The following is a 72089-nucleotide window of genomic DNA, read 5'->3' as shown; positions in this document are numbered from 1 at the left end:
TTTTTTATGTTTTGTAAAGGAAAGCTTCGGCAGAAAAGAGAAGTAGTTTTTTATGTTTTGTAAAGGAAAGCTTCGGCAGAAAAGAGAAGTAGTTTTTTTTATGTTTTGTAAAGAAAAGCTTCGGCAGAAAAGAGAAGTAGTTTTTTATGTTTTGAAAATGAAAGCTTCGGCAGAAAAGAGAAGTAGTCTTTTATGTTTTGTCACGTACAAAAAAGCAAAGCTTCGGCAAAAAGAGGAAGCGACCTTTTAGGCTTCGTTGTGTACGAAAAGAAGGGAAGGTGTTTTTTCGCCTTCGGCTCAAAATACTGATTTCGTCCACATCAAAGCGACTCAAGCAAAGGGTAAGAATATATTACAAGGTATGTACAAAGTTCCTTGAAGATAGTCTAGTTGTATTTACAAGAATATCCTGAGTTTTTCTACAGTACACTTCTACTGATCTTCATTAAGTTTCAGCTTCGACGACATAATTTAGGCATCATCTTCACCTTCGTCATCCTACATAAATTAAGAGATTATGAGTAAAAATCAAGACCAAAGGAAAAGGTAACTCCGAAGTATCATTTCTTACTGGTTCAAGATGACTTCGTGCTTCGTCTCCAGCTTTCTCCCGCCCGCCTTTTGTCCATATCATTTTTATGAATCTATTGGAGATGCTTCGGGCGAGGTCAGGCATATCATCCAGGATTGATGGAGATAAGGTGAAGTTGGGCCTGTTGACAATTTTTCCGTGTTCGCAGCCGGCCTTCAGAAATGCAGCAGCGGTCCCTCGAGAAGCCACCCAGGCACAGAAGTCACCATGCCCAGCTATGACTTCGTCGAGCTCGTCAATCTCCCCCTCAATGTGTTCAAAGGTTTTTGGTAGATCTTCAGCCGAGGGGGTAAATTTTTCGCTGCTAGCTCCAACCGAGTGAAAAATCTTTCTTAATCGTTGAATGCACTTGTTGCTAAACTCCAAGCATTTCTCTTGAAGATTTGTCAGTAGTTTTCTCAAATCTGAATTCTGCTGAGCTTCGGCTTCAAGTTTTTCATTGAGATCTTGTTTTTCTCGTTCAAACTGCTCGGACTGGCGGAGAAGCTTCGAGTTTAGTTCTGATATTTTTGCTTCAGCTTCCGCCAGTAAGCCTTCGGCTGCCTGGAGCTCAAAGTTCTTTTTCTCAAAAGCATCTGATTGCTCTTTTATTTTGTTTTCCAAATTTCCGATTATAATTTCATGCTTTTTATCTTCAAGATCTTGCTGCATTTGCAAGGCTTTGCTCAACAACATACTCTACACAAACACAACCTTCGTCAGTCATGTTTTTATTAGAAGCAATAAAGGTTAAGAAACAAGTCATTCACCTTGAAGTTGGAATAAAATAAACTACCAACGACATGTTGTCGTCGGTAGCGGCTGATGTCTGACTCCAGCTTCGGAAAACCGATACTCTTTGATAAAGTACCGATGACCTTAGCCCCAGCTGAGTCCCGGATGCAGCCCAGTTGTTCATCATCTACACCCCCAAATAGGAGGGCACCTGACTTGTACCCGCAAGACTTGGCGTAGTCTTTAAGTTCTTCTATTTCCTCCTTCGTCAGTTTTTGCCCAACTAAGTTCTGGAAAGTGTATGCTTCGTCATCCGAAGGGTCTTCGGCTATTTCTTTTCCTTTTTCAGGCACTGTGGCCATGGTTTTTTCAGTAGTAGCACCAGTTTCTTCCGCGGCCATGTCTTCCAAAATCTTGTTGATGTTCTTAATCGTGGTTTCTAAGTTTGTATCTTCGGCTGTAGCGGCTTCGGTAGCCGCGACCTCCGAAGCTACGCCTTCAACGATTGCTGCACCTTCGGCAGCTGCCGTTTTTTGGATTGACGCCCTTGGCGGCGTCTTATCGATAACTTCAGTTACCGCAATGATTCTTTGCCGCTTGGGTTTGCTTGTCTTCGTCTGATCCGGCTCGTCCACCTTTCGAAAAAGCTTCGTCAGTTGGAGCCCTAGTGGACTTAGCTTCGTAGGCATGGGTTCAGTCATTACCTTTAAAATTTCTTCTATGTCGCTAGTAGAAGGCGGTGTGGGGGTTCTCTCTTCTTCGGATATTTTCCGTTTCGGAGTTGATATTTTCCTTTTCTTCGGAACTTTCTTCTCTGCTGCTGGTTGCTCTTCATCCTTCGTCAGAATTTCAGCCACTCTTTTTCTTTTGTGGCCTTCGGCACCCTTATTCAACTGCTCATAGTCTGGATACTCGAAGCCCAGGGCATCGAATACTCGGTTCAGCCTTCGCTTCGGTCGGGTGCCGAAGGCTGCTGTCATTAATTGATCCTCCTTTTTGGAGTAATTCCCCAAGATTTCATTGCACATTGTCTCAACTGTGTCCAACCACTCTTTGCAGGGTTTCTTAAAGTACTTCTTGAATTTAAAGTGATAAGGCAGACGAACAAGCTCCCCCTCCTTCTTCTCTCCCTCCAGCTTCGGCATCTCCCACTCTTTTAAAGTAGGGAAAACTCTGAATGCCAAAAATTCCTGAACCAGATCCCTGGTGCCAATATGTTCTGAAATAATTTCGAATTCACCCAGAGCGGCCCAGGTAGGACCCTTTAAATCGCCGATGTGGCAGCGTGGCCTCGTCTCTCCGAAGATTAATTCCAGAGGGCTTTGTACCAATTTTTCTCTGTCTTCGTCAACTTTTACGTAGAACCACTCAGACTTCCAGCCTGCTGGCCATTTGCTTCGGTAGCTGATGACAGGACACTTTGTTGTCTTCCGGTAGGCAAAATTGTAACAGCCGAAATTATCATGTAGTCCGTCTGTTCTGGCCTTTGTTTGGTAATGTAATTCGTGGGCTCGGCAGAAGCTGTCGGCAAACGGTTCCACAGCTTGGCTTCGGAGGGCCCAGATATAAACATTGAGTCTAACGATGGCGTTAGGAGTCAATTGGTGAAAATAAATGCCAAACTTTTGCAACACATCTCCAATAATCCCGTGGAGAGGAAATCTCAGCCCAGCTTTTAAAAAGCTTTTGAAAATTACAATCTCATCCTTCTCTGGCTTCGGGGTAGTCTCCTCTCCTCCGAAGCGAAGTAGCTTCTTCTGATCTTCTTTGAAAAAACCTGCTTTTACCATCTTCGCAAGGTCAGCCTTTGAAACAGTTGATTTTCCAAAATCCAGGTGACTGGGCTTGCTGGGTGTAGCCATGTGGTAGTCATCTCCGGAGTCAGTCCCATCAATGTTTTCTTCTTCGGCTGTTGTCGGGTTTGCTTCGGCACCAGGCCTCTCTTCCGCAGTCACTAGACCGGAGCGCTGCATCGCTTCGGAGATGGGCACAGTGTTTGAACCTTCGGCTTCGTCTCCCTCACGTACAACTTTGGCAGTAGATCGAATTCTCGCCATTTGATTTTAAGTTTGGGAAGTCAGAAACTTTTTACTTTTTTCTTCTCTCCGAAGCTCTTCTTTCTGACGAAGCGGACGTTGAGAAGCACCTTCGTTCGATTTTGGGACTTAAGCTTCGGCTATGATGGAAAATTTCGGCAGCAAAACAGTGCAAATAGCAATGAATGCTGTAGTAACTTCACAGCTACTTGTCAGTTTATATAGTGCTGCAGGTAAGAAGGCGAAGCGGCGGAATTGTTACACCAGGTGCGCAGTAACTCGTACCCGCTGCGCAGTGGACCGCAAGGATCAAACAGTAACTCTGCAAGGTGGGACCGACACGCGCTCGGAAGTCGGATCGCTTCTCCGCAACGAGCTCAGGGAAGGTGTTTTTTGGACCTTCGGCATCCCGAAGCTGAAGAGGCTTTTTTCACGGGTCAAGCTCGTTACGAAGAACGATCTAGCACCGCGAAAGGGGCTACTGTTGGGGTCGTGCTTCGGTGCGCCGAAGGTCTTACACGAAGAAGCAGCTTCGGCTGAAGTTGTCTCCAAGAGATGGCCGAAGGTCCTTTTTCATGGAGCTTCGGCGTTTTAAACCGACATAGAGATAGAATGACCTTTTTATACATATAGATCTGAGTCAATGCTGTAAACTTTCGCAAGGGGCATAATTGTAATTTGTCACAGGCTGCGACCTGTGCCTATAAATAGATGAACAGTACCTCTGCACTGTTCACGGGAACCTGTCATTTGCTTTCGCATCACGCTTGTACTTTTGCCTTCTGCAGGATCGAAGGTACATTTGTAATTCGAAGCCATTTATATTCACTAATACAAGTAGAGATAATTCTATGACAATATTCAAATGTTTATTTCATATTCTATGATTTATGAAAACGCTTCATTCTTCGTTGTTATGCTTACGAAGGTATGTCCTTCGTAACCTTCGTCCGAGATGCTTTATATCCCGAAGGGATATATTGTTATGGAGGACGAAGGACCTTAACACTTAACATTTCTTGTGTTGCCTTGTTCTTAATTCTTAGCATTTGAGAACAAGTCCCCAACACTCATCAAGATCAGATTTAGTGGCTAGCAAAGTAGGGGTTTTTAACTTAATAGGTTGCTGATTTTCAGAGTTCAAAACACCTTTTTGCTTAGCATTAGTCTGTTTCTCATGTTCAAAGTGGACAATTTCAGTGGGAGTCATAGGAAGCAACACAATTTTCTTTCCCTTATGCATGAAAGTATATTTATTAGATCTACCAGGGTGAATAGCATCAGTATCAAACTGCCAAGGACATCCCAGTAAAAGAGAGCAAGCATCCATAGTCACCACATCGAAATCAACAAAGTCATGGTAAGAGGCAATAGAAAAATGCACCATTGCTGTTTTTGTTACCTTGAACTTACCACTCTTGTTAAACCATTGAATGTGATAAGGGTGGGGATGCTCTCATGTGGTCAAGCCAAGCTTTTTGACCACCTCAACGTTCACCAAGTTGTTGCAGCTACCACCGTCAATGATGGTATATGTACATGGCAGTCCTTGACGATGAGGAACATGTTGAAGAGGTTGTGGCGCTGTCTGTTGTCGTCGTCACTAGCCGTGGCACTCAAAGCTCGTTGCACAATCAAGGCCTTATAGGTCTCGGTCGCTGTTGTACCAAGAACCTCTTCATCACCATCATAAGTCTCTGCAATGTTAGCTCCAACAGAATCTTCATCTTCAACATCAGAAGCACTAACATACCCACCATCACAAGTAGCAATGTATGCCCGTTTGCTAGGGCAATCTCGCTGAATATGGCCAAGTCCCTGGCAGCGGTGGCACTTGATGTTGGAGGAGCGGCCTATGGAAGAGGTGGTCGTAGCAGGTTTTGCTGCAACACCCGAAGGCACCCAGGACTTGCTGTTGTCGTGTCCCTGTGATACCGAAGGTGCGGTGCTGCGTGTGCCGCTGGTGGTGGAAGATGTGGACGTCCGTACGCCCGAAGAGGATGACGCCTTGGCTGGCGCCGGTGGTTGGCATGGCGTGAAAGTGCTACTCCTCCGTTGTTGATGACCCTGCAATTCTTTTTCTGCCAACATAGAAAGATGGAACAATCGTTGTATAGAATGATATTCTTTATAATCAACAATATCCTGAATCTCCCGCCTCAATCTTCCATAAAACCTAACCATTTGATCCTCCAGATCCTCAACTACCCCACATCGTTGCATACCTTTCCGAAGCTCTTGGTAGTATTCCTGTACCGACATGTCTCCCTGATCTAAGCGTTGCAATTTTTTCAAATGATCACGTCTATAAGAAGGGGGAACAAAGCGAGCTCGCATCTTCTCTTTTAGCGCATTCCATGTTTGTGGTGCAGCACGTGTGTTAACAAGTTCATTCCACCAAATGATAGCAAAATCTCTAAATTCACTAGTGGCTTGTCTAACCCTATGCTGCTCAGGAACAAGATGGGAATTAAAATTTTGTTCTACCGTCATCTCCCAGTCTAAGTAAGCTTCAGCATCATAAGAACCCATGAACGGTGGAATAGAGAACTTAATCTTAGCAAATGGATCATGGTCTGGTTCAGGATTATGATGACGATGTCTACCATTACCTCCCATACCTTGTCGATTACGTGTGAGGCGTTGTCGTAGCGGTGCATAAACATCGTTGTCATCGACATCGTTGTCCATAGGAGAGTGAGCTAGGGCTGGAGTTGGTGGTGGGGGACGAGCCTCCAGTACATCCATGCGTGTAACAAGTTCAGCAACTCGTCGATCAAGCTGCTCATAGGATGTCGCCGTAGAGTCCTAGTATTTTTTAAAAGCTTCAGTCATCGCGCGGATCATCTCCTTCAATTCCAGCTGAGAGACACACTCATCGTCGTTAAGCTTAGGCCCCTTGTCCTTGTCCATTTGATTCTTTGGTCCTGTCATTGTTAGCACAAAACAGAGACAAAAAGGCAACAAACAATGCGAACCCTACAACTATCTCTCAGGGTGGTGGTGATGGTGGAATACAAATTATGAAGCGTATTACCCCGCTCTTACAACGTTCTTACCAGCACTGCAGGTGGCAAACGGTGACCGGTGTGACTGTCCAACGAGCGTGGGTGTGATTGCAAAGGAGTACCTGTTCTGCTCGAGAGAAAGCTGGAGTTCTGGGAATGCTGACTAAATATATATATGTGGCACACAAGTCAGTAACAGATAGCAATGTTGAATAAGTGTTCAAAGTACTCGTTCTAGTTGCTGGCCTAGAAAATGTAATAGAATAGTTGGACCAAGGCACAAGAAAGGAGGTACAAGTATATGGGTGCAGCAAGAAAATAGGCTTGGGGCAAAATAATCACAGAGGTGCACAGAACACTGGCGTTTCTGGTTATGTGCTACCCTTCTTTTTTTGCGATTTTTTTTCAAATATTTTTTTATATTTTTCTATTTTGCAGCAGCACATAAGAAGATAACACACCAAGTTTCATATTTTTTTTGTGCAATGACGCGTCCTCTGGAATTTCTGCAAGTTTGCCCTAAAATCAGAATAAATGTTTGGAAAATGAGAAGTCCTATTTCCAAGCCAAATTTGGGAATTTTAAAAACAGCGAATCCGGCAAGACGAGAAAGAATCGGATGCAAAATTTAATTCTATGCGATTTGAAAAACAAATGGGCTCGATTCGAGTTCCGAGGCGAAAGTTATGGCCGTTTTATGTTTGGACTCCGAATCAGGGTTTTGGCGAGGTGTTGGAAGGGTGGTGGTTCGTTTTTTTTGATAGGGTCGGTTTTAGAGATAGGATCTATTTTGTGGATAGGTCGGTTGTAGAGATAGGATCTATTTTGTGGATAGGGTCGGTTTTAGAGATAAGATTTATTTTGTGGATATGGTCGGTTTAGATACAGGATATGTTTTATGGATATGGTCGGTTTTGTAGGATGGAAGCAGATGGACACAATCAAACTGAACCCAAACAAATCTAAACCAGCAACCAAACTCAACCTAGAACACGAACTCAGAACTACGGACTCTAAAACTGAATTGTGCAAAGGCTAAGGCGATGGTTTTAGGTCACAATAAACTGATCGTAATTCTTTTTTGGCTTTTTGTGGACTATGGGACGAAACAAAACTAATCTAAAGGTAGGATTTACCTCACAGGCAACCTAGAAATCTGATACCAATTGATAGAAGACGCGGCCCGATCTTCCTTAAGATAAGATAACTTGATTGACTCGAGATCTCGACGTTGATGATCCAAGGCTCCGAGCGAACAGTTCCTCGCAATCACTACACCACGGCTCCGTTGGTTATCACCCGTGACACACGATCGCCATGAAGGCTTATCCCTGCAAGCACAATCAAGAACACAAGCAAGAACAGGAAAGAAACGCAACCAAAGTTGTATTGATTACGGGATGGGGTCTCACAAACCGATGACGGCGACATTGTTCGATGACAGAATTGATCTAAGCAAAACCCAAACCTAATGTGTGCGGCGGCTGCTGAATAAATAGAGTATTAGGGCGTGCGTGACCCCTGGACTCGCCCCTAAAGGGCTCCGACGCGATACACGACCCAACGACCCTACAGACGGTGTCGCAGCACCAAAACAGAATCTGAACGCTGACTTGTTTCGACGATTCCCGTTGACTCCGAATGAATTTTATGCTGGAACCAGTTGGGTTGGTTAGATAATCTCCTTATCTTTCCAACCATATCAAGTCCGTCACAATCGGAGTCCGGATGCATCTTGGGGATCCATTTTATTGCAGACTGGTCCTGGAACCTGAGATGGAGTCGCAGCCGAGTCGGACTTGATCTCCTTCCTGTTGTGGGCGCACTTGCTGCTCCTCCTCAACACCTGGGCCTTTCCCAAGTCCTTGTTGGTCCTCTCCAAGGTTCCTAATCATCAAAACATCTATGGCCCCAAGCGTAAGCTCTGAAACACAATTGACTAGAGTAGAACGTACCTAGAGATTTAGCTGTCGTGCACGCGATCGTGTTATTGGTCCATTCGTTGTATGTATAGAAGTGATGTCCTCATCAGTACTCTTCTCTTCGGCCAGGGACAATCACATCATGGCAGAAGCTCAAGGACATGCTGGTTACCAGTTTCCAAGGCTTTCAGACGAAGCCAGTCACAGCTCAAGCCTTGTTCCAGTGCACACAAGACCATGAGGAATACCTTCAGGCGTATGTCCGAAGGTTCTTGCGACTGAGAGCACAAGCGCCCACAGTGCCCAATGAAATTGTCATTGAGGCCATGATCAAGGGTCTTTGGCCAGGACCTACGGCTCAATACTTTGCCAGGAAGCCCCCCCAGACTCTAAAGAAGCTGCTTCAGAAAATGGATGAGTACGTTCGGGCTGACAACGACTTCCGCCAAAGAAGGGAGGAAGCTTACAGATTCTCTAAGATGACTAGGGGCTTCGGAGGGAGAGTCCATCCTAGGCATGTCAGATCAATCCATAGCTCTAGTCAGAATGATGACAAAGGAAGCCAGCTTCAGAGGCCACAACACACCTCACAGTCTTCAGGACAGTAGCAAAGCTCTTTCAGGACTCCAGCTCCAAGGGGCAGAGGCACCAGGGGCTTCGAAGGAAGATATGGGGATCAGCCCAGGAAAATCTATTGTTTATTCTGTGGTGAGGACAAGGGCCATACTACAAGAATGTGCCAAATCACTATTCTGAAGCAAAAGAAGATCGCAGAAGCTGAAGCTCGGCAGAATCAGCCGAAGGAGGTCTTGCACACTGCTTCGTGCCACTCTCCCTACATACCAGAATATGTGGGCAATCATCCTGCAACTTCTGTTGCTTCGGCTAGCCATTCACAGGCTTCTTGGCCTCAGCTCCCACCGCCACCACCACTGCAACCTACCTATTCCCGAAGCCAACAGCCAGAAAGGCGCCAGCACTCCCAACAGCAACGTGAATTCAGGGAGGAATCCGAAGCTCGTACAGTCAACAGTACTGTGCTAGAATCAAAGCACATTTATTAAGCAATATCCTGCCTCTGAAATACTTTTATGTTCTATGTCATTTTGTTTTTTAATAAGGAACAAGCAATGTAAATTTAGTTTTAATTTCTTGTAATGATTTTGCTTCTATCAGAATGGAATATATCTTCTTCACAGACTTACGAAGCTCAAAAGTTATGAAGCTCAAAAGTCATTCCTAAGGGAATGCAGAGCTAAAATTGCCGATGCTCAAAAGTTGTTCCTAAGGGAATGCAGAGCTAAAATTGCCGAAGCTACAAAAAGTCGTTCCTAAGGGAGCGCAGCATAAGTTTTCTGCTCAAAAGTCGTTCCAAAGGGAATGCAGAGCCAAATACCGCCGAAATATAAGGCGAAGAAGTTCAAAAGTCGTTCATGAGGGGATGCAGAACTTATACCACCGAAATAGAAGGCGAAGAAGTTCAAAAGACGTTCCTAAGGGGATGCAGAACTTACACCGAAAAATAAACGGTGAAGAAGGCTCCAAAGTCGTTCCTAAGGGGATGCAGAGTTTGTGGGTTTCAGCATGGGCGTCTAGGTGTGTGTCTTCGGCATCCTCATCAATTTGCATCATATCATCACATCATTTCACATAACATCACATCATACATCATATTGCATCAATGACACGAATTGAATACGAAGCTGATCTTCGGCAAAAGCTTCGTCAAAATGAAAAGGTGCTAAGGCACGAAGTAAGTTTCGGGAAATTCAGTTTTATTAGCCTTGTCACAAGAAGGGATCTCTCTTTACAAAGCATGGATATTTTTCTTTACGAAGCATGAAAAGAAGGGAAGGTGTTTTTTTCGCCGAAGGCTCAAAAACGGTATGTGTATAAATTTCATGCATCGCAAAGAAATGAATTACAATAATTTACATATTTGATTCAAAGCTACACACATCAAATATTACAGTCTTGTTACAATAAAAGTACAATATCCATTCTAGTGTCTCATACATTGACCATCTCAAAATGTTTTTACAATAAGTGCTATTCCTCTTTAAGGACGTTCTCTGCAACTTCGTGCAGTAATTTGTTAACAACTTCATCAACAATGGATTCAGTCATGTTTATAATGTCCAGCGCTTCCTTCATTTTTGGATCGGCTTGGGGATCGAATGGTTCCGGTGGAGGAGATAATTCAGCTGAAGTAGGAAAAATCAGTTAGTCCGAAGCCACGAGAACAAATGTCGAAGCTGAAAACAAAAAAATAATACCTATACGCTTTTCGCGCTCTACAGCTTCTTCAGCTTGTCTTGCTTCTACTCGGGCGTCATGGGTGTCTTTTTCACTTTTCTTTATAATTTCATGGGCCATCTCTTGGCCACCATTCACCCAGACATCATTGTAGAATTTTCCGCCCATCAAGGTTGCTTCAGCTTAAGGATCCTTCGTATCATCTATGGAGAAGGCAGCTTCGGTCTGTGCCATGGTTTTAATATGGTCGCATCCCGCCTTCTCCAAGATGGCTAAAATTCCTCGCGCACCGGAAAATGCGCAAACATCCCCTCGATCACTTAAAATTTCTTTTAAGGTCTCGGCCTCTCCACTTATCAATTCAATAACGCCTTCGGGGTCACCTTGTATGAAGTTTTCTTCAGTAGAATAGGCACCCACTTTGGCAAAACTAGCTTTTATTTTCTTCACACAATCCAAGGATTTTTGAAAGCATCTTTCCTTGGATGTGTGAAGTTCTTCAACATTTTTCTCTAAATGATTTTTCCAATATTCACTGATTTCTTGGTTAGCTTCTGCGAGTGCGCATTTTTCTTTAGCTTCGGCCAGTTGCCTCCGAAGGTCTTTAATTTCAATCTTTTGGGCTTCGGCTTGAGCTTTGAAGCTAGCTTCATCTTCTTTCACTTTGTTAACCAGAGAAATTATGATTTTGTCTTTTTTAAGACCTTCGTTTCTCAATTCAATCACCTCTGAACGAAGGTTGTTCAGAGCCATTGTATAGCCTTCGTCTTCAATATTTTTCTGCACCCTAAGGGCATTACTAAGAATTAAGCCCTCCAAGAGGAGGAAAGAATTGAGTATGATAGATAAAATACTTCATTTTCAAATTCAAAGTTAACCTTTATACCTTTATACTGTTATAGGCTAGGCTCTCGGCAAGATCATCCTTCGACAAAATTGAAAGACCATCTTCCAGCTTCGGGAATCCCATAATTTTAGCTATCTCCCAGCAAACAGATATTTCTTTGTTGTCCGGGAGATAGTATAAGAAATCATCTTCATTTCTTCCGTTAAAAACCAAGGCTCCCTTCAGATATTTCAATTTTTGGGCGTAGTGTCGTGCTTCTAGCATTTCTTCTTGGGATAGTTCTTTTCCCGAAGCATGACGAATAATGTAGTCGATATTTTCAGCCAGAGCTTCGGAAGCGGTAGTCTCGACCTTTTCAAGTGTAGTCTATCCTGTCGTCTCTTCCTCACGCGTGACAGGCTTCGTCATGACGGGCGTTGAAGGCTCAGCTTCGGTTTCAGCCTGAGTTTTTGTAGCTTCGACTTCTGCCTGCTTAGTATCAGTTTTGGGTTGTGCTTTGGTAGCTTCAGCAACTTTCCTTGTAGGAGCAGGAGTCAAGGCTTTCGTCGTTTCCAGCACAACATCGAGCACATTCGCCATCCTTCTCCTCTTGGGAGTTGCGGCAGAAGCCTTTTGTACCTTCGGCAGTGTTGCCTCTGTTAGAGGGCTCAAAATTTCTGGCATTTTCTTTATTTCTTCAATTTTTGGCTCTTCAGCCCTACCAATCTTCGTCTCAACTAGCCCGACTGTAAGCACCTTCGGCGTTACAGTCGGCTCTTCAGTGCTTTGCGCAGTCGAAACAGTTTCTTTTGTTTCGGCAGCTGAAGAGGTCCCTTCGCCAAATTCAGGTATCACAGCCGGTTTAATATAGCGCGGCCGGTGAGTCAGAACCTTCATCTTCTTGCCCTTCGACTCAGCTGTGATGACCGGAGCGGCAGTCTTTCTCTTTTTTCCTTGTCCTCGCAGTGGGTAGCGATAATCAGGGTATACGAAGCCGATAGCATCAAATACCCTGTTCAATCTTTTCTTCTTCCGACCCCCGAAAGCTACGGACAATGCATTATCCTCGGCCTTGGAGTATGCCCCAAGTAGCTCGTCGCTAGTAGCTTCAATACACTTTAGCCAGTCATCGTTCGGCTCATCAAACTTCTCCCCAAATCTGAACGTATATTTGAATCGGACTAAACCACCCTCACTGGAATTTCTCAGCTCTCCACAAGTGGCCATACCCTAAAGGTTATGTGATCTTGAATTAAATCTCTTTTGCCAATAAAGGAGCACACAGTGCTAAAGGCTTTCTGACACTCTTCAACAGTGTCATCAATTTCCACCTTCGGCCTTCAGAGGCCGAAGCGGGACCAGATGGTACGTATGATGACTTCTTTAGTGTCTTCACTTGCCTTTAGATCATTCTTCACATAAAACCACTCTTCCTTCCAGGCCCCGGGCCATCTCTTCTGAAATGTTGGCACAGGGTGGCTTGCGTTAGGGCGAGCAATAAATCCATAACAACCGAAGTTGTTGTGGTATTGTTCTTTGCCAATAGCCTTCGTCTCATATAAGAGTTCGTGCATACTACAGAAGCCCTTTCGCGCTTGGCTCTAGCCCTTGACTCCTTGCAGCCCAAACAAAAATCCCCATCCTCATTATGGCTTCGGGGGTGATCTGATGAAGGAAGATTTGGTAGATTTTCAGCACTTCAACTACAAACTTGCTTAAAGGAAATCGAAGTCCGACCTTAAAAAAGCTTCGGTAGGTAACAACTTCGTTTTCCTCAGGAGCAGGGACGTTGTTGTCTCTGCCAGCCCTCATGATAGACATGTCCCGAAAGTACCTTCCTCTCATGTTCTCAAGATGACTCTGTTTAATGGTCGATTTTCCGAAGACTGTGGCTTGGTCGCCAGGGCCGGTCTTCAGAATCTTCATCTCCACTCTCCACGTCATAGCTATCGCTATCACTAGTATCTTCAGACAAACCTTCCAGTATCTCTTTAGTAATCTTTTCTGTGTTTGTTTTTGCCATGGACTCAATGAATCCAGCAATATAAGGATTCGCAGCCTTCTTCTCCTCAAACAGCTTCGTCTCCTCAGTCAGCTTCTCCTTCTCAGTCATTTTTTCCCCAGACATGGTAAAAACGTGTCTTTTAACCGAAGCTCAAAAAGCTTGAAAATCTAGCGAGCGCTAGTGAGCAAGAGCTGAAATTTTGAGAAAATAATGCAAATTGCAGAAACAGCGTATCAAATGCAGCCGGTGTGAGCTCATATTTATACGCCTAGTACGCTGCAACTTGGAGGGGCCCGTCTGTCATTGATTTTTGCTATTCTAGCAAAGGGAAGGTGTTTTTTCGGACCTTCGGCTTAAGGCTTTCGTTCACATCGCAGTCTGAATTCATTGTTATAAGAAATTTATACTGCGAGGGGCTACTGTTGGGGGCCTTCGTCTTCCGAAGGTCCTCAAAAACATGATTAACAATGTTTCCCAAGCATAATATATGTACAGCAACCTTCGGACTCAGGATGAAGTTGTACACAATATGGAGAGCAGGGTCAGAACGAAGGTTGAACCAGCGCCGAAGCTACGTGCAAGGGAGCTTCGGCTCAATAAGCTGAAAAAGGAACCGACTTAAGGAGGAAAAGCCTATCTAGTCCTCGATAGATTGTTCTTAAGTCAATAGTGAACATGAAGGGCATGAATGTAATTTCACACAGGCTGCGCCCTGTGCCTATAAATAGATGAACAGTATCCTCATACTGTTCAAGCTGACTTGTATTCACTTGTGTGTCACGCTTGGACTTTTCACCTTCTGTCAAGTCGAAGGTACAAATGTAATCCAATGTTGTTCTTATTTATTCATGATGATATGATAAAAATATATTAATAATGTCATATGATTATTCATGTTATTTCTCATATTTCATATGCTTTGTCTTTCATTAACATGTACTATGATTATGAAGGTACGTCCTTCATAACCTTCGTCCGAAGATCGTTATATCCTAATGGAAATAATGTTTCGAAGGACTAAGGACATTAACCATTAACCTCTTTTTGTGTTGCCTTGTTCTTAGTTCATAGCATTTGAGAACAAGTCTCCAACATTTTCTATAGAAAAGTTATATAGAAAAGTTGTACACAACTTTATTATCTTACTTGTGTTAAAATTTGACCGCCATAAGTCTGATCATTTAGAAGTTATGATTTTCACAAATTCAGTAACTGAATCTATCCAATTTTTGTATAGATTTCAGAGATCACATTGTTTGCTTAAGTTCAATCTAGGATCAGTCCTTGCCAACTATAAGAAAGTTGTAGATAATTTCCTTATATTACTTGTGTTAAATTTTCATGACAATAACCCTGATAATTTGAGAGTTATGAATTTTATAAGATGATTGTTGTATTCTGTCCACTGTCAGAACAGATTTCGAAAACTGTATTGTTTGATTTAGTTAAACATAGAATCACTTGTTGGTGATTATAAAAGATATGTAGTACTTTTGCTAACCTTTCCAAAAAGTCTTGGATCACTCTTTTTGGTGATCTGAAGATTAAGTTATGGATGTTTAAAGTGTGAAGACTAAATCGTTCCAATTCTGGACAGCAAAGCCTTCTAGTGTCTTTTATCCTTAATTGCATATGGAATCACCTTGAGATTTTTATAAATGATTTGTAGAAAATTTCATTAGCTTTCAGAAAGTCTAGGCTCACCTGTTTTGGATGCATGAGTCTCTGGTTATGAATTTTTGAAACAAAGGGCCTGAATCTGTCCAACCTGGACAGAGCTATTATTTTTGCACAATTCGACATTGCTAAAAGTCTAATCATGTTGAGATGATAATAACCAAAGTTGTATAGCGTTTCATAAGCTTTCCAAAAAGTATTTGTTCACTATTTTTGGGTAAATAATGTGTGAGTGATGACAGAAACAAACAACTACTATGTTGCTGTCCTAAATGGGTTAGAAGTGATTGATTGCTCTACTCTAGTGTGTTTGCCTTGAGTGACTGCTTGCTTGTTTTGGTTTTATGTGAATATGAGTAACAATGATAGTAACTAATATAATTGGGTTATATGTAAGTAACTGATCCACGTCTCTCTAAGTAGTAAACTAATTTTAGCATGTGTCGTTATATGGATAAAAAACACAATAAACGAGATGTTACCATTTTTAATACTTGCGTGGCAAATCTAATATTGCTAAATAACCAACCTCATTAGACTAGTATAAGAAGCAGTGTGATTAGGCCATCGCTTTCTGTGTGTTCTCTAGGGTGTATGTTTGCAGTAGAGTGTTGTGAATGATTGTAGAACCCGATTAAGTGATTATTCCCTTTTAATTAAGTTTGTCTATATAGAAACCAGGGCAAATTGATGTGTACTTAACTAGCATAATAATAAAGGAACTAATGAAAAAATAGAGCGAATGTGATAAATGCTTGCATGTGTGATGTCGTGTTGCGCTAGTTAATTCTAGAAAGTATTTGTTGTCTTTCTAATGGTATTGATTACATATGCCCGATGTCGTGTAGATAACTAATGCTAGCGTATGGTTGTTTATGGTGTCTTACAATTTAATGTTTAGTTCGATACCGTGTATTTGAATATCTTATGCTACTTTCATTATATTCATACATATGCATCATGCATCTCATTTAGGGCCGAGAGATGATGATCGTGCAAGTGATGTGGTGCCAACAACAAGATGCAGTTGGTGGACAGCCTAAGGAAGGATGGACATGACCAGTGGATGCTCGCCAAGCGAGTGTCATCTAGCACACACTATCTAGTGTTGAATTCCACGCAAGCCCCGGTTTTATACATAACCATTATATATGCTATTTTACTGCACTTAATGTTTGTAGGCTTGTACTGTGCACTTAAGTGTAGGAGTTGCATGAAACCCTAGTTGCATGAACTCAGGTTTCCTTTTGAGATGGATACTAGTATGCTAGGTCGAGTAGCTGCTTTGGTAATTAGGGATCCTAGTATGCTAGGTCGAGTAGCTGCGAGGTCAGGAATTGGTTGTATCCATTTTTATATCGGAATGATGATGGTCTGTGGACAACGATCCATGGGGATGCATTGTCTACGAGACAAAAATTGGAATAAGGATTAATGTGTGGTACCGTGTGTCAAGCATTTGAACGTACTAAACACATGCCGAGAAACATGGTAAATTGGTAAGCCTAGTACCTGAGTGAACCTGCCCGCAGACTGCTCTCCTCACGCGTCCTGAGACGTGGTCTCCCATTCCGGATATGGTGGGTACAAGTGCGGTCACTACACGGCGGCAGCCGAGGTTAGTTGGGCATTGTATGCCAAGGCGGTGAGCCCCTTTCTGTTGACAGAGAATCGATGGGAACGGTTGATGTGTGTGGGGACGGAGTGCCCTGACACGTCGTGTGTTTAGGTTTACCTTGCAAGGTTAAAAACTCGATTCGAATCGTCTGCTTCTCGCAGCTAATGAGACTGCTTGATCCATGCTGCTGCATCGAGTAAGAAGTGAAAGGACGTTACATACAAAAGATGTTGATTTGCATAATGTTTGATACCATGTATGAGTAGCTAGGTACTCATCTAGTCTAAATTATTATTCTAGAACTTGAAAAGATAAAACTTGTTTTTAGACTCAGCTAGTGCTTTTGGCAAACCAAACCCCTCAGCCAAACAACTTCATGGTCTAGAGGTAGAGGAGTAGACTCCTCACATCGGGTAAGTCTAGCTGAGTATTAGTATACTCAGACTTGCTTGTGGCATAATTTTTGCAGGTACTCCTTGGATGATTTAGTTGCTGGTGTGACTTGGCCTTCGTCCCTGCCACCGGGATAGACGGTTGAGTGGGTTACTGCTTCCACAGGAGAGGACGAGGAGGAGTAGCGTGGCCAGGCTTCGCCATGTTACTCGGTATTCTCTGTTAGTTATTTTTGTTGCATTAAAAATTATGGTTACTGTTTCTGAAACTCTAAATATGTAATCACTAATGATACTTATTAAATTTATGGTATTATGTTTTATTGTATTTCTCTGTGCCTCACCTTCGAGTGAGCTAGTGGTATTCGATCCTGGTAAGTGGCTTTATCGGACTAGATCTGTGGGACTCACGGTTTATTCTGATTTAAGTGTGTCGTTGCCTCTAAGGTGGGACTTGGGCACTTAAGATGGAATAAATCGGACGGTTCTGCCACAAATAAATGATTATAAAGAACATTATTGGGTAATAAAAGTGGTTAAGGGCACAACTTGCCTGGGACTTGAGATTTCAGGTACCAGGATGATCTTCAGGTGACTTGTGACCTCGCGCTAGTCGTAGCAATACAAGCAAACATGGTATAGGCAAAATTAACATCACACCAAATATAAGAACAAACTGCATAATAATTATCTATGCGTCACTATGAGATCGTGGGTTTGAGAAACACTAAAACCGGAGTTACGGTTATAAAGTTAGGATTTATGGAAGATCTACGTGATTTAAATATTAAACTTTATTACAAATTCGTTAGTATACATCATATGAGAGAATATTCTATAAGTAATTAACTCAACTTTATTCTAGATTATAACTTGATTAGAAACCATATTTTAGTCGAATAATCATCCTGACCCATTTAACTTTGGTTAGGAGGATTAATCTACTATTAATAGGCTAAACCACTATCTATTTATAAAGATATGTACAAATAATGTCATCAATGAGTATGCAATTTTATTGTGAAGCTAACGCAACAGGAACAGAGTAGAACGAAGTTAAATCGCAAAAGTTATGAATTTTACAAATTTCTAAGTTTATCTTTATACTACAAATTCAATTTCATATCTATTTATAGTGTTTAATCAAGTATATGGACGACGGCTACCAATACTTGAGAACCCAGGGGCTTTTGCACAAATTTTAGGACTAGTCTGAAGAACTCTTTATAGCATGGATGGCGGGTTTATTTTCGAATAAGCCGAGGGCTCATATGTAAAATGTTTTGGGTGAAGGGGTACAGTTATATCCCAGTTGTTGGATCACCAATCTACGGATCAGATTAGATCCAAACCCTTCTGAACTGGTACTCGATCTCTACCGTTAGATAAAGATCAAATGGCCCAAGCTTTATCACTCCTAGATCTAATCCAAACTGCTCACGAGGGATTCAACGACTTGGATCACATGGCTAACCGGCATACACCCGATTGAATCCACCCCATTGGTGGCCGATCCGACGGCCACCAGCCCACTGCCCATAACCCGGTAGCCCCTTGCGCTTGGCGGAAACGCGCCGGCGACCCCCAGTACGGCACACTGGTGACCATCCCCCTCCCAAACAATCCTACGCAAAAAGATGGCATAAGCGAGCCCAACGGAGGTGCTTATCTTGACAGCAGACGACGAGGGAGGATAGTCACCCGTGTAGCGGCCCAGCGGCAGATTCCTTTGCTCCGGCGATGAATTCGTCGACCAACCTGGACCGCATCACCTGCCGAGGCCTAAGGCGTGATCACCTCAGTTGCGTGGAGTTCGAGGGCATACCTTGAGGGCCCGGTGACATCGCCATGGCGTCTCCCTGCAACGGCGACCCGTGCTGCAGACTCGACGCTGGCGCTTGATTCCGGCTCCGGAAAGGGATATGTGAGGGATGCGTTGTGGCCAAGTGCTCCATTTATAGGCGTGAGGAGGAACGGAGCTTGCCCGGTTGTGAGAGATTCCGATCGATGGTTGTTGCGATTCCTGCGTGTGCGCGATTCTGTTTTGATTTTGGTGGAGACGTAGCTGACCACCGGGTCCCACACGACAGAGGCATAGGGCGAGACCGCGCATGGACAAGGAAGGTCAGGATTGCGGGCCCGCGATGTCAGTAACCTGATGCGCGCAGGACAGGGTTGGCGGGGTGAAGTTTGGGCCATGGGTGAGATTAGTTTTGGGCTAGGCAGGGAAATAGGGCCCAAAGCTTAGTTTCTTATCCTCTTTTTCTTTTCTTTTATCCTTTCTTTTCCAAATTTGAAACTTCAATTCAAATTTAAATCATGTTTAAATTTTAGCTTTCCAAATATATCCAATAAAAATCCTAATATGAAGATAACACCTATTATTTATTTATTTATTTATTTATTTATAATATTTTTATTTTCTTTTCCTCCTTTCTCCCATTTTCAGATTCCAAACTGAATTTAAATTCATATTTGAACTTCGAATTCCATAATTCTCACCTGAATAATACTTTTCTTGTAATTTATTTTTTTATTATTTATTCTCCATCCCATTATTTAATTCTAGAAATAGTAAATGACTTTTATACAATTTCCTTTCTCTTTTCTTATTTCCCCTTCTATTTTCAAATTCTACTTTTCAAACTTAACTTGACTCAAAAATTTGAGTCAAATGCAAACATACAAGAACTCCAGCATGGAATGCACATTCACGTATTTATTTATTTGTCGTTTGACTACTTTAATTCCTTTAGTTGAATATGCACAAAGAAAAGAAGATCAAGAAATCCTCAAAATTCTAGCATAGAAGTATATTTATTTATTTATCCTATTATCTTTCTCTTATACCAATTTTTGGCATTACATACCACCCCCTCCACATCTCATACTTATTTTTTTCAAATATGTATCTAACAAGACTCCAGGCCAAATATATTCAACCATTTTATAGTTTTACCGTGTTGGATCCATATGCTTATGCAGGTGGCAAGTGTGTTACTTTTGTTTCGTCCTTAACTATTTCTTTGCCATTCATGTTTTCTCACCAATTTTATTTCATATCTTTGTATAGGACTAAGTATATGGAATGTGGACATACCAGGATCCTGCCAACATGCCTGACTTTTATGGCTCGAGCTGAATATTTGAGTATTGTGAAATGTGTGACCTATGTGTCGTGGGAGAACTCTAAATACTTGTATTTGACTATTGCAAGGGGGACTAAAGAATCCTGAAAGGCAGCTCAGGCCCTCCCATGCGGGCGGCTCGGGCCGCCATCCCTTGCCGCTGCACCCCCTCCCCTCTCCTGCTACGCCACTGCTACAGTAGGTCGCCAATAGGGCTGCACGGCTGGTCAGTATTGCGGAGTCGTGGACCCTCCTCTCATTTTGTGGCGTGGCGACGTGGGAGGTCATGGGCCGGTAGGCATCGCCTCTTCTGAGTTGCGTGGGGCTCGGTGAGTCTGCTTGGCCATCTACAGTGGCTCTGGCTAGTGGCCCGCGTAGGCGTAGGGTGCTACCGACCGTGGTGGTCTTCTATTCCTTTTTCCCCTATGCCGTCTCCTTTCCTCCTCGCGTGGCGGAACCGACAGGACACACCTAGGCTGCTCCAGGGCCTATGATGGCAGATCTGGTGCCCTGATGGCGGGATCCTGGACCCTAAGCCTAGAGGGTAGGATTGGGCATAAAACCCGAACCCGAAGCCCGAATTACCCGTGACCGTACTGTCACACCCGGGTTTTAGGGCACTAAGACCCGGGCGCGAACATAATCACCAGGTGTGCTGGGACCAAGTCTCACACATATGATGAATCATGGCACATGATCGAATGTCACATCTTTACTATATAATAGGAGTTCTGTACAAAATAAATAAATAATTACATCATAAGGAGACAACGATCCAGCAACCCAAAGTTGTTTAGGAGACGACGGCCTAGACCTCTCACGAACTCGTCACAACATCCTCCATGCGCCTCATCCTGTGGTACCTGTTCTTGACATGTGGGGGGTGTGAGACAGCAAGAGTGAGCTCACATACGTTCATAGCTCAACAAGTTGTGGGGAATAATGTGCATGAACTCGCCAAAGGTGGGAGCTCACGTGAAGTGTAAGGCTTACCAAAGAGGATGGTTGGAGCTGAGCATTGCTTTTAAAGTTGGTCAAAATTTTATTAGCAATTACTAAGTATAAGTAAATACCAACCCAATTAAGTAGTAGAACAAAAGTAATAACAACACCTGCAATGCAATGCATATGACAAATTGAATTTAGTTTCATAAATTAATCATGTGATTGTCCGAGCTGCTCATGACCATGAGCACGACTAGTATACCAGTTTTACACTCTGCGGAGGTTGCGCATCTTTACCCACAAGTCATGTTACCCGTCTACCAAGAGACGGCCAATCCCATACACCTCTACCGAGGAGGCGAGGCAGGGTAACACTACGAGGCCTTTACAAAGTTCCACTAGCTTCAGAAAACCCGCTACAGTTTCTAGAAAGCTCCAATGCAGGGATCCCTCGTCTGACTGCCATCGTAGCAAAATCAACCCATGGACCTCCCTACACTAACCACTCCCCTACTTCCCTTGCCCCTTTTGGGTAAGGTAGTCCTCCACTAGCTTTCCTAACTAGTCAGCCAAGGGCGTCCCATACGACCACCCTTGTGGTAGCACTGTTTTCCCAGGTGGTTCTCCATGTTTCAATTAACATAATGATCTTAACATAAACAGTAAATAATATCTGATAATAAAAGTATAATCATGAATAAAATGTATCTCTATACCCAAAACCACATAAAGCAATAGCAGGTACTACCCAAAGATTCAATCATAAACAAGGTATAAAGATAGTCAAACTAGGGTAATCTATTGGGTCCCATCAGAATTAATCTATGCAGATCATTATGATTACTCAAAACATGACTGGGTAAAAGAAAGTGATCAAGGGCACAACTTGCATGGGATTTGAGATTCCAGGTACCAACTTGCTCTCCAGAAGACACGTGTTCTCACTGTTAAACGTAGCAATACAAACAAACATGGTATAGGCAAAATTAACATCACACCAAACATGTAAACAAAATACATAATAATAATCTACACATAAAATAAGATTCTAGGTACATAAATCATTAATTTTGGAGTTATAGATTTTAAGTTATGAATTTCTAAAGGTTTTATGTGTTTTGTACAAGATTAAATAGGATATAAATTTTATTGTGACATTCATGTCAAAACAGTGATACTAAATGACAAACAATAATATTAGAAAATTATAGGAATTGGAATGGATTAATTTGGACTTCATATGAATTTTCTATAAATTAAACCAATTCTAGCATTTATTTTTACATTAAAAATCTATTTCTATATTTATTTTCTGATTTTTCCAACTCTCTGGACTGGGCACCAATAACAGAGAAACACAGGGGCCTAAATCACAATTTCCCTAAGACTCAAGCTAACCAACAGATGGACAGCGTGTTGATTCCTTTATTTGATAGGGACTTATATGCAAACCGCAGAGCCGAAGGGGTATGATGGGTTCTGAGCCATCCGATCCAGACCCAAGGGCCCAGATTTAATGAAATCTGAACTATCCACCGCCATTCGATCTAAGATCTAACAACTCAGATTCATCAGGGCGCGATTCAATCTTAAACCGCCCATACCTAAATGTGCGGCTGCGATCCTGTCTTCTAGCCCTTGCAACGCAGCACTGCAGAAGAACAGGGGCTCCACCCTGAGCTCGCCGGAGCGATACACAGAGGCGTCCCTGGTGCTCTAATTCATGGACGGACAGGTGCTATACGAAATATGAAGCAGTGCGAATGAACGAAGGTAAAAACTACCGGTGAATACATAGCGCTGATCCCCAGCCACGGCAACACGCGGGACGACGACGGAGTTTTTATTTCGACGAGAAATTCGCCGGGCTCCGATCGCCAATCGTGCCCAGTGTGGCCAGGAACTTCTTCATGGGGACCTAGATGTGGGCGAAGATCTATCATGGTGGCCAGCGTCTCGCCCGGGAACGTCGCCAACCCTTTTCTCCCTGATTTCATCGCGGAAGCTAGCGTCTATCGGATGAACGCCACACCGAGTTAAATAGCCCCAAGGGGCGAGGCCTAGCTGGAGACTCGCAGGCGCAACCGACCCAATGATTTCAGCATTCTTGTTGTGATTCCGCCCCGAGTTCGACTCGGTTTGTTGGGGACGATACTGACAGAGTAGCCCCAAGCTGTAGAAAGCGCGCGGTTTTGGTTAGTGGCTGGCGACCTAGGCCTACGCCACAGAGACACATGTGCGCACGTGGCGTGATGGAGGCAGCAGCTGACACGCGGACCCACTAGGCAGCGTCAACGCCTGCAACGGGAGACGATAGGAGTGTGGTTGCGGGAAGTGGAGATGGGCCGCACGAGGAGAATATGGCCCATGGCGCCAAATGGGGTCTTCTCCTTTTTATTTATTTCTGTTTTCATTTTCTCCACTAATTTTCAAACTCTAGTATTTGAATTCAAACTTGTTTGTGAGTTCATACACAGGTTAAATTCCCACATAAGGTTCAAGTATGCAAAATTATAAATACTCATATATATATATATTTCATTGGATATTCTTTTCCATTTTTTCCTTATTTTTCTTTCTATTTTCAAGTTCTATTTTCAAACTTAAACTTGCCTCATACATTTGAATACAAATACAACATACAAGAAAACTTTAGCATGAGATGTCTATTTATTTATTTATTTGACCAATATAATTCCTTTGTTTGAATATGCACAAAATCAAGTAATCTCCAATGGTTCCATAATCCTAAAACCCTACATGATAATATTTCTATTTTTTCCTATACAAATTTTGGGCTTTACAAATCCTACCCCTTTAATAGAAATCTCGTCCTCGAGATTTGTAAGAGAAAGGACGTGGAAGAAATTTTTTGTAGTCTATGGGTTAGTTTCTAATTGATTTTAATACCAAAACTTTTTTCTATCACAATTTATCAGGTGATTAGGAAAGCATGGGTATATATGGGTATAGCTGTGGCAGAACCGCCCGAATTATTCCAGCTTAAGTGCCCAAGTCACGCCTTAGAGGCCGCAACGCACTTAAATCGGAATAAGCCGTCAGTCCCTCAGATCGAGTCCGATAAAGCCACTTATCCAGGATCAAATACCACAAGCTCACTCGAAGGTGAGTCACAGAAGAAATACAATAAAACAAGAAAACCTCATATTAAAGTACTGGAGTTATTACATAAATCGGACGTTTTCAAGTAGCTGACATGAGTTCACAAAATAAATTGCAGCGGATAATCGATATCATCGAAAGCGAGGAATAGGGCAAGGCCTAGCCCACTACTCCTCCTACTCCTCTCCTGCTGGAGCAGCATCCCACTCGACCATCCAACCCGGTGGCAGGGTGGTAGGCTAAGTCACATCATCAACCATGTCCTGAAGCGTACCTGCAAAAATTATGCCACAAGCAAGGCTGAGTATACTAATACTCAGCTAGATTTACCCGGTGTGAGAAATCTACTCCTCTACCTCTAGACCATGCAGTTGTTTGGTTGAGGGGTTTGGTTTGCCAAAAGCACTAGCTGAGTCTAAAATCAATTTTTAGCTTTTCAAATTCTAGTATCATTATTTTAGCTAAGTTTGCTCTTTCTAAGCATACATGGTAACAAGCATTTAATACAATCAACATGTTATCTCATGTAAAAACCTCATTTCACTTCTTACTCAATGTAGTACAAGGGGTCAAGCAATCTCATTAGCTACGAGAAGCAGACGATTCAAATCGAGTTTTAACAAACCTTGCAAGGTAAATCTAAACACACGACATGTAGGGTCACTCCGTCCCCACACACGTCAACCGTCCCCATCGATTCCCCGTTCGCTGCTAGGCCTCACCGCCTTGGCATACAATGCTCCACTGACCCCGGCTGCCGCTGTGCAGTGACCGCACATGTACCCACCATAGCTAGCATAGGAGACCCAATCTCAGGTCGCGTGAGGGGTAAAGTGTCACACCCGGGTTTTGGGGCACCAAGACCCGAGCGCGAACATAATCACCAGGTGTGCTGGGACCAAGCCTCACACATATGATGAATCATGGCACAGGATCGAACGTCACATCTTTACTACATAACAGGAGTTCTATACAAAATAAATAAATAATTACATTATAAGGAGACAACGGTCCAGCAACCCAAAGTTGACTGGGAGACGACGGCCTAGACCTCTCACGAACTCGCATCATCCTTCATGCGCCTCATCCTGTGGTACCTGTTCTTGACCTGTGGGGGGGTGTGAGACAGCAAGAGTGAGCTCACATACGTTCATCGCTCAACAAGTTGTGGGGAATAATGTGCATGAACTCGCCAAAGGTGGGAGCTCACGTGAAGTGTAAGGCTTACCAAAGAGGATGGTTAGAGCTGAGCATTGCTTTTAAAGTTGGTCAAAATTTTATTAGCAATTACTAAGTATAAGTAAATATCAACCCAATTAAGTAGCAGAACAAAAGTAACAACCTCACCTGCGATGCAATGCATATGACAAATTGAGTTTAAGTTCCATAATTTAATCATCAGAGAGTCATGAGCTGCTCATGACCGTGAGCTCGGCTAGTATACCAGTTTTACACTCTACAGAGGTGGTACCCTTTACCCACAAGTCATGTATCCCATGTCGCCAGGGTTAGCTAGACCCTTAGACACTACCGAGGTGAATGGCTAGGGATCCACTACGAGGCCTTTACAAAGTTCCACTAGCTTCCAAAAACCCGCTACAGTTTATGGGAAGAGCACTTGCAAGAATCCCCCGTCTGACCGCCATCGCAGCAAAATCAGCCCGAGAACCTCCTTGCATGCAATCCCCTACTGCCCTTGCCCCTTTCGGGTAAGGTAGTCTTCCACTAGCTTTCCTAGTTAGTTGGCCAAGGGCGTCCCATTAAACCCTTGTGGTGGCACGTGTTTCTCAAGTTAAGCTCCATGTTCCAATTAACATTTAATGATCTTGACATGAACATAAATAAAAAAACAACATAATTGGAACATTGATATAATAAAATATTATCCCAAAACCATGTAAAGCAATAGCAAACTACCCATGTGATTCAGGGGTAAACAAGGTAATGAGATAAACAATTTAGGGTGACCTATCGGGTCCCATCAAAATTAAGCCTATGCATGGTAAATGATTATAAAGAACATTGTTGGGTAACAAAAGTGAATCAAGGGCACAACTTGCCTGGGACTTGAGATTCCAGGTACCAACTTGCTCTTCAGATGACATGTGTCCTCACTGCTAAACGTAGTAATACAGACAAACAGTGTATAGGCAAAATTAACATTACACCAAACATAAGAACAAACTGAATAATAATAATCTACGCGTTGCTACGAGATCGTGGGAACGAGAATCGCTAGATTCGGGGTTACGGTTATGAAGTTATGATTTATAGAAGATGTAGGTGATTAAAATATTAAACTATATTATAAATTGGTTAGTATAAATCATATGAGAGGTTATTCTATAATAATTATCTCAACTTTAATCTAAGTTATGAATTGACCATAGATCATCTTCTAGTGGATTATAATGATAAGTAGATTAACAAGACTAACCCACATAAATTAAATAAAGATCTATTTATAAATGGATGAGACATGATATAATTAATGTTGTTACTGCGTATTAATTGTTTATACGATACTAACGCAACTCGAACGGATCAAATCGGAGTTAAAATGAGCAAGTTATGAATTTCCTAAGGTTTTATGTATTTGATATAAGATTAATTAGGAAATAAATTTTATGGTGACATTCATGTCAAAACAGAGGTACTATGTGATAAAAAATAATATTATAGAATTATAGAAATTGGAATAGACTCATTTGGACTTAATATGAATTTTCTATGGATTTAACAAGATTCTGGAATTGTTTTTATATAAGAAATTCATTTTATAAATCAATTTCTCTGATTTTCCATTTATCTGGACCACGACTCAAATTTCAGATAAGACAAGGGCCTCTGCGCAAGTATTCCTAAGACCCGGCCCATAAACTAGGTGGACTGCGGGTTGATTCATTAAATTCCTAGGGGTCTGACTGCAAGACGTCTCAGTTGAAACGATACTAAGGATTCACGGCCACGCGATTAGCAATGGACGGCCCGGATTAGCTCTGCCTTACACCGAACCGGTACGCGCCCAGAGCCATCCGACCTAAATCCGACGGCGCCAGGTTTAAAATGCCACTATCTAATCAAAACCGCCCAACGTGAGATCCACGGTCGCGATTGCCCCAACCCTGGATCTAACCACCGCCGTCCGTTACTAGATCGATGGCCAATACGCTTCTTCCCCATCCAGCTGCGCGGCAGCACCGAACACACACGGCGGCGCACAAAATTTGGCGGCCTGACCTCACTGGCGTTCGCCGATTGGACGCTTCCGAGGCGATAAACTGCAATTCCCCAGAATACCACCGCTATTCCCACCTCTAGAACCCAATTAGATAGTCATCAACACCCGTGGTATGCGCTTGTGACTTGCCCATGGCTTACGGCGGACAGCACGCACCGACGAGCAATTCAAGTGATTCCCCGCGCACGAAATCGAGTCTGGTTGGGCGCTACGCGCTGGATAAGACAAGGCGAACATTGAGACAGGTAGCTTACCTCGGTTTGAAGTGTCAGGGGCCCCGCCCACACGACACCGCGGTCGCCAAGCCGCAATCCAAGTCCGGCGATGAATCCCCAATTTGCCCGAGCTCCACTACGCGTCCAATCTCCACCAATGGATTCACGATGGCCAAGCGATGCCCCCAAGGCCAATCCACCACAATTCTATCGGGCGCACGACGAAAATCCCCGCACAACGGATTTGGCGGACCTCCCGGCCACTATTTCTCTCCTACCTCGACCTCTCATGGCCTGGCGGTTCACTCATTGGTCTATGGAACAAGAAGACGGGCGATTTATATGGGCCCCTGATGAAGACATCCACACTACTGATACATCTATGCCAATACAAGTACCAATTTCTGGTCCCATTACTTCTGGTCCCATTACTCGCGCTCGTGCTCGTCAACTCAACCATCAGGTGATTACACTCTTGAGTGCATGTCCATCATATTTAGACCATGGAGACCCGTGCACTCTTGTTTTGCTTAGGAACCAGGGAGAAGACCGAAAGGGAAAAGGATTTGAACATGCTGGATTCGGACTGCAGAAGAACACCAACTTGTGACGGTCACCACGGTCACATGCGGGCTCGGATTGGAATGTTCAAGCACAACATGCAAAGCTTATCAAGTCTACTTTCATATGGATCCGGAATTATAGTCATATCTGTTCTGAGGCCGCCGTAATCATTGTTTCCTTACCGAGACATTTCCTGCCTTTTCTGCCCATGGTGCTGCGTGACCCTATTTTGGCCCAATGGGTCGTGTATCAAGTTGGGTCCATTAGGGACGCATCCTAGGGTTGCAGCACGACCCCAATACCCTTGTGGTCGTCCTCCCATGTTTATAAACCCCCTAGCCGCCACCAAGAACAGCGGGTTTTGTTTAGATCAAGTTTAGCTCTCGCTACTTGCTTGTAAGCGCGCGTGCTGGTTCAGCCGCCCGTCTTCTTGTCTTCGGAACCCCACCATATTGGAGTTTGATTTTGAAACCTACATTTAGATCTGGTAATTCAGTACTTGTTTTACTTGTTCTTGCTAGTTCTTCGATTGCTTGCAGGACGAGTGCCCTAGTGGCCAGGGTGTCACGCTCCACAAGATCGTGACAGCCATAGGAGGTGGTGTATCGGTTGCTAAGGCGCAGCGTCTTTGGAAGGCTATAGTCGGGCCGTGAACGTCGTCTCCTCCACCAATCGAGTTATTCCACACCCTCTCATCGAAAGATCGGGCAATCACCCAACGGGTGCACATCAGTTGGTAATCAGAGCAAGGTTTATCAGTGAGAGATTTACTTTTCTTCGCTGTTTTCTTATCTCCTATAGTCGAGAAAAAGCCAAAAAAATAGTAGATTAGTTTTACCGCAATCCTATAAACCATTGAGCATTTACTAGTACTACTTAGCTAGGGCTTGTTGAGTTTTTGGTTGCATCGGTTGTGTCGAGTTGCTGGTCTTAGCTTATTCATTTAGAGTTTTGAGTTCTACCACGTTTTGGTCACCACGAGATCCACCATCACCATAAACATCTCTGGTTCGTTTTTGCCACCACGGATACATCTCATGTCCGATTTGGAAGTTTAAATACAATCTGGAAAGCTTATCTTATCTTCTTTCCAACGGATCTGACCTTGTCTCAAAATTCATTCTGAGCGCTCCGCAATCATCGTAGAGATTTCTGGACTTTCTATATTAACAAGATTTGTTAAATCTGATTTAAAGGGGCTGTTAGCAATATCCTTATTGTTTGGGTTGTCATAGTGAAAAAAGGGTTTAGGCCCCTGCAAAAAAAAGAAGAAGAAAAAAAGAAAAAAAAAGAAAAAAAAGGAAAAGAGAATATCATTGCTGACGCTTTGTCTAGGAGATATACTTTGCTGAATCAACTTGACTACAAAATCTTTGGATTAGAGACGATTAAAGACCAATATGTTCATGATGTTGATTTTAAAGATGTGTTGCTGCATTGTAAAGATGGGAAAGGATGGAACAAATATATCGTTAGTGATGGGTTTGTGTTTAGAGCTAACAAGCTATGCATTCCAGCTAGCTCCGTTCGTTTGTTGTTGTTACAGGAAGCACATGGAGGTGGCTTAATGGGACATTTTGGAGCAAAGAAAATGGAGGACATACTTGCTGGTCATTTCTTTTGGCCCAAGATGAGAAGAGATGTGGTGAGATTGGTTGCTCGTTGCACGACATGTCAAAAGGCGAAGTCACGGTTAAATCCACACGGTTTGTATTTGCCTCTACCCGTTCCTAGTGCTCCTTGGGAAGATATTTCTATGGATTTTGTGCTGGGATTGCCTAGGACTAGGAAGGGACGTGATAGTGTGTTTGTGGTTGTTGATAGATTTTCTAAGATGGCACATTTCATACCATGTCATAAAACTGATGATGCTACTCATATTGTTGATTTGTTCTTTCGTGAAATTGTTCGCTTGCATGGTGTGCCCAACACAATCGTTTCTGATCGTGATGCTAAATTTCTTAGTCATTTTTGGAGGACTTTGTGGGCAAAATTGGGGACTAAGCTTTTATTTTCGACTACATGTCATCCTCAAACTGATGGTCAAACTGAAGTTGTGAATAGAACTTTGTCTACTATGTTAAGGGTGGTTCTAAAGAAGAATATTAAGATGTGGGAGGACTGTTTGCCTCATATTGAATTTGCTTATAATCGATCATTGCATTCTACTACAAAGATGTGCCCATTTCAGATTGTATATGGTTTGTTGCCTCGTGCTCCTATTGATTTAATGCCTTTGCCATCTTCTGAAAAACTAAATTTTGATGCTACTAGGCATGCTGAATTGATGTTAAAACTGCATGAAACTACTAAAGAAAACATAGAGCGTATGAATGCTAGATATAAGTTTGCTAGTGATAAAGGTAGAAAGGAAATAAATTTTGAGCCTGGAGATTTAGTTTGGTTGCATTTGAGAAAGGAAAGGTTTCCTGAATTGCGAAAATCTAAACTGTTGCCTCGAGCCGATGGACCGTTTAAAGTGCTAGAGAAAATTAACGACAATGCATATAGGCTAGATCTGCCTGCAGACTTTGGGGTTAGCCCCACATTTAACATTGCAGATTTAAAGCCCTACTTGGGAGAGGACGTTGAGCTTGAGTCGAGGACGACTCAAATGAAAGAAGGGGAGAATGATGAAGACATCCACACTACTGATACATCTATGCCAATACAAGTACCAATTTTTGGTCCCATTACTTCTGGTCCCATTACTCGCGCTCGTGCTCGTCAACTCAACCATTAGGTGATTACACTCTTGAGTGCATGTCCATCATATTTAGACCATGGAGACCCGTGCACTCTTGTTTTGCTTAGGAACCAGGGAGAAGACCGAAAGGGAAAAGGATTTGAACATGCTGGATTCGGACTGCAGAAGAACACCAACTTGTGACGGTCACCACGGTCACATGCGGGCTCGGATTGGAATGTTCAAGCACAACATGCAAAGCTTATCAAGTCTACTTTCATATGGATCCAGAATTATAGCATATCTGTTCTGAGGCCGCCGTAATCATTGTTTCCTTACCGAGACATTTCCTGCCTTTTCTGCCCATGGTGCTGCGTGACCCTATTTTGGCCCAATGGGTCGTGTATCAAGTTGGGTCCATTAGGGACGCATCCTAGGGTTGTAGCACGACCCCAATACCCTTGTGGTCGTCCTACCATGTTTATAAACCCCCTAGCCACCACCAAGAACAGCGGGTTTTGTTTAGATCAAGTTTAGCTCTCGCTACTTGCTTGTAAGCGCGCGTGCTGGTTCAGTCGCCCGTCTTCTTGTCTTCGGAACCCCACCATATTGGAGTTTGATTTTGAAACCTACATTTAGATCTGGTAATTCAGTACTTGTTCTACTTGTTCTTGCTAGTTCTTCGATTGCTTGCAGGACGAGTGCCCTAGTGGCCAGGGTGTCACGCTCCACAAGATCATGACAGCCATAGGAGGTGGTGTATCGGTTGCTAAGGCGCAGCGTCTTTGGAAGGCTGTAGTCGGGCCGTGAACGTCGTCTCCTCCACCAATCGAGTTATTCCACACCCTCTCATCGAAAGATCGGGCAATCACCCAACGGGTGCACATCAGCCCCGAGGCTTGGCCGGCGTTGAACAGGGGCACGCGAATTTCATGGAGCTAACGCGTCAAGTTCGCCGATTTCTGTTAGGGGAGGACGGCGAAACTGGCAAGCCAGGGCCACCAGACAGCGGAACAAAGGGAGAGAAGGCGGATGCGGCATTACCTGCGAAGCTGACCAGCGGGACCCGTGCCTGATCAGTGGGCCCAACGCGTCGGTCAAACGCGCATGCGGGGTGGACACAGCCAATGCGGCCCCACATGGCAGCGTTAGGAGCGCGGCGCACGGAGGTGAACGGGTGGCACGAATTAATGGGCCGCAGGGAGAGAAATCGGCCCAGCCAGTAACCATTCCTTTTCTTTTTTTTCCTTCATTTCTCATTTATTTCCTTCTTGTTTTTTAAAAAAAATTCCTCACATTCATTGCTCAAGTATAAGTTGAGATGTCAGAATTTACTATTTCATTTATTCATATATTTATTTTATTATTATATTTTTTCTTATATAGATTTTGGGCCTTACATAAAGTCCGCGCCCGGCTTCACTCAGGTACTAGGTTTACCGGTTACCATATTTCACGACATGTGTTTAGTACGTTCAAACGCTTGACTCAGGTATCCACACATTAATCCTTAATTCCTTTTTCTCGTCTTATGGACAAGGCATCCTCCCTGGATCCAAGTCCATAGACCATCATAGATCCCGTTATCAAGATGAATACAATCAATTCCTGACCTCGCGCGAGTGCTAGAAAAATCACTCGACTTCTACCGAGATCCTGATTTAGCAAAGCAGCTACTCGACTTAGCATACTAGTATCCATCTCAAAAAGGAATCCTATGTTCATGCAACTAGGGTTTCAGGCAACTCCTACACTTAAGTGCACATTACAAACCTACACTAAAGTAGCATATATAAACGGTTATGCATAAAATTGTGGCTTGCCTTCAATTGCTAGGGCTGCGGGGAGATCCTCGATGGCAGTCTCGAAAGCTTGCTCCTGGTCTTCCTCGTGGACAGCTCCTTGCTCAGGGATGAGCACGTACTCTCCGTCAGCGGGATTGCAATCTGTTGGGGGCCTTCGGCTTCCGAAGGTCCTCAAAAACATGATTTGACAATGTTTTCCAAGTGAAATGTGTGAGCAGGTATCTTCGGAATTGGATTACGAGTATATAAGAGTATGGTCAAGACGAAGCTTGAGTGGGACGGAAGGCGATTGTGACGAAGGAAAAGATCATCACGAAGCTATGCGCAGATAAGCTTCGGCATGACAGTAGAAAAGGGGAACCGACTTAAAGATGAAAAGCCAAATTAGACCCTGAAGAATTACTGTAGAGTTATTGATAAATGTAAAGGGCACTAATGTAATTTTACACGGGCTGCGTCCCGTGCCTATAAATAGATGAACAGTACTCCCGTACTGTTCACGCTGACTTGGCATTTGCATCACGCTTGTACCCTCGCTTTCCTTCAGACCGAAGGTACATTTGTAATTTGTCATCGTTTATACAAGTAAAATGAAATAGAAATAAATCAATAATAATGTTTAAAATAATTATGTTATTCTCTCTATTTCATGCATAAATCTTCTCTTGTCTCTTATTATGATTATGAAGGTATGACCTTCATAACCTTAGTCCGAAATTCATTATACCCAAGGGGAAATAATGTTTCGAAGGACGAAGGGCTTTGATATTTAATATTCTATGTTGCCTTGTTCTTAATTCATAGCATTTGAGAACAAGCCCCCAACATTGGCGCCCACCTCCGGTGAACTCACTTCCATTTCTTGAGCTTTGAACACCTTCGGCAAGCATCACCTTCATCATGCCGCCGAAAAAAGCTTCAGCGACAGGGGCTGCTACTCTGCAGCCGTTGGATCCCAATCAGGACGTCCTTTCTCTTAGAGAGGCCCGAAGCCAGAAGAGGAAGGCTGTTAGTCCAACGCCTCCGGAAGATGACTTGGATCAGGAAATCCTAAACCTGGAGATCCTTCAGCAACAGGTGCAACGCAAGAAGGAGAAGATGGCTCGTTTAGCTGACCTTCAGAGACAGATAGATGGAGCTTCCGAAGAGGTTCGTCATCTTGTTCAAGATGACCAGAGCCGAAGGCCTCCGCGCAGAGAGCTCCATCAGGAAGGCTTTCACAATGAGGACGACTGGTATGAAGATTTCCATCATGGAAATTTTGCTTTCGATGATGCTTCTCCTCTATCAACAGAATTGCAGGCTACACCATGGCCCCAGTCTTACAAGCCACCCCAGCTCCCCATGTACGACGATCATACAGACCCGAAGCAATTTTTGATGAGCTATGAAGCAACCATATCTTATTATGGTGGCAATACTGCAGTTATGGCAAAGTCTTTTGTCATGGTCGTCAAGAGTGTCGCTCAGACCTGGTACTCCTCTCTCCGGCCAGGGACAATCACCTCTTGGCAGAAGCTGAAGGATATGTTGATAACCAGCTTCCAAGGATTTCATACAAAGCCAGTCACCGCTCAGGCTCTCTTCCAGTGTACCCAGGACCATGAAGAATACCTTCAGGCGTATGTCCGAAGGTTTCTGCGTCTGAGGGCACAGGCGCCAACAGTGCCCAATGAAATTGTCATTGAGGCCATGATTAAGGGGCTTCGGCCGGGACCTTCAGCGCAATATTTTGCCAGGAAGCCACCACAAACCTTGGAGAAGCTGCTCCAGAAGATGGACGAGTATATTCGAGCTGACAATGACTTCCGCCAAAGAAGGGAGGAAGCATTCAGGTTCTCTGAGATGACCAGGGGCTTCGGAGGAAGATTTCACCCGAGGCATGTTAGGTCAATTCATAACTCTACTCAAAATGATGATCGAGGGAGCCAGCAGCAAAGGCCACAATACTCTTCACAAGTTTCGGGGCAGCAGCAAAGTTGTTTTCGGCCGTCAGCTCCAAGGGGCAGAGGCGCCAGGGGCTTCGGGGGAAGGTTTGGAGATCAGCCAAGAAAAATTTACTGCCTATTCTGTGGTGAAGACAAGGGCCATACCACCAGGATGTGCCACGTTACCATCCAGAAGCAGAAGGAGATAGCAGAAGCAGCAGCGCAACAAAGTCAGTCGAAGCAGGTCATGCATACTGCTTCGTATCATTCGCCTTATATTCCAGAATATGTAGGCAACCACCCTGCAGCTTGTGTTGCTTCGGCAAGCCAACCCCAAGCATCTTGGCAACAGCCTCCACCGCCACCGCCGATGCAGCGAGGACAGCAGCCAGAAGGGAGTCAGCACAATCACCTTCAGAGGGACTTCAGAGAGGAGTCCAAAGCTCGCACAGTCAATAGCACTGTGCCAGAGTCGAAGCACATTTATTGATAAATATCCTACCTCAACAGCAGTTTTTTCGCATTTTTACATTCAGTATTACTTTTTTGTTAATAAGGAACAATTATGGGAAGTTTAAGTGTCTTTTATCGTTTTTCAATTTCTTGTAATACTTTCGTCTTTTACCATAATAAAAATATGTCTTTTCCATAGGCTTGAGTTGCCTGTAATACTCAAATTTGTATATAAAGAATATAGCGAGATCTTCTCATTTTATGTGCCTCATTTGCATCATGAAAAGAGCATACATGTAATTAAGAGGATTTAATCCAAACAAATGATTCTAAAATAAAATAAAGTACATCTTGTTGGAGTTTTATGTTTGTGCATTAAATAAAAATAATAACAATATAAAAAAACTAGAAATTGGATTAAACCCTAAATTGAAAATTAGGGTTTGAAAGTAAGAAGAGAAATGATATGAAAATATAAATAATATAAATATATTCCTAAAAATTTGTATTTTTCCTGCCATAATAAGATTTGATAACAAATTTGCACAAGGTTTGAAACTAAATTCAAATTCAAATTTAAACCTAGAAGAGAAGAAGAAAGAAAACAAAAAAAATAAAAAGAAAAGAATAAAATACTACATGGGCCATCCAACCTCACTTCTGGCCCATTACCCTTTTCCCCTCGCGCTCCCAGCCCAAACCGAAGCGCGTGTCACCTACATGTGGGCCCCATCCGTCATTCCCTTCACCCACCGCTCGTTGCTCCTGCCGCACGCACCTAGCTGGGAACGCTGAACCGTGTGTGTGACAGGTGGGCCCTAGTGCTCGGACTTATCTCCTCCACTCCTCCGTCTAAATCGCCACCCCACCCGCCACCATTTTCAACCGGATGCAGCCGTTTACCACTCGTCGGGATCCGCCCATGGCATGCGCGTGGATCGCGGACCCAATCCCCCGGTCAAACTCATCCTCACCTGGGCATGTGACACTGTTACGGCGGCCAGGAAGCTCCAACGACCCGCACGGGTTTTCCTCCCCGTCGTGCGCACACCGTGGAATAGCCACGGGAATCCAGTCATGGCGGTTAGGAATCGGTCTTGGGAGTATAAAGACCATGCCCCGGCCGTGAATACCGCACGTCGCCATGAATTCCGAGCGAACAGAAACGTGAGAGGGAGATCGTAGGGGAGCGACCGAGAGAATAGAGAGAGCAGTGAGGGCCGCCGCTTTGGGGATTTCTTCAACAACGCCATGTGGGCTCGGGAATCAGGCCGGTGACCTTCGCGGGGTCGCCGTGGATTCGTCTGGTACCGCGACGGGTGAGTCCGAGAGCTGGGGCACCGCGAATCGCTCACCGGCGCCATCTCCTCGGCGCGGGCTAACCTGTGCATGTGGCCGGACCTGTCGTCAACTCCATTGCCGGTAAGACGCCGCTAAGCTTACTCACCATGAACTCTGCCCGGTATTGCGCCTCTTAGATAGGAAAACAGCGCTCTGGTGTGCCCTCGGGGTGTGGCTCCGGCGAGCCGCCGCCGCATTCGTTGGGGCGCTCGTTTGTGCCTGAGTGTCGCCGAGGAGGATAACGCGGCTTGGTCCGTTGATCTGTAGCGAACGGCCTGGGGCGGATAGAGCTAAGAAAGGTGGTGAACCGTTGGATCTTGATCCAATGATCCATGGGTCATCCTGGTTCCGTGGGCGCTGATCTAATCTGGCGCTTAGATTACTGATCCGACGGCCCTGAGATCGTGATACCCTTTCGCCATAGTAAATTTGTAAAAGAGCCCTCAGGGTTATTTATAATGAACCCGCTGTCCTTGGGTGCTGTTCTCTGTGTCTTAAGACCTTTGCGCAGAGCCCCCTGTCTTGTATAGAAATTGAGGCGTAGTCCAGGGAATTATGAAATCAGAGAAATTAATTTAGAAATGGATTTTAATACGAAAATAATAGCTAGAATTTATTTAATTCATAGAAAATCCATTCTAGCTCCAAATTAATCCATTCCAGTTCCTAAAATTTTGTAATTTTATTCTCCATCATCTAGAGTCTCTGTTTCTACATGAAAACAGTAAGAAAATTAATTTATCATTTAATCCTATTTCAAGCACATTAAACCTTAAGAAATTCATAACTTGAATTCTATAACTCCAAATTTAGTGACTCCAGTTCCTATGATCTCATTTTAATGTGTAGATTTTTACTGTATATTTTATTTATATGTTTGGTGTGATGTTAATTTATGCTATACTATGTATGTATTGTGTTGATGCGAGTAGACGAGCAAGCCACTGTGGATTCTGAGGTTCAACAAGTAGAGGTAGCTGAGCAGGAGCTCATTGAAGGCAAGTTGTGCCCTTGATCACTTACTTTTCCCAGCCATGTTCTTATTAATTTTAATGATCTGCATAGGTTAATTTTGATGGGAGCCTTTATGTTACCCCAGTTTTGATTACCTCTATACCTTGTTCACCCCTGAAATATTTTTGGGTAGTACTTGCTATTGCTTTATGTGGATTGGGTATGGAGTTACACTATACATGATTATTCTGTTATTATCTTGTTATTATTACTGTTCATGTTAAGATCATTAAATTAATGGGAACATGGAGCGACCACCCGGGAAAACAGTGCTACCACAAGGGTATAATGGGACGCCCTTGGCTGATTAACTAGGAAAGCTAGTGGAGGTCTTCCTTACCCGAAAGGGGCAAGGGCAGTAGGGGAGTGGTCAGTGTAGGGAGGTCCTTGGGTTGATTTTGCTGCGATGGAGGTCAGGCAAGAACCCTGCATTGGAGCTTTCTATAAACTGTAGCGGGATTTCTGAAGCTAGTGGAACTTTGTAAAGGCCTCGTAGTGTTACCCTGCCTCGCCTCCTCGGTAGAGGTGTATGGGATTGGCCATCTCTTGGCAGATGGGTAACATGACTTGTGGGTAAAGATGCGCAACCTCTGCAGAGTGTAAAACTAGTATACTAGCCTTTCTCACGGTCATGAGCGGCTCGGACCCTCACATGATTAATTTATGGAACTTAAACTTAACCTGTCATTTCATTGCATTTGGGATTATTATTACTTTATTATTATTAAGGTTTGGTATTTACTTAAACTTAGTAATTGCTAATAAAATTTTGACCAACTTATAAAAGCAATGCTCAGCCTCAGCCTCTATTTTGTTGATCAGCCTTACACTTCATGAACTCCCACCTTTGGTGAGTTCATGCCACATTATTCCCCACAACTTGTTGAGCGATGAACGTATGTGAGCTCACTCTTGCTGTCTCACACCCCTCCACAGGAGAAGAACAGGTGGTTTAGGAGGAGCCACAAGGCGAGGAGTATGATTTGATCTAGGTGGAGTTTCTCAGTCGACATTGGCGCCGACGATCCTTAGTTCGTTTTACATTTATTCCTTTATTTTGTAATAAGTCTTCCGCTATGTAATAATTACTCTGATATTTTATGACATTTATCTCTATACACTCTGTTATTATATATGTTGTCTTCTTTGGCGCATGTATGAGATGCACCCGGCTTTGTCCTTTAAAACCGGGTGTGACAGAAGTGGTATCAGAGGAAATGTTGACTGTAGGACGAAACCTAGATAGAAATGGACAAAACCCTTACCTACTTACCTTACTCTGATTCATTCTATACTTATCTCACTCTGATTCTTTCTATACTTTTCTTGATCCTGTCTCACCTTCTACTGTTCTACTCTGATCATTCTTACCTTTTCTACTCTGAGACAAGATGAATTTCACACCTTGGAATTCTACACTTATGATCTTTTAAGAGATAGGAGACCTAAGACAAAAGATTAAAATTATTTTCTCTATTAAAAATATTGGGTGATTGTTCTGATGATCAATGCTTGATTTGCTTTTTTGATTAATTGAAATAGTATAGACGGACATCTTAGCATGTACCACCATAAGGTAATGAATTAGCTTAGTAGGCAACACACTTAGCTAATAAATCCCCCAAATTAACATTTCTCGTAATTACTCGCCTTGTCTACAATTCTTCCTTTCCTACCTTGTATTTCTAACCCAGATGGGCTACCCCTATAGTGTTAGAAGAGAGCACTATAGACGTGATCCTTGGTATGTCATGGTTAAGAAAGGCAAAGGCACTTTATACACTGTGATAAAGGAACCATAGAACTCACCACTTCCAAAGGAGAGAGATTTGAAGTTGGAATTGCAGTAACTACCGCCACCAGACTAGCGGCATTCTTAGTAGATGGGAAGTTGTTGGTGACAACATCCGTGTGGTTAAAGATTTTCCGGATGTCTTCCCAGAAGAGTTACCAGGGATGCCACCATATAGGGAAGTTGAGTTTGTCATTGATCCCTTATCTGGGACTGCCCCTACTTTCAAACGGCCATAAAGGAGGTCTGTAGAAGAGTTAAAGGGACTGAAGAAGCAGTTAACGGAATTACAAGAGGTTGGTTACTTACGTTCGAGTTCCTCATCTTGGGGAGCACTAGTTCTGTTTCTACAAAAGAAGGACGGATCATAGCGAATGTGTGTGGATTATAAGTCCCTTAATGATGTTATCGTGAAGAACAAGTACCTGTTACCCCACATTGAGGATTTATTTGATCGGATGAGAGATGCAAGGGTATTCTCGAAGATTGATCTCCGATCGGGTTACCATCAGATGAGGATTAGGACATCGGATATTCCCAAGACAACTTTCTCAACCCGATATGGTTTATATGAGTTCACCGTTATGTCATTTGGTCTAACTAATGCACCAGCTTATTTTATGGATTTGATGAATAAGGTGTTTATGGAGTATTTGGATAGATTCCTCGTGGTGTTCATCGACGATATTCTTATCTATTCTAAGAGTGAGGCGATCATGAGGAACATCTGAGATTGGAGCTACAGAAGCTATGAGATAATCAACTCTACGCTAAGTTCAGCAAGTGCGAGTTTTGGATTGACAAGGTGCCATTCCTTGGTCATATTATTTCTAATGGAGGAATAGCAGTGGATCCTGTTAAAGTGAAGGAGATAATGGAATGGAGAGTGCCCACTACAGTTACTAAGATTCGGAGTTTCTTGGGACTCGCAGGATATTATCGGAGATTTATTGAAGGATTTTCTAAGATTGCTAAGCCTATGACCTCACTTCTGGAGAAGGGAAGAGAGTTTAAGTGGGATGAGAAATGCCAAGAGAGCTTTGATCAATTGAAGGATAGATTGATGTCACCGCCAGTATTGATTATGCCAGATCTGCAGAAGGGATTTGACATTTACTATGATGCATGTGGCCAGGGACTTGGATGTGTGCTTATGCAATAAGGTCATGTGATCGCCTATGCATCTCGTCATTTGCGGAAACATGAATTGAACTACCCCACTCATGACTTGGAGCTGGCAGCCGTTGTGCATGCACTTAAGATTTGGAGACACTACATTATGGGAACTAAGTGCCAAGTATACACAGATCATAAGAGCTTGAAGTACATATTCACTCAGAAGGATCTCAACCTTAGGCAACGCCGTTGGTTGGAGCTCATTAAGGATTATGATTTGGAAATTCACTATCACCCAGGCAAGGCAAATTTGGTTGCAGATGCCTTGAGTCGGAAGGAGCATGTTCACTCCGCTTTCGTTGTCCAGCTACCTGATGAATTAGCAAAAGATTTTGAGAGACTCAACCTGGGAATTGTTACACATACGGAAGGAGTTACTATTGAATTGGAACCTACCTTGGAGCAAGAAATTCGTAAAGGTCAGGTTGGTGATGCTAAAATTCAAGAGATTAAGGATCTTATTACGGAAGGCCGAGTTCCGGAATTCACGGAGGGTGAACAAGGTACTATATGGTTCAAGGATCGGATATGTGTTCCAGAGATTGATAGCCTTCGTGAGACTATATTGAAAGAAGCCCATGATTCTGATTACTCAATCCACCCTGGTAGCACTAAGATGTATCAGGATTTGAAGCAAAAGTATTGGTGGTATGGATTGAAGAGAGATGTGGCTGCACATGTGGCTATGTGCGATGTGTGTCAAAGAGTTAAGACCGAACACCAAAGACCAGCTGGACTATTATACCCATTAAAGATACACGAATGGTGGTGGGAAGAAATTGGTATGGATTTCATTATTGGATTGCCTCGCATCCCGAAAGGATATGATTCTGTATGGGTGGTTGAGGATAGACTAACCAAAGTGGCTCATTTCATTCTGGTCAAGACTATTTATAAGGTATCTCAATTGGCAGAGTTATATATGGCTTGGATTGTGTCTCTACAGGGTGTACCGAAGAAGATCGTTTCGGATAGAGGATCATAGTTTACCTCCAGATTTTGAAAAAAAAATCTTGAGAATATGGATACGAAGTTGAAGTTTAGTTCGTCATACCATCCTCAGACTGATGGACAGACTGAAAGGACTAATCAAGTATTGGAGGACATGTTGAGAGCTTGTGGCCTTCAGCATGGTAGTAGTTGGGATAAGAGTTTGCCTTATGCAGAGTTCTCTTACAATAATAGCTATCAGGCCAGTTTGAAGATGTCACCGTTTGAGGCTTTGTATGGCAGAAAGTGCAGAACTCCACTGTATTGGGATCAAACTGGTGAAAGGCAGTTCTTTGGGCCTGAGATTATGCAGGAAGCAGAAGAACAAGTTCAGCAAATAAGGGAGAATTTGAGAACTGCACAATCCAGGTAGAAAAGCTATGCTGATACTCGGAGAAGACTGCTTGAGTTTAAAGAGGGAGATTATGTCTATTTGAAGGTGTCACCGCTCCGGGGTATGAGAAGGTTTAAAGTCAAAGGAAAGTTGTCCCCTCGCTTTATTGGACCCTTCTTAATCTTAAAGCGAGTAGGAGAGGTTGCATACCAATTGGAGTTACCAGATCATCTTGCGGATGTTCATGATGTCTTTCATGTATCTCAGCTGAAGATATGTCTCAGGGTACCTGAAGAGCGGTTACCAATGGAGGACCTTAGTGTTCAAGATGATTTGACTTATGCTGAGTACCCCATCAAGATTCTGGATATATTGACTCGAGTTACAAGAAATAAGGTTATAAAGATGTGTAAAGTTCAATGGAGTCACCACGGAGAAGATGAAGCAACTTGGGAAAGAGAAGAAGAGCTTTGCATAGATTTTCCCCATCTTTTTCCTCGTTCCTCCTAAATCTCGAGGACGAGATTATTTTTAAGGGGGGTAGGATTTGTAATACTCAAATTTGTATATAAAGAATATAGCGAGATCTTCTCATTTTATGTGCCTCATTTGCATCATGAAAAGAGCATACATGTAATTAAGAGGATTTAATCCAAACAAATGATTCTAAAATAAAATAAAGTACATCTTGTTGGAGTTTTATGTTTGTGCATTAAATAAAAATAATAACAATATAAAAAAACTAGAAATTGGATTAAACCCTAAATTGAAAATTAGGGTTTGAAAGTAAGAAGAGAAATGATATGAAAAATATAAATAATATAAATATATTCCTAAAAATTTGTATTTTTCCTGCCATAATAAGATTTGATAACAAATTTGCACAAGGTTTGAAACTAAATTCAAATTCAAATTTAAACCTAGAAGAGAAGAAGAAAGAAAACAGAAAAAAATAAAAAGAAAAGAATAAAATACTACATGGGTCGTCCAACCTCACTTCTGGCCCATTACCCTTTTCCCCTCGCGCTCCCAGCCCAAACCGAAGCGCGTGTCACCTACATGTGGGCCCCATCCGTCATTCCCTTCACCCACCGCTCGTTGCTCCTGCCGCACGCACCTAGCTGGGAACGTTGAACCGTGTGTGTGACAGGTGGGCCCTAGTGCTCGGACTTATCTCCTCCACTCCTCCGTCTAAATCGCCACCCCACCCGCCACCATTTTCAACCGGATGCAGCCGTTTACCACTCGCCGGGATCCGCCCATGGCATGCGCGTGGATCGCTGACCCAATCCCCCGGTCAAACTCATCCTCACCTGGGCATGTGACACTGTTACGGCGGCCGGGAAGCTCCAACGACCCGCACGGGTTTTCCTCCCCGTCGTGCGCACACCGTGGAATAGCCACGGGAATCCAGTCATGGCGGTTAGGAATCGGTCTTGGGAGTATAAAGACCATGCCCCGGCCGTGAATACCGCACGTCGCCATGAATTCCGAGCGAACAGAAACGTGAGAGGGAGATCGTAGGGGAGCGACCGAGAGAATAGAGAGAGCAGTGAGGGCCGCCGCTTTGGGGATTTCTTCAACAACGCCATGTGGGCTCGGGAATCAGGCCGGTGACCTTCGCGGGGTTGCCGTGGATTCGTCTGGTACCGCGACGGGTGAGTCCGAGAACTGGGGCACCGCGAATCGCTCACCGGCGCCATCTCCTCGGCGCGGGCTAACCTGTGCATGTGGCCGGACCTGTCGTCAACTCCATTGCCGGTAAGACGCCGCTAAGCTTACTCACCATGAACTCTGCCCGGTATTGCGCCTCTTAGATAGGAAAACGGCGCTCTGGTGTGCCCTCGGGGTGTGGCTCCGGCGAGCCGCCGCCGCATTTGTTGGGGCGCTCGTTTGTGCCTGAGTGTCGCCGAGGAGGATAACGCGGCTTGGTCCGTTGATCTGTAGCGAACGGCCTGGGGCGGATAGAGCTAAGAAGGGTGGTGAACCGTTGGATCTTGATCCAATGATCCATGGGTCATCCTGGTTCCGTGGGCGCTAATCTAATCTGGCGCTTAGATTACTGATCCGACGGCCCTGAGATCGTGATACCCTTTCGCCATAGTAAATTTGTCAAAGAGCCCTCGGGGTTATTTATAATGAACCCGCTGTCCTTGGGTGCTGTTCTCTGTGTCTTAAGACCTTTGCGCAGAGCCCCCTGTCTTGTATAGAAATTGAGGCGCAGTCCAGGTTATTATGAAATCAGAGAAATTAATTTAGAAATGGATTTTAATACGAAAATAATAGCTAGAATTTATTTAATTCATAGAAAATCCATTCTAGCTCCAAATTAATCCATTCCAGTTCCTAAAATTTTGTAATTTTATTCTCCATCATCTAGAGTCTCTGTTTCTACATGAAAACAGTAAGAAAATTAATTTATCATTTAATCCTATTTCAAGCACATTAAACCTTAAGAAATTCATAACTTGAATTCTATAACTCCAAATTTAGTGACTCCAGTTCCTATGATCTCATTTTAATGTGTAGATTTTTACTGTATATTTTATTTATATGTTTGGTGTGATGTTAATTTATGCTATACTATGTATGTATTGTGTTGATGCGAGTAGACGAGCAAGCCACTGTGGATTCTGAGGTTCAACAAGTAGAGGTAGCTAAGCAGGAGCTCATTGAAGGCAAGTTGTGCCCTTGATCACTTACTTTTCCCAGCCATGTTCTTATTAATTTTAATGATCTGCATAGGTTAATTTTGATGGGAGCCTTTATGTTACCCCAGTTTTGATTACCTCTATACCTTGTTCACCCCTGAAATATTTTTGGGTAGTACATGCTATTGCTTTATGTGGATTGGGTATGGAGTTACACTACACATGATTATTCTGTTATTATCTTGTTATTATTACTGTTCATGTTAAGATCATTAAATTAATGGGAACATGGAGCGACCACCCGAGAAAATAGTGCTACCACAAGGGTATAATGGGACGCCCTTGGCTGATTAACTAGGAAAGCTAGTGGAGGTCTTCCTTACCCGAAAGGGGCAAGGGCAGTAGGGGAGTGGTCAGTGTAGGGAGGTCCTTGGGTTGATTTTGCTGCGATGGCGGTCAGGCAAGAACCCTGCATTGGAGCTTCCTATAAACTGTAGCGGGATTTCTGAAGCTAGTGGAACTTTGTAAAGGCCTCGTAGTGTTACCCTACCTCGCCTCCTCGGTAGAGGTGTATGGGATTGGCCATCTCTTGGCAGATGGGTAACATGACTTGTGGGTAAAGATGCGCAACCTCTACAGAGTGTAAAACTAGTATACTAGTCGTGCTCACGGTCATGAGCGGCTCGGACCCTCACATGATTAATTTATGGAACTTAAACTTAACCTGTCATTTCATTGCATTTGGGATTATTTTATTATTACTTTATTATTATTAAGGTTTGGTATTTACTTAAACTTAGTAATTGCTAATAAAATTTTGACCAACTTATAAAAGCAATGCTCAGCCTCAGCCTCTATTTTGTTGATCAGCCTTACACTTCATGAACTCCCACCTTTGGTGAGTTCATGCCACATTATTCCCCACAACTTGTTGAGCGATGAACGTATGTGAGCTCACTCTTGCTGTCTCACACCCCTCCACAGGAGAAGAACAGGTGGTTCAGGAGGAGCCACAAGGCGAGGAGTATGATCTGATCTAGGTGGCGTTTCTCAATCGACATTGGCGCCGACGATCCTTAGTTCGTTTTACATTTATTCCTTTATTTTGTAATAAGTCTTCCGCTATGTAATAATTACTCTGATATTTTATGACATTTATCTCTATACACTCTGTTATTATATATGTTGTCTTCTTTGGCGCATGTATGAGATGCACTCGGCTTTGTCCTTTAAAACCGGGTGTGACATTGCCAAAGCATACGAATTTCTGGTGGCATGAAGGACCTTTGTATTATCAAAAATTTGTTATAACGGACACAGTGCAAATTGTTCGAAACAGTAAAAAGTCGTTCCTAAGGGAGCGCAAAGTAAGTTTTTTGAGCCTACAGCGAAAAGTCAGCGCTGATTCCGCCGAAAGTAAAAGGCGAAGAAGCTCCTAAGGGAGGCTTACAGCGAAAAATAAACGTTGATTCCGCTGAAAGTAAAAGGCGAAGAAGCTCCTAAGGGAGGCTTACAGCAAAAAATAAACGCTGATTCCGCTGAAAGTAAAAGGCGAAGAAGCTCCTAAGGGAGGCTTACAGCGAAAAGTCAGCGCTGATATAAAAAGTGTGTGTGCTCTATTACAGGGATATGTATCTGCGGCACAAATATCATTTTGCATAACATAACATCATCACATCATTCTGCATAACATAAGCATCATACAGCATATTGCATGTGGAGCAAGAAGGGGATACAATGTTGATCTTCGGAGAATATTTTGGAAAAGAGAAAATCGTGCTAAGGCACAAGATAAATCGAGAAGAAGTGTAGCTTCATTAGAGAGGCAACACAAAACTTTTTTATAGCTTCGGAGAATATTTCACGAAGCTTGGATATTCTTCATCAGAGAAGTATGCAAATTCTTGTGATATAGAAAAGATTTTCTTCACGAAGCATGAAAAGAAGGGAAGGTGTTTTTTCGCCGAAGGCTCAAAAAATGGTATGTATGCAAAATTTCATGCATCGTAAATAATTAAACTATAAATAGATTATATATTACATTCAAAGTTACAATGTATTACACATGTTACGTTCCAAATGTTTCTACAATAGCATTTAATCCTCCTTAAGAACTATTTCTGCAGCTTCGTTCAGTAGCTGGTCGACAACCTTGTCCATAATGGCTTGGGCCATTTTTCTAGTTTCATCGTCCCCCTTCGGGTGGGGGCCCGGAGATGCCTCAGCAGGTTCTGAGGGAAGAGAAGATACGGCTATATTACTATTACAAACCGTGAACAAAGTCTGGAATCAAAAATTACAACATAATAAAAACCACTAATTAATACCTATTTGCCCTTCGGGCTCTGTACTTTTCTCGGCAGCTTCTGCTACTTTTCTAGCATCGTGGATGCCTTTTTCGCTCTTTTGAATAATTTCTTGCGCCATTTCTCGGCCGCCATTGTCCCAGATATCGGTGAAAAATTTTCCGCCGATCATGCTTGCTTCGGCTGAGGGGTCTTTAATGTCTTCGGGGGACAAGGTAGCTTCGGATTGCGCTAGAGATTTTACATGCTCACAACTTTTCTTCTCCAAAACAGTAGCAATTCCTCTAGCACCTGAAAAAGCACATATGTCTCCGCGGCTATTCAGGATTTCTTCGAAGGCCTCAGCTTCGTGACTGATCCATTCCATCGGACCTTCGGGATTGCCTCTTGAGAAATTCTCTTCGCTAGAGAATGCGCCAACGTTGGCGAAGCTAGATTTTATCTTCTTGACACACACTATGGATTTATCATAGCATCTTCTCTGGGATGCACGAAGCTCTTTAACATTTATTTCTAAATGATTGGCCCATTGATCACTAAGCTCTCGTTTTGTCTCTTCAAGAATACGCTCTTCCTTAGCTCTGGCTAGCTGTTTCTGAAGATCTTTAATTTCGCGTTTTTGGGCTTCAGCTTGAGCCTTAGAGGTAGCTTCGTCTTCCTTTATCTTGTCCACCAATGTAAGCAGAATTTTATCTTTTTCCAGAGCTTCGTTCCTCAGCCTAATAACCTCTGATCGTAGATTGTCGAAAGCAATATTATAGCTCTCGTCTTCGGCATTCTTTTGCGCTCTCAGCGCGTTAATCAATATTAAACCCTATATATACAAGAATTAGTATAAGAATAAAAGAATGATTCAAAAATTGTAAATTTCTAAATATACAATTCTCGCACCTTCAGGCTATTGTATGCAAGGCTATCCGCAAGATCCTCCTTCATCATAGCGCATAATCCAGCTTCAAGCTTCGGAAACCCCATACTCCTAGCCATCTCCCGGCAGACAGATAATTCTTTATTGTCAGGGAGGCAGTATAGGAAGTCATCTTTGTCTGTTCCATTGAACACTAATGCTCCCTTCGGATATTTTAATTCTCTAGCATAGTGATTAGCTTCATAAATCTCTTCTTCAGATAGTTTTTTCCCCGAAGCATGTCGTACAATGTAATCGCTTATGTTGGAAGGTGCTTCGGGGGCAGCAGTGTCAATTCCTTCAACCGAAATTGGCTCTGACATTTTTATTTTTTCGGCTTCCAATGCCGCCTTTGTAACCTTTGTTTCTTCGGTTTCCAAAGGTTGTTCCTTGGAGGGCTCTGAAGGCCTAGCTTCAGCTTCAAGTTGTTGCTTCGAAGTTTCAGCAACAAAGGCTTCAGTAGACACTTCAGAAGTTCCAATGGTTTTCTTTGGAGTTATGCTCAAAGATTTAATTGTCTCCAAAACATCTAACACATTAACCATCCTTTTTCTTTTCGGGGTCACTGTTGGACCCTTCTGGCTTTTTTCTGACTCAATTTTTGCTGAAGGACTTAAAACTTCTAATGTTTTCACTTCTCCAGTCTTTGCTTCTTCTATCTTTTCTGTTGCTGGCTCTTCGACCAGCTCTTTGATTCCTGGCAGCAGAGTTGATTCTTTAGCTTTGGTGGCCGAAGAGGTCTCACCGGCGAACTCAGGCACTGTGGCCAGTTCAATGTAACGTGGCCGGTGTGTGAGAACCTTTACCCTTTTCCTCTTCGGTGCCGGCTCACTAGGAGCGGCTGAAGTAGTTTCCTTCGCAGAGGAAGTGTTCTTTCTTTTTTGACCCCACACTGGATAGTGGTAGTCGGGGTACACGAACCCAATTGCGTCAAACACTCGGTTCAGTCTCTTCTTTTTTCAGCCTCCGAAGGCTACTGACAATGAAGTATCTTCGGCCTTTGAATATACCCCAAGTAGTTCATCACTTACAGTTTCAATGCTTTTTAGCCAGTCATCATCTGGCTCAACGAATTTATCTCCGAACTTAAAAGTGTACTTCAGCCTGACTAGTCCACCTTCGTCAGCCTCTTTAATGGTCTCCTGCGGTATTTCCCATTTTTCCACAAGCGGCCATACTCTGAAGGCAATGTGTTCTTGGACCAAATCCCTCGTCCCAATAAAAGAGCAAACAACTCCGAAGGCTCTCTGGCATTCTTCGGATGCTTCATTCATTTCCACCTTCGGCCTCCGCAGGCCGAAGCGTTGCCAGATGGGACGCATAATGATCTTCTTTATATCTTCTTGTGATTTCAAGTCATTCTTCACGTAAAACCATTCCGTCATCCAGTCGCCAGGCCACCTCTTTCGAAAGGTCGGCACTGGGCAGCTTGACCTAGATCGGGAGCCGAAGCTGTAGCAGCCAAAATTGTTGTGATACTGTTCCTTACCCCAGGGTTTTGTCTCATATAACAATTCGTGTATATTGCAGAAACTTTTCGCATCAGGTTCCAGGCCTTGGCTTCTCACGGCCCACACGAAGATATTCATCCTTATGATTGCTTCGGGGGTAAGTTGGTGAAGGTAGATTTCAAATATCTTCAGCACCTCTACAACAAAGCTGCTTAGGGGAAATCGTAGTCCAGCTTTCAAGAAGCTTCAGAATACTACGACTTCATTTTCCTCAGGAGTTGGACAAGTCTTCTCTCCTTCGTCGGCCCTCACAACGGACAAGTCCGGGAAATATCTTCCCCTCATGTTGACAAGATGATTTTCTTTAATACTCGATTTGCCGAAAACCGCATGGCTTGGTCGCCAAGGTCGATCTTCGGAGTCTTTACCACCACTATCCACATCATAGTTGTCGCTGTCACCAGTATCTTCAGATAAACCTTCCAAAATCTCTTTAGTAATCTTCTCTGTATTAGTCTTCGACATAGATTGAAGAAAACCCAGATGCATTCCCTCAGAAAGACTTAGCTTCGAATCACCAACAACTTTGTTATCTTCAGACATCCTTGCAAACGCTGAGAAAGTGCTCTCAACTCCGAAGCCTTAAAATTTAAAAGGCCGGGCAAAGGTTGTTGCGCGTAGGCTAAAGGTTGGGTGAGTAAAAACAGTTGGCAAGAGAGCATGTCAAATAACTCGGGATGAGCTCTTATTTATACGCCCAGAGCGTTGAAAACTGGAGGGTCCCGCTTATCAAAGACTGATTGCTATTCTAGCAAGGGGAAGGTGTTTTTTCGGACCTTCGGCTTAAGGCCTTCGTCCATATCGCAATATGAATTTATCAGTACAGCAAATTAATATTGCGAGGAGCTACTGTTGGGGGCCTTCGGCTTCCGAAGGTCCTCAAAAACATGATTTGACAATGTTTTCCAAGTGAAATGTGTGAGCAGGTATCTTCGGAATTGGATTACGAGTATATAAGAGTATGGTCAAGACGAAGCTTGAGTGGGACGGAAGGCGATTGTGACGATGGAAAAGATCATCACGAAGCTATGCACAGATAAGCTTCGGCATGACAGTAGAAAAGGGGAACCGACTTAAAGATGAAAAGCCAAATTAGACCCTGAAGAATTACTGTAGAGTTATTGATAAATGTAAAGGGCACTAATGTAATTTTACACGGGCTGCGTCCCGTGCCTATAAATAGATGAATAATACTCCCGTACTGTTCACGCTGACTTGGCATTTGCATCACGCTTGTACCCTCGCTTTCCTTCAGACCGAAGGTACATTTGTAATTTGTCATCGTTCATACATGTAAAATGAAATAGAAATAAATCAATAATAATGTTTAAAATAATTATGTTATTCTCTCTATTTCATGCATAAATCTTCTCTTGTCTCTTATTATGATTATGAAGGTATGACCTTCATAACCTTCGTCCGAAATTCATTATACCCAAGGGGAAATAATGTTTCAAAGGATGAAGAGCTTTGATATTTAATATTCTATGTTGCCTTGTTCTTAATTCATAGCATTTGAGAACAAGCACCCAACACAATCTAATGAATGCAATGAGTGAGATATATGCATGGCATGATATGTAATTTAGGCAATTAAGGTTTTGACAGGGAATGATCAATTTAATAAGGTACAACTTATTCTTACTACTGGGGATTTTTGGGGTACACTCAGCAACTTAGGGTCAAGTTGATTACTGAATGGTTAACCCATTTTTAGTGTTCTACTGATTTTCTTCTTTATATCTTATGGATATTTTAACAATATTCTTAGCTACCATGTTGGGGTAATACTTATTAATCTTTCTAATTCCTCTTTTCTTCTCTATTTCTTTTATGCTTTGAAGGTGGGTTTGAACTATAAGATAGCTTAATAAATTTCCAAAAATTCTGCAAAAATTACAGTGGCTTCTCACTGGTGCATAATGCTCTGTCTCAAAATGTGGGGCTTAAAAAGTGAGGGGTTCTCTCTGTACAAAATTATCAAATATTAGTGCAGAGGTGGTGTTTTGAACTACAACTTTCTTTTAACAGTGGGTTATTCTCTACGACTTATTTTTGCTGGCATTTAGATGTTAGAACATAACTTTGTATAAATTTTGAGCTACTAATACTTATTAGGTATTTTAATATGATTTTCTAAACTTTCTTGCCAAAAGGGTGCTCTCTACTACCACTATACTTGAAAAATATCAAACAACAGATTTCTAATTTTTTCTCTCTTCTTCTTTGCACAAGAGCAATCATTCTAAAATTTGGTAACTTTTTGCTTAAGGAAAAGGTGGTAGGAATTTCTTGAATTAAATGACCTTTTTCATGAAGTAGGGTCAATGGGTATTACTTTGTAGTTTTGAATAGGTTTTGCATTTTTCTCTGGTGGTCTATCCCATTAATAGTCTAATAAAAATTTATTTGCCCACTGTTGCACACTTTTTGGCTTGCTTATGATTTAATTGAAATATGGCTCAATATCAAGTTTTATTTGTTTAACCCACTTATAAATGATTGGCTAGAGTATTTATCATTTTTGTAGTGGTGTCCTAGTGGTTGCAAGTCTACTGAATTTTTCTTACCAATTTTGGAATTGTTCTCATATTTTTAATAATTGTCCTTCTAGTTTTATTAGTGCCTAATAAAACATTTCACCTTGAATTTGCTCTGGACTGGGGTCCCCTTTTTTTCCTAGGTTCTTCATTGCTTAAGTGGACTAGGAAAAATATTTGCATCCATTGTTCATTATTTTCTAGTACCTTTCTCATTTTCTTAAGTTTTGTGCAATTATGACCTTTAATAGATAACCCTGTTTAAATCTTCAATACTGGGGTGCTTAATATTTTAAAACAGTGTCTAAGTGAGCTTTGAACTTCTACAAATTTTCTTAAGTTCAGCATAGAAGCATAACTAATTTTCTTCATTTTAATAAGGTTTGGCCAGTTTCCTTAATTAATTCCAAACTCTAAAATTTAAAACAGAAAGCACAAGGTTCAATATTTTTATGTGATAGTTCTAAATATTTTGAATCTAGTAAAACTGGTTTGACTAAATTTGGTTGAATATTTCTTAAGGTATAAATTTCCTAAGTTCTCTACTGAATTTTAAAAAGAATAAACAGAAATGGATAAAGGAAAAAGAGTTTTGCATTGGGTCCCTGGCGAAAGGTTTTAAGTGTAATACAGACAGGTCCTCCGTTCACTATTCATCTGAGTCTATGACTCTGCAGAAAACCCGCTAGAGTTTTGCTAAATCGAACTCGTAGTCCTTCGCCTAATGGAACAGTGACTGCGGCGGAAGAAAAGGGCGGAGGGGCTTACCGGCGGCGAGGTTGCTCCGGTAAAGGGTCAGGCGAGGTTTGGGGGTCTCTGTCGATCACGTCGAGGTGCGAATCATCGGTGGTGGTGGTCGGAGTAGGTCGGTCCACGCGTGCAGGCGGGGGATCTCGTTGGCGGCGAGGAATCCGGACTAACCAGGGCGGTACAGTTCAATTGAACGGGTCAGGGAGCTTCACCAGAGGTCAAGGAAGACATGTGCGCGAGGAATTTGAGAATGGCTCACTGGATTGCTCGGTCTACGCGCGGTTGCGGGCGACTGAAGTCCGGCGAGGGCGATCCTAGGTCTCCGGTGAGGCTCTGCCGGGTCCGAGGACTTGGAAAGCTTCACGGGCCACTAGCGAAGCTAACTGAGCAACTAGCGTGGCTTGGAAGTGGCTGAAGGGAGCTAGCTGCGGTGGCTGAGGCTCGGCAGTGATGGCGGGCGGAGGAGCGCTCTCCGGAGTTGGAGTTCTTGCTCGGGGCATGAGGCAGAGTGAAGGGCAGAACGTTGCGCACCCGGGGTACTTATAGGCGCCCTTGGAAGTGTGATTCTGCCCGAGTTCAAACGCCTGTTGGCCGACCTAAACGTGCATATCTTGCCAAGGATCCTGTGTAGCGTCTCTTCACCGTGCCAAGGTCTTCCTGTCATGTGTGAGTCCCAAGTGATGATATGGCCTGGGTGAGAAGATATGATGGGCTAAAGATAGCTCTGTCAGCACTGCCCAAACTGAGACAAAACCTGTGTCAAGTCATGTCAACGATTTTGGTTTGATCTCAAACTTCTCCAGAGTGTTCCTAGGGTATTTTGGCGCCACTTTGATATTTGGACTTTATGGATTCGAGCCTTGGAAGATAAGGAACACTTCTGAACTTTGGGAAAGGGTTTGAAATTCAGTTTTCTGAATTTCTAAATTTTCTCATAGGGCATTAGTTCATGGGCTGATTTGGGGATTTTGGAAAATCCAAATGGCCAAACTTTCTTACTATATTTTGTTGGTTATTTAGTGCACTAAAACTTTATTATTTGGCCCATACCAAATTTTTTTCCCAAGTCTTTTCCCAATTTCCCTTTATGTGCTTAAATGGTCCACTTAGGATTAATTAGGGTTTGTGAGTTCTTCTTGCCTTGAGGTTCATGGCATGATTAAGGAGAATTTCTTAAGATGAAAAAGACTTACTTTAAACCTTTGTTATTAATTTTTTATGTTCATTCCTCTATTTGGTTCACATGTGATAATGGTTTGAGTCATCTCTAAGAAGAAACCCTAGGTCCCCCCTTAAAGGAATCTCGTCCCGAGATTCGGATCGGAGTCCTCCCGGGGTGAATTGAGGGTTAAGGGTTGCTTGAAGTGGGTGATTTATTCATTAAGGTTCTTCTTGGTAAACTGCTCTTCGAATGTCATTCTCTTTGCAACTTTAGAAGGAAGTCCTTTTAATTTTAGTTTTACAATTAACTCTTTCTATATTAAGATCATTTTTCTTATATTTAGATTCAAAGGGTAGGGGGGAGGGGTTGTGATGAGGACATCACTTCTATATATACAATGAATGGACCGATAACACGATCTCGTGCACGACAGCTAAATCTCCAGGTACGTTCTACCCTAGTCAATTGTGTTTCAGAGCTTACGCTTGGGGCCATGGATGTTTTGATGATTAGGTACCTTGGAGAGGACCAGCAAGGACTTGGGAAAGGCCAAGGTGTTGAGGAGGAGCAGCAAGGGCGTCCACAACAGGAAGGAGATCAAGTTCGAGTCGGCTGCAACTCTATCTCGGGTTCCAGGACCAGTTTGCACTAAAATGGACGCCCAAGATGCATCCGGACTCCGATTGCGACGGACTGGATATGGTTGGAGAGAAAACGAGATTATCTAACCAACCCAACTGGTTCCACCCTAAAATTCATCCGGAGTCAACGGGAATCGTCGAAACAAGTCAGCGTTCAGATTCTATTTTGGTGCTGCGACACCGTCTGTTGGGCCGTTGGGCCGTGTATCGCGTCGGAGCCCATTAGGGGCGAGTCCAGGGCTACGCACGCCCTAATACTCTATTTATTCAGCAGCCGCCGCCACATTTAGGTTTGGGTTTTGCTTAGATCAATTCTGTCATCGAACAGTGTCGCCGTCATCGGCTTGTGAGACCCCCCTCCCGTAATCAATACAAGTTTGGTTGTGTTTCTTTCCTGTTCTTGCTTGTGTTCTTGATTGCGCTTGTAGGGATAAGCCTTCGTGGCGAGGTCATTCGTGTGTCACGGGTGATAACCAACGGAGCCGTGGTGTAGTGATTGCGAGGAACCGTTCGCTCGGAGCCTTGGATCATCAACGTCGAGATCTCCACTCAATCAAATTATCGTATCTCACGGAAGATCGGGCCGCGTCTACTATCAGGTTGGCCATGGTTACATACCAATTTCCTTAGGTAGGCAATCGGGGAAGTTGGAACGTAGAAATTCCTCAATCTCCCAAGTAGCCTCTTCCTCTGAGTGATTACTCCATTGGATCTTATACATTTTGATCGATTTAGCTCGAGTTGATCTTTCTTTGCAATCCAGAACCTTGGAGGGGTACTCTTGGTACAATAGATCTGGCTCTATGATGAAGACATCCACACTACTGATGCATCTATACCAATACAAGTACCAATTTCTGGTCCCATTACTCGCGCTCGTGCTCGTCAACTCAACCATCAGGTGATTACACTCTTGAGTTCATGTCCATCATATTTAGACCATGGAGACCCGTGCACTCTTGTTTTGCTTAGGAATCAGGGAGAAGACCGAAAGGGAAAAGGATTTGAACATGCTGGATTCGGACTGCAGAAGAACACCAACTTGTGACGGTCACCACGGTCAGATGCGGGCTCGGATTGGAATGTTCAAGCACAACATGGAAAGCTTATCAAGTCTACTTTCATATGGATCCGGAATTATAGTCATATCTGTTCTGAGGCCGCCGTAATCATTGTTTTCTTACCGAGACATTTCCTGCCTTTTCTGCCCATGGTGCTGCGTCACCCTATTTTGGCCCAATGGGTCATGTATCAAGTTAGGTCCATTAGGGACGCATCCTAGGGTTGCAGCACGACCCCAATACCCTTGTGGTCGTCCTCCCATGTTTATAAACCCCCTAGCCGCCACCAAGAACAGCGGGTTTTGTTTAGATCAAGTTTAGCTCTCGCTACTTGCTTGCAAGCGCGCGTGCTAGTTCAGCCGCCCGTCTTCTTGTCTTCGGAACCCCACCATATTGTAGTTTGATCTTTAAACCTACATTTAGATCTGGTAATTCAGTACTTGTTCTACTTGTTCTTGCTAGTTCTTCGATTGCTTGCAGGACGAGTGCCCTAGTGGCCAGGGTGTCACGCTCCACAAGATCGTGACAGCCATAGGAGGTGGTGTATCGGTTGCTAAGGCGCAGCGTCTTTGGAAGGCTGTAGTCGGGCCGTGAACGTCGTCTCCTCCCCCAATCGAGTTATTCCACACCCTCTCATCGAAAGATCGGGCAATCACCCAACGGGTGCACATCAGTTGGTAATCAGAGCAAGGTTTATCGGTGAGAGATTTACTTTTCTTCGCTGTTTTCTTATCTCCTATAGTCCAGAAAAAGCCAAAAAATAGTAGATTAGTTTTACCGCAATCCTATAAACCATTGAGCATTTACTAGTACTACTTAGTTAGGGCTTGTTGAGTTTTTGGTTGCATCGGTTGTGTCGAGTTGCTGGTCTTAGTTTATTCCTTTAGAGTTTTGAGTTCTACCACGTTTTGGTCACCACGAAATCCACCATCACCAAAAACATCTCTGGTTCGTTTTTGCCACCACGGATACATATCATATCCGATTTGGAAGTTTAAATACAATCTAGAAAGCTTATCTTATCTTCTTTCCAACGGATCTGACCTTATCTCAAAATTCGTTCTGAGCGCTCCGCAATCATCGTAGAGATTTCTGGACTTCCTATATTAACAAGATTTGTTAAATCTGATTTAAAGGGGTTGTTAGCAATATCTTTATTGTTTGGGTTGTCATAGTGAAAAAAAAAGGGTTAGGCCCCTGCAAAAAAAAGAAGAAGAAGAAGAAAAAGAATAGAAAAGAAAAAAAAGAGGAAAAGAAGAAGAAGGGGGCTGAATCTCTAAATCTGTTGTTTCTCTTTGTGCTGTGCTAGTTGTTCTTTTTCAGTGACTACCTTTGTGCCTAGGCTCACGTCTCTAGCGTGGTTTAGCCTAGGACCAGCACAGTACCACCGTTGAACGATTATTCAGCTTGCTTTTGTAACTAACGTGGTACTTGTGTATTCCTTGCTTCAGCCCACCTACAACTCTACATATTTCGACTACAGTTTGACAGGTCGTGTTGCTGCGGCACCGATACACTTATTCCACGGTTGCAGACTTGTTGGTTGCTGACCCCTCCTGTTGTGCAAGGTAAGAATTGGTAAGAGCTTGTGTGGCAGGTTGAGAGTGAGCGCCTTGCAGTAGCTACATCCTAATAGTTGTAGAGTTTTTATTCCTTCACGTTTTTTTTTTCTTGTTGCCTCTGTTCGTCTAACCATGGCAGGATTGGAGGTTGATGATGCTTCTCGTAATATGCCACACTCTCCTCGCACCAAGGGTATCATACAACACTTTGTAAGGCTGGTGAAGACGCACACGGAAGGTCTTGATAATGACATGCAGGTGACGAATGAAAAGATGGGGCAATTGGAGGCCACACAGATCGACACAAACACCAAACTTGCAAATGTGGAAATGACAGTTGCTCATATTGACAAGAGCCTTGTCGCACTCTTGAGGCGGTTTGATGAGATGCATGCTAATAACAATGGTGGGCGTGATGAGGGCGCCGAAGGTAACTGGGATGACTATGTTGCTGATACTGAACAAGATGACCAAGAAGCACCTAATCGCCGGCGACTACGTACTAACCGTAGAGGTATGGGTGGTTTTCGCCGACGTGAGGTACATGGTAATGATGATGCTTTTAGTAAGGTTAAATTTAAAATACCTCCTTTTGATGGTAAATATGACCCTGATGCTTACATTACTTGGGAGATTGCGGTTGATCAAAAGTTTGCATGCCATGAATTTCCTGAGAATGCGCGGGTTAGAGCTGCTACTAGTGAGTTTACTGAATTTGCTTCTGTTTGGTGGATAGAACATGGTAAGAAGAATCCTAATAATATGCCACAAACTTGGGATGCGTTGAAACGGGTCATGCGGGCTAGATTTGTTCCTTCTTATTATGCACGTGATATGTTAAACAAGTTGCAACAATTGAGACAGGGTACTAAAAGTGTAGAAGAATATTATCAGGAATTACAAATGGGTATGCTGCGTTGTAACATAGAGGAGGGTGAGGAATCTGCTATGGCTAGATTTTTGGGCGGGTTAAATAGGGAAATTCAGGACATCCTTACTTATAAAGATTATGGTAATGTAACCCGATTGTTTCATCTTGCTTGCAAAGCTGAAAGGGAAGTGCAGGGACGACGTGCTAGTGCAAGGTCTAATGTTTCTGCAGGAAAATCTACACCATGGCAACAGCGCACGACTACGTCCATGACCGGCCGTATACCAGCACCAACTCCCTCGCCAAGTCGACCAGCACCCCCGCCTTCCTCCAGCGACAAACCACGTGCATCTTCCACAAATTCAGCAACCAAATCTGCCCAGAAACCCGCAGGTAGTGCCTCTTCAGTAGCTTCCACAGGTAGAACAAGAGATGTTCTGTGTTATCGATGTAAGGGCTATGGACACGTGCAGCGTGATTGTCCTAATCAGCGTGTTTTGGTGGTAAAAGACGATGGTGGATATTCCTCTGCTAGTGATTTGGATGAAGCTACACTTGCTTTGCTTGCGGCTGATGATGCAGGCACTAAGGAACCACCCGAAGAACAGATTGGTGCAGATGATGCAGAGCATTATGAGAGCCTCATTGTACAGCGTGTGCTTAGTGCACAAATGGAGAAGGCAGAGCAGAATCAGCGACATACGTTGTTTCAAACAAAGTGTGTCATTAAGGAGCGTTCATGTCGTTTGATCATTGATGGAGGTAGCTGCAACAACTTGGCTAGCAGCGACATGGTGGAGAAGCTTGCACTTACGACCAAACTGCACCCGCATCCATATCACATTCAATGGCTCAACAATAGTGGTAAGGTCAAGGTAACCAAGCTGGTACGAATTAATTTTGCTATTGGTTCATATCGTGATGTTGTTGACTGTGATGTTGTGCCTATGGATGCTTGTAATATTCTGCTAGGTAGACCATGGCAATTTGATTCAGATTGTATGCATCATGGTAGATCAAATCAATATTCTCTCATACACCATGATAAGAAAATTATTTTGCTTCCCATGTCCCCTGAGGCTATTGTGCGTGATGATGTTGCTAAAGCTACCAAAGCTAAAACTAAGAACAACAAGAATATTAAAGCTGTTGGTAATAACAAAGATGGGATAAAATTGAAAGGACATTGCTTGCTTGCGACAAAAACTGATGTTAATGAATTATTTGCTTCCACTACTGTTGCCTACGCCTTGGTATGCAAGGATGCTTTGATTTCAATTCAAGATATGCAGCATTCTTTGCCTCCTGTTATTACTAACATTTTGCAGGAGTATTCTGATGTATTTCCAAGTGAGATACCAGAGGGGCTGCCACCTATACGAGGGATTGAGCACCAAATTGATCTTATTCCTGGTGCATCTTTGCCAAATCATGCGCCATATAGGACAAATCCAGAGGAAACAAAAGAAATTCAGCGACAAGTGCAAGAACTACTCGACAAAGGTTACGTGCGTGAGTCTCTTAGTCCGTGTGCTGTTTCGGTTATTTTAGTGCCTAAAAAAGATGGAACATGGCGTATGTGTGTTGATTGTAGGGCTATTAATAATATCACGATACGGTATCGACACCCTATTCCACGTTTAGATGATATGCTTGATGAATTGAGTGGTGCCATCGTCTTTTCTAAAGTTGATTTGCGTAGTGGGTACCACCAGATTCGTATGAAATTGGGAGATGAATGGAAAACTGCTTTCAAAACTAAGTTCGGATTGTATGAGTGGTTAGTCATGCCTTTTGGGTTAACTAATGCACCTAGCACTTTCATGAGATTAATGAACGAGGTTTTGCGTGCCTTCATTGAAAAATTTGTGGTAGTATACTTTGATGACATATTGATCTACAGCAAATCTATGGATGAACATGTTGATCACATGTGTGCTGTTTTTAATGCTTTACGAGATGCACGTTTATTTAGTAACCTTGAGAAGTGCACATTTTGCACCGATCGAGTTTCGTTTCTTGGTTATGTTGTGACTCCACAGGGAATTGAGGTTGATCAAGCCAAGGTAGAAGCGATACATGGATGGCCTATGCCAAAGACTATCACACAGGTGCGGAGTTTCCTAGGACTTGCTGGCTTCTATCGCCGTTTTGTGAAGGACTTTAGCACCATTGCTGCACCTTTGAATGAGCTTACGAAGAAGGGAGTGCATTTTAGTTGGGGCAAAGTACAAGAGCACGCTTTCAACGTGCTGAAAGATAAGTTGACACATGCACCTCTCCTCCAACTTCCTGATTTTAATAAGACTTTTGAGCTTGAATGTGATGCTAGTGGAATTGGATTGGGTAGTGTTTTGTTACAAGAAGACAAACCTGTTGCATATTTTAGTGAAAAATTGAGTGGGTCTGTTCTAAATTATTCTACTTATGATAAGGAATTATATGCTCTTGTGCGAACATTAGAAACATGGCAGCATTATTTGTGGCCCAAAGAGTTTGTTATTCATTCTGATCATGAATCTTTGAAACATATTCGTAGTCAAGGAAAACTGAACCGTAGACATGCTAAGTGGGTTGAATTTATCGAATCGTTTCCTTATGTTATTAAGCACAAGAAAGGAAAAGAGAATATCATTGCTGACGCTTTGTCTAGGAGATATACTTTGCTGAATCAACTTGACTACAAAATCTTTAGATTAGAGACGATTAAAGACCAATATGTTCATGATGCTGATTTTAAAGATGTGTTGCTGCATTGTAAAGATGGGAAAGGATGGAACAAATATATCGTTAGTGATGGGTTTGTGTTTAGAGCTAACAAGCTATGCATTCCAGCTAGCTCCGTTCGTTTGTTGTTGTTACAGGAAGCACATGGAGGTGGCTTAATGGGACATTTTGGAGCAAAGAAAACGGAGGACATACTTGCTGGTCATTTCTTTTGGCCCAAGATGAGAAGAGATGTGGTGAGATTGGTTGCTCGTTGCACGACATGTCAAAAGGCGAAGTCACGGTTAAATCCACACGGTTTGTATTTGCCTCTACCCGTTCCTAGTGCTCCTTGGGAAGATATTTCTATGGATTTTGTGCTGGGATTGCCTAGGACTAGGAAGGGACGTGATAGTGTGTTTGTGGTTGTTGATAGATTTTCTAAGATGGCACATTTCATACCATGTCATAAAACTGACGATGCTACTCATATTGCTGATTTGTTCTTTCGTGAAATTGTTCGCTTGCATGGTGTGCCCAACACAATCGTTTCTGATCGTGATGCTAAATTTCTTAGTCATTTTTGGAGGACTTTGTGGGCAAAATTGGGGACTAAGCTTTTATTTTCTACTACATGTCATCCTCAAACTGATGGTCAAACTGAAGTTGTGAATAGAACTTTGTCTACTATGTTAAGGGCAGTTCTAAAGAAGAATATTAAGATGTGGGAGGACTGTTTGCCTCATATTGAATTTGCTTATAATCGATCATTGCATTCTACTACAAAGATGTGCCCATTTCAGATTGTATATGGTTTGTTACCTCGTGCTCCTATTGATTTAATGCCTTTGCCATCTTCTGAAAAACTAAATTTTGATGCTACTAGGCGTGCTGAATTGATGTTAAAACTGCACGAAACTACTAAAGAAAACATAGAGCGTATGAATGCTAGATATAAGTTTGCTAGTGATAAAGGTAGAAAGGAAATAAATTTTGAACCTGGAGATTTAGTTTGGTTGCATTTGAGAAAGGAAAGGTTTCCTGAATTACGAAAATCTAAATTGTTGCCTCGAGCCGATGGACCGTTTAAAGTGCTAGAGAAAATTAACGACAATGCATATAGGCTAGATCTGCCTGCAGACTTTGGGGTTAGCCCCACATTTAACATTGCAGATTTAAAGCCCTACTTGGGAGAGGAAGTTGAGCTTGAGTCGAGGACGACTCAAATGCAAGAAGGGGAGAATGATGAAGACATCCACACTACTGATGCATCTATACCAATACAAGTACCAATTTCTGGTCCCATTACTCGCGCTCGTGCTCGTCAACTCAACCATCAGGTGATTACACTCTTGAGTTCATGTCCATCATATTTAGACCATGGAGACCCGTGCACTCTTGTTTTGCTTAGGAATCAGGGAGAACACCGAAAGGGAAAAGGATTTGAACATGCTGGATTCGGACTGCAGAAGAACACCAACTTGTGACGGTCACCACGGTCAGATGCGGGCTCGGATTGGAATGTTCAAGCACAACATGGAAAGCTTATCAAGTCTACTTTCATATGGATCCGGAATTATAGTCATATCTGTTCTGAGGCCGCCGTAATCATTGTTTTCTTACCGAGACATTTCCTGCCTTTTCTGCCCATGGTGCTGCGTCACCCTATTTTGGCCCAATGGGTCGTGTATCAAGTTAGGTCCATTAGGGACGCATCCTAGGGTTGCAGCACGACCCCAATACCCTTGTGGTCGTCCTCCCATGTTTATAAACCCCCTAGCCGCCACCAAGAACAGCGGGTTTTGTTTAGATCAAGTTTAGCTCTCGCTACTTGCTTGCAAGCGCGCGTGCTAGTTCAGCCGCCCGTCTTCTTGTCTTCGGAACCCCACCATATTGTAGTTTGATCTTTAAACCTACATTTAGATCTGGTAATTCAGTACTTGTTCTACTTGTTCTTGCTAGTTCTTCGATTGCTTGCAGGACGAGTGCCCTAGTGGCCAGGGTGTCACGCTCCACAAGATCGTGACAGCCATAGGAGGTGGTGTATCGGTTGCTAAGGCGCAGCGTCTTTGGAAGGCTGTAGTCGGGCCGTGAACGTCGTCTCCTCCCCCAATCGAGTTATTCCACACCCTCTCATCGAAAGATCGGGCAATCACCCAACGGGTGCACATCACTCTATCTCCAATTTTGGTTCTGTTATGATCTCAGTCGGCAATTGAACACACTTCTTCAGTTGGGATACATGGAATACATTGTGGATGGCAGACATTTTTGGAGGTAACTTCAATTTGTATGCCACGGGTCCACATGCTTCTATGATCTCATAAGGTCCAATGTAGCGAGGGGCTAACTTGCCTTTGATCCCAAACCTCTGCACTCCCTTGGTGGGTGATACCTTCAAATACACGAAGTCTCCCACCTCGAACTAGAGAGGTTTCCTTCTCTTATCATGGTAACTCTTCTACCTAGCCTGAGCAGCTTCTAGATTCTTCCTGGTTAGTTTGACCTTCCTTTCGACTTCAGTTACTAAGTCAGGTCCGAAAACTTCTCTTTCTCCAGGTTGAGACCAATTGAGGGGTGTTCGACACCTTCTTCCGTATAGGGCTTCGAAGGGTGCCATCTTTAGGCTGGATTGATAACTATTGTTATAAGCAAAACTGCCAAAGAGAGGTGCTTATCCCAGTTCTTGCCACACTCGACCGCACAAGCCCTCAGCATATCTTCCAGGATTTGATTTACCCTCTCGGTCTGACCATCAGTCTGTGGGTGGTAAGTCGAACTTCTGATTAGCTTGGTTCCCAAAGACTCTTGCAGTTGTTCCCAAAATCTGGCAACAAATTAGGCTCCTCGGTCAGAGACAATGGTCCGGGGCAATCCGTGCAAACACACGATTCGGTCAATGTACAGCTCTGCATACTTCTGAGCCTTATCAGTGGTGTGCACTGGGAGAAAATGTGCCACTTTTGTCAATCGGTCCACAATAACCTAAATTGAATCATGGTGATGAGAGGTGTTGGGCAGACCCACGATAAAATCCATGCTGATGTCATCCCATTTCCTAGAAGGTATAGATAGGGGTTGCAAGGCTCCAGCTGATTTCAAGTGGCTTGCCTTTATCCTCTGACATGTGTCACATTCTGATACATATTGGGCTATCTCCCTCTTCATTCTGGTCCACCAATACAAGGTCTTCAGATCATGGTACATTTTGGTGCTTCCTGGATGCATGGAGAATTTGGAGAGATGGGCCTCATCCAAGATTTTCTTCTTGAGATCTTTATTTTTAGGAACCACCAATCTGCTTTCAAACCACAATATACCCTTTCCGTCCTGGCGGAAACATTTGTATTTCTCTGTCTTCTGACGGAGGTTCTCTTTAATGATTTGTACTCCCTTGTCACTGAGTTGGGCCATGATGATCTGGTCTTGCAAAGTTGGCTCAATGGAAATGTGAGACAAAGCACCTGAAGGAATCACTTCGATCTTCATTTTGCTCAACTCATCAGACAGGGTGTTGATGCGAGAATCCATCATAACACAGTTGCATTGCAATTTCCGGCTCAAGGCATCTGCTACCACATTGGCTTTCCCTGGGTGATAATGTACCTCTAGGTCATAGTCCTTGATTAGCTCTAGCCATCTTCTCTGCCTCATGTTGAGATCAGCCTGAGTAAAGATATACTCAAGGCTCTTATGATTTGTGAAGATGTTGTAGTGGGTTCCCATCAAATAGTGTCTCCACATTTTAAATGCATGGACCACGGCTGCTAACTCCAAGTCATGAGTGGGATAATTTTGCTCATGAGGCCTGAGTGCTCTTGATGCGTAAGCAATGACTCAGTTGTCTTGCATCAAGACACAACCCAGCCTAGTGCCCGAGGCATCACAGTACACATCAAATGGCTTGCTGCTATCGGGTTGCGCTAACACCAGTGCTATGGTCAGATGTTGCCTTAATGCATCGAAGGCATCTTCGCACTTCTGACCCCAAACAAACTTGGCTTCTTTCTTCAACAATTTAGTTATGGGCTTCGCAATTCGAGAGAAATCCGGAATGAATTTTCGATAATAACTAGCCAATCCCAGAAAACTTCGAATTTGACGAACAGTCGTTGGCGGCTTCCAGTTCATCACCTCTTGCACCTTATCAGGATCAACAGCTATACCTACCTGAGAGATAGTGTGACCCAAGAATTTGATTTTCTTTAGCCAAAAATCACATTTTGACAATTTGGCATAAAGACGGTGCTCTCGCTGATGTTGAAGTACTACATGCAAATGATCGGCATGCTCTTCTTCGTTCTTTGAGTACACCAAGATATCATTGATGAAAACCACTACGAATTTGTCCAATTCAGGCATGAAAACAGAATTCATCAGATACATGAAGTATGCTGGTGCATTAGTCAGCCCAAATGACATCACCAAAAATTCATACAACCCATATCTGGTTGAGAAGGCAGTCTTCGGAATATCACTTGCTCGTATCTTGATCTGATGATAGCCGGAGCGAAGGTGTTGGGGGTCTGCTTCGTCGCCGAAGGTCCCATAAGAAGAAAACACCTTCGGAAGACTGGCACAAAGCCAAAGCTATCAATCAAAGAGCTTCGGAATACATTTCCAAAAGCACCGACTTAAAGATGAAATGACCAATCGGCCCGTGATAACTTGTATTATGATTGTAAACCTTTGTAAAGGGCATGAATGTAATTTCTCACAGGCTGCGTCATGTGCCTATAAATAGATGAACAGTACCCCTATATTGTTCACACTATCTTGTATCCGCTTGTGCGCAACGTTTGGATTTTTTTGCCTTCTGTCAAGTCGAAGGTATAAATATAATTAAATATTGTATATAAATACTTGAATTTATATAATGAAGATATGTGAATAATGATATATGATTGTTCATGTTATCTTTCATGTTTCATATGCTTTGTCTTTCATTATCACTTATCACTTATCATGATGATGAAGGTACATCCTTCATAACCTTCGTCCGAAGATCGTTATATCCTAAGGGAAATAATGCTTCGAAGGATGAAGGATATTTACCTTTAACACTGTGTTGCCTTGTTCTTGATTCATAGTATTTGAGAACAAGTCCCCAACATTGGCGCCCACCTCCGGTGAACTCACTTCCACTTTTGAGCTGATGGCTTCGTCCAAAACCCAAGCTGAAGCTGCTTCGGCTACAAAGATGGTGCTCCCGATAACAGGCGGTTCATGTTCAGAACCGGCCAACAAGAAACAGAAGAAGGAGGCTCAGAGAAGGGTGCAGCATGTTGGGGTGCAGGGACCCTTCATCAAGTGAAAATGGTCCCACATCCCAATCACCTTCTCCCAGGAGGACCTTCAGCTCAAGGATTACTCTCACAATGATGCTATGGTTATATCTTGTGTCATCAAGGGATTTCTGGTCCACAATGTTCTGGTTGATACAGGCAGTGCAGTGGATATCATATTTGCTAAAGCCTTCAGACAGATGCAACAGCCAGAGGACAAGATTCATGATGCTACACACCCTCTTTGTGGCTTCGGAGGAAGGCAGATCGTAGCACTAGGCAAAATCACAATGCCAGTGACCTTCGGATTTGTCCACAACACAAGGACTGAATAAGTTATGTTTGATATTGTTGACATGGAATACCCCTACAATGCAATCATTGGTCGTGGAACACTTAATGCTTTCGAAGCAATTCTTCATCCAACATACCTATGCATGAAGATACCTTTGGAACAAGGGCCTATTGTATTCACGGAAGTCAGGAAGCTGCTAGAAAGGCTGAGGGAAATTGGACAGACTCAAAAGCCATCCACAATATAGATGGAGCTGAAGCTTGTGAGCAGTACAAGTACAGAAGAGAGAACGCTGCTTCGGCTGATCAACCGAAGCCCATGCTTCTATGTGAAGACATAACATAGCAAAACGTATTGCTAGGGTCTCAATTATCTGAAGAGCAAGAAAAAACTTTGATAAGGTTTTTATTCAACAACAAGGATGTTTTTGCATGGTCGGCCAATGATCTCTGTGGTGTCAATAGGGATGTCATTGAACATTCACTCAATGTCGATCCATCCTTCAGGCCCAAAAAGCAAAGGCTTCGGAAAAAGTCTGATGATAAAGCCAAAGGTGCTCGGAATGAAGTAAAAAGACTTCTCAGTGCTGGTGTCATCAGAGAAGTAAAATATCCAGAGTGGCTAGCCAATACTGTTATGGTGAAGAAGGCCAATGGCAAATGGAGGATGTGTATTGATTTCACGGATCTCAACAAGGCCTGTCTGAAGGACGAATTTCAATTACCAAGGATAGACTCTCTTGTGGATGCAGCAGCTTCTTCAGAGCTTATGAGTCTTCTAGATTGCTACTCAGGATATCATCAAATATGGATGAAGAAGGAGGATGAGCCGAAGACTAGCTTCATAACTCCCAGTGGCACTTATTGCTATCTTCGAATGCCTGGGGGGCTCAAAAATGCTGGAGGCAGTTTCAGCCGGATGACAGCCAAGGTCCTTCATTCCTAGATAGGCAGAAATGTGCTAACATATGTTGACGATATCATAGTAAAAAGCACGAAGCAAGAAAATCATATCTCTGATATGCAAGAAACATTTGCTAATTTCAGACAAGCTGGCTTGAAATTAAATCCTGAAAAGTGTGTCTTTGGAGTGAACAAGGGTAAGTTCCTTAGCTGTCTGGTTTCAACGAAGGGGATTGAAGCTAACCCAAGCAAGATCAAAGCCATCCTTCGAATGGAACCGCCGAGCACAAAGAAGGGGGCCCAACGGTTGGCAGGAAGACTGGCTTCATTGAATAGATTTATATCTAGATCAGCAGAAAGAAATTTGCCATTCTTTAAAATCCTAAAATCAGTCAAAGTCTTTCAATGGGGCCCAGCTCAGCAGAAAGACTTCGAAGAGCTGAAGCAATACTTGATTGATATAACAACATTAACTCCACCCACACCAGGGGCTCTATTGCTATTGTATGTGGCAGCTTCGCATTCTGCAGTAAGTGTGGCACTTGTGCAGGAGAAATTGGAAGGACAAATCAAAAAGCAAGCCCCAGTATACTTTGTCTCCGAAGTTCTAAGCTTATCAAAGAAAAATTATACAGAATTGGAGAAGGTGTTGTATGCTGTCTTAATGGCCTCCAGGAAGCTTCGACATTATTTCCAAGCATTCCATATAATTGTTCCTTCATCACAGCCTCTGAAGGATATCATGAGGAACAGAGAAGCTACTGGAAGGATCAGAAAATGAGCTGCGGAACTCAACGAGTTCAGCATTGATTATGTGCATAGATCCTCAATCCTGTCCAGGCGTTAACAGACTTCATCGCTGACTGGACGCCAGGGGCTCAGGAAGAAGAAGCAAATAAAGACGCTGAAGCCTGGACAGTGTTCTGTGACGGTTCTTGAGGAACCTTTGGGGCAGGTGCGGCCACTGTCTTGGTTGCACCTTCTAAAGTCAGATAATGCTATGCAATAAAGCTTGATTTTAGCTGCACAAATAATATTGCTGAATACGAAGCTTTGCTTTTGGGGCTTCAGAAGCTAAAGACAATGAGGATAAGAAGGGCGGTCCTTAAAACCGATTCCCAAGTCATTTCTAGTCATGTTGATAAGAGTTGCAGGGCAAGAGACCCGAAGCTTGAGAAATACCTGGACACAGTTCGAAGGCTTGAAGCTTCTTTTGAATGGTTTTCTGTCAAGAATGTTCCACGAGGAGAAAACGAGCACGCTGATCTGCTGGCCAAGTCAGCAGCACAGGGGCTGCCCCTACCTTCTGAAGTATTCTTTGAAACAATAAGAGCACCTTCGGTGGAACTTCTCGAAATAGCAGTGCTCACTATATCTCCTGTTCATAGTGAAGATTGGAGGACTGAGATTATATCTTTCCTCCAAGGTAATTGCCTTTTAGATGACGAAGGTTATAATAAGAGAATGAAGGCAAGAACAAGACCATATGTAATAATAGAAGGGGAGTTATACAAACATGGAGTCTGCTCTCCACTTCTCAAGTGTCTATCCAGAACCGAAGGTATAGAGCTGATGAAGGAAATACACGCAGGCCTGTGTGGATCTCATATTGGATCTAGACCTTTGCTAGGGAAGGTCTTCAGACAAGGATTTTATTGGCCGAAGGCAGCCTCGGATGCAGCGGATCTGGTTCAAAAGTGTGAAAATTGTCAAAAATGTGCAAGGGACCAGAAACAACCTTCGTCGCTAACTCAATTAATACAACCAACTTGGCCATTGCAAAGATGGGGCCTGGATTTATTAGGTCCACTTCCACCAGCACAAGGCAATTTAAGATATGTTGTGGTGGCTGTGGAGTATTTTTCCAAATGGATTGAAGCAAAGCCTTTGGCCACAATAACTTCAGTCACAGTCCAGAAATATTTTTGGCAAAACATTGTTTTTTGTTTCGGCGTACCAAAGGCTATAACTGTGGACAACGGAACACATTTCGATGTCGATGCTTTCAAGGAATTCTGTGATCAAATCGGCATGAAGATTCATTTTGCGTCAGTCAGACATCCAGAGTCAAATGGACTTGTCGAAAGAGAAATGGTATTATAATGACAAGAATAATGAAGTTAATTTTTAATCAACCCAGAGGAAAGTGGCCTAAAGAATTAATTAAAGTGGTGTGGAGCCACAATACAACTGTATCAAGATCAACATGTTTTACGCCATTCAAGTTATTGTTTGGTGATGAAGCTATAACCCCAGAAGAAGCTAAAGCAGGGTCAATAAGAACAACAGCTTCGACTGAAGACGAAGTTGATTATCATGTGGCAAAAGACACTATAGAAGGGGTCAGACTTCAGGCTATGAAAATATTAATAAATATCAAGCCGAAACAATAAAATGGCGCGACAGAATAGTTCGACTGAACAATATCAAGCCAGGGCATTTGGTGCTTCAGAGAGTGGCAAATCCGGACACAGTAGGCAAATTACAGCTAAAGTGGGATGTTGGGGACCTTCGGCATCCGAAGGTCCTCAAAAACAGGATTTAACAGTATTTCTGGAGTATAATGTGTGAACAGGTATCTTCGGACTCAAGTCGGCATCACAGTAGACCAGAATAATACGAAGGTTGGTACAGCGCCGAAGGTGTGAGCAGGAAAGCTTCGGCGTGACAACAGAAAGTGAAACCGACTTAAAGATGAAAAGGCTATTTAGACCTCGACAGATTACTATAGAGTTATTATCAACTGTAAAGGGCATGAATGTAATTTTGTATGGGTTGTGTCCCGCGCCTATAAATAGGTGAACAGTACTCCCGTACTGTTCACGCTGACTTGGCATTCGCTTTTTGCGTCACGCTTGTACTATCATCTCCTTCCAGTTGAAGGTACATTTGTAATTCAAAGATGTTTATGTCTATCTCTGATAATAATATATAATTATTTATGTTATCTTTTATATTCTCTACATTTTATCCTTCGTCACTGTATAATAAATTTATGAAGGCACGCTCTTCATCACCTTCGTCCGAAAATCATTATATCCTAAGGGAAATAATGCTTCGAAGGACGAAGGATTTTAGCGATTAACATTTTTTATGTTGCCTTGTTCTTAACTCCTAGCATTTGAGAACAAGTCCCCAACATTGGCGCCCACCTCCGGTGAACTCACTTCCACTCTGAGTTTTTTGAACACCTTCGGCGATCATAAACCTTCGTTATGGCGCCGAAGAAGGCTTCAGCGACTGGGGCTGCAGCTCTGCAACCACTGGACCACAATCAGGAGACAGTCTCCCTGCAGGAAGTCCGAAGCCAGAAAAGGAAGGCTGTCAGCCCGACACCACAAGAGGACGAGATAGATCAAGAAATCAGAGATATGGAGATGCTTCATCAACAAGTACAGAGGAAGAAAGAAAAGATGACCAGGCTAGCTGAACTGCAGAGGCAGATAGACGAAGCCTCTGAAGAAGTTCGTCATCTTGCCCAGGATGAGCAGCACCGAAGGCCTCAACACCAAGATCTTCATCAGGAGGGTTTCCCCAACGAAGATGACTGGTATGACAATTTCCATCATGGGAATTTTGTTTTTGATGATGCTTCTCCTCTGTCCGCTGAGCTGCAGGCTACACCTTGGCCTCCGTCCTACAAGCCGCCCCAGCTTCCCGTATTCGATGGCCACTCAGACCCGAAGCAGTTTTTGATGAGCTACGAAGCAACAGTATCTTCGTATGGTGGCAATGCTTCAGTCATGGCCAAATCTTTCGTCATGGCTGTCAGGAGTGTGGCTCAAACCTGGTATTCCTCCCTTCGACCAGGAACGATCACTTCATGGCAGAAGCTGAAGGATTTGTTGTTAACTAGCTTCCAAGGATTTCAGACGAAGCCGGTCACTGCTCAGGCTCTGTTCCAGTGCACCCAAGATCACGAAGAATACCTTCAGGCGTATGTCCGAAGGTTCTTGCGTTTGAGGGCACAGGCACCAACGGTGCCCAATGAAATTGTCATTGAGGCCATGATCAAGGGGCTTCGGCCAGGACCGTCAGCTCAGTACTTCGCTCAGAAGCCTCCTCAAACTTTGGAGAAGCTGCTCCAGAAGATGGACGAGTACATTCGGGCCGATAATGATTTTCGCCAAAGAAGGGAGGAGGCTTTCAGGTTTTCTGAAATGACCAGGGGCTTCGGAGGTAGGTTCTACCCGAGGCACGTGAGATCAATTCATAACTCTACACAAAATGATGATAGAGGAAGCCAACAGCAAAGGCCACAATGTTCCTCACAGGCTTCGGGGCAACAGCAAAGCTCCTTCAGACCACCAGCTCCAAGAGGCAGAGGCGCCAGGGGCTTTGGAGGAAGATTTGGCGATCAACCGAGAAGAATCTTTTGCTTATTCTGCGGTGAGAACAAAGGCCATACTACCAGGATGTGCCATGTTACTATTCAGAAGCAAAAGGAAATAGCTGAAGCAGCAGCACAACAAGCTCAGCCGAAGCAGGTCATGCATACAGCTTCGTATCATTCGCCCTACATTCCAGAATATGTGGGCAATCATCCTGCAGTTTCTGTTGCTTCGGCGAGTCAGCCTCAAGCTTCTTGGCAACAGCCTCCGCCTCCACCTCCGTTGCAACAAGGCCAGCAACCAGAAGGGAGCCAGTATGCTCCACACCAGAGGGACTTCAGAGAGCAGTCCGAAGCTCGTACAGTCAATAGCACTGTGCCAGAGTCAAAGCACATCTATTGACAAATATCCTACCTTAATAGCAATCTTTTTCATTCAGTTTTATTTTCTGTAATAAAGGACATTGTTTAGGTTTCATGTAATTGGTTTCGTTGATTCCTACAAGGAAAATATATTTTCTTCACAGGCTTATATTGATTAAAGTTCAAAGACTTGTGATAACAAAGAGGACCTTCGAACTATCGAAAATTCTTCGAAGCAACAAAAAGTCGTTCTAAGGAACGCAGAGTAAGTTCGCCGAAGTCACAAAAAAGTCGTTCCAAAGGGAGCGCAGTGTAAGTTTTCTGCTCCAAAGTCGTCCCAAAGGGAATGCAGAGCATACAGCGAAAAGTCAACGCTGATACCGCCTAAGTAAAAGGCGAAGCGCGAAAAGTCAACGCGAATACCGCTGAAAGTAAAAGGCGAAGAAGCTCCTAAGGGAGGCTTAC

Source organism: Zea mays, chromosome 5 (genome assembly GCF_902167145.1).
Source record: "Zea mays cultivar B73 chromosome 5, Zm-B73-REFERENCE-NAM-5.0, whole genome shotgun sequence".
NCBI lineage: Eukaryota > Viridiplantae > Streptophyta > Magnoliopsida > Poales > Poaceae > Zea > Zea mays.
The sequence above is the reverse complement of the archived record's forward strand: the minus strand, read 5'-3'. Positions refer to the sequence as shown.